The sequence below is a fragment of the Chanodichthys erythropterus genome, chromosome 17 (assembly GCF_024489055.1).
Source record: "Chanodichthys erythropterus isolate Z2021 chromosome 17, ASM2448905v1, whole genome shotgun sequence".
NCBI lineage: Eukaryota > Metazoa > Chordata > Actinopteri > Cypriniformes > Xenocyprididae > Chanodichthys > Chanodichthys erythropterus.
This window is the reverse complement of record NC_090237.1, coordinates 4,431,458-4,503,546: the sequence shown is the minus strand read 5'-3', so window position 1 is coordinate 4,503,546 and position 72,089 is coordinate 4,431,458. Positions and strand designations below refer to the sequence as shown.

The following is a 72,089-nucleotide window of genomic DNA, read 5'->3' as shown; positions in this document are numbered from 1 at the left end:
TACAAATAAAGTATATAAGGTGTAACTGTAGCAATTTGTGTGTACAGAAATGTAATAATTGAATGTAAAATGACACTGTTCACTGTATAAAGTTAATATAGATTAATCTTTAGGGCTGCACAATGATTAATCGCGTTTAAAAGTCTGTGTTTACGTAATATATGTGTGTGTTCTGTGTATAATAATTATGTATATATAAATACATGCATATACATGTATAAATTTAAGAAATACATGTATAAATATACATGATACACATCCGAATTCTCACCTCGTTCACTTAAGATATAACCGAATTTACCGTGTTTACGAGAATACTTGCCGAGATGGGTTTTGACATAATGCGTGTATGTGTCTATCCAAGTGCATTGAGGACACGAAAGAGAAATCAATGTGGAGTTGTGTGTGTTGTGTGTGAACGCAACCAAACTGGACAACTAGTTGTCTGTCAGGTCATACAGTGTGTGAAAGATGCTCTAAACACGTGTCTAAATGATATTTGACTTTGATATTAAGTTTGGTCACTGTCGCTATATAATAAATACAGGCTCGACTCTCTTTGCACGTTCACACAGACAGTCTTCGAGACGCTGCTGTAAGTTGCTGTGTGAACGCAACATTTCGATGCTCAGACCTGTAAGTAAATGCAATTGTCAATCCCAAAAGCTGTCAGTGTGAACATAGCAAGTGAAAAGTCCATTTCACACTTTCAACAGCCCTTCGTTCTCTTTACACGTATCCACACACATCTTAACGCACAATTCCCATCTGACTCTACAGAGGCCACACTGACAGAATTCAAATGACACTTCTGAAACAGACACCATGCTCCTCCATGCTGTCATGTGTGTGTGTGAGCAGCGCTGCACTGATGCAGAATAAAGCAGCACGGCAAAATAAATCATATTTCACCAGCGTTGAGAGTTTGCAGTCTGAATTGAATGTGATGAAATAAAAACGTCAGTACTGAGACATAATACAACAAACAAACATTGCATGCCTTTTCAGGATACATTTAAAAAAAGAACAGCATGACCAGTGAAGACTCACAAGTTGAATCAGTCAAAAAAATTACTTGTTAAATCAAATTAACAAAATAATGACTCTTATGACCCAATTCTTGTAATAAATCAGTCAAAAAGTCTTGTAAGTTCAATCAAGTTGGAATTAGTCACTGAATCCAATTCAGAAACAAAAGACTCTGATGATCTGAGTCTTGTAATGATTTGGTCAAAAAGACTCACAAGTTGAATCAGTCTAATGAATTGCTACTGTAGCCGAATTCAATTCTCAAACAAATTAATCTTCTGATCCGATTACTGAACTGATCAAAAAGAATCACAAGCTGAATGAGTCTGATAAATTATTCGCTAATTCAGCTTCACAAAAAAAAAAATTATGTTCCAATTCTTGTAATTAATCGGTCAAAAAGATTCACAAGTTGAATCATTCTAATGAACTGGTCATTGAATTCACTTCACAAACAAAAGACTATTATGATCTGATTCCTGTAGTGAATTGGTCAAAAAGACTCACTAATAGAGTCTAATGAACTACTTGTCAAATCAAATTAACAAAATAATGACTCTTATGACCCTATTCTTGTAATGAATCAGTCAAAAAGACTCACAAGTTGAATCAGTCTAATGAATTGCTCACTAAAATTAAAAAAAGAATGACTCTTATAATGAATCAGTCAGAAAGACTCAAGTTGAATCAGTCAAATGAATTACTACTATATGAATCAAATTCTCAAACAAATTACTCTTATGATCCAATTCCTGTAATGGTTTGGTCAAAAAGACTCACAAGTTGAATCATTTGAATGAATTAGTCACTGAATCCAGAAAGACTCTGATGATCTGATTCTTGCAATTAATTGATCAACAAGTTGAATTAGTCAAATGAATTAATAATGTAGCTGAATCCAAATCTCAAACAAATTACTCTTATGATTTGATTCCTGTAATGAACTGGTCAAAAAGAACCACAAGTTGAATCATTCGAATACATTACAAATTCACAAAAGAATGACACTAATGACCCAATTATTATAAAGAATTGGTCAAAAAAGACTCACAAACTGATTCAGTCATTGAATCCATTTCACAAAGAAAGACTATTATGATTTGATTCTTGTGATGAATCGGTCAAAGTGACTCTCAAACTTTTAGACCGAATGAGTCTGAATCCAGTTACTGATTTATGTTTATATGATAATGTAAATTTAACAACGCACATAGTGCACTCACCCTCGGTGTGAATGGCAGATACGTAGGTCCAGTTGTATCTCTTCACTATGTCCACCATGGCTCTGGCCTGCTGGGCGTCCGAAGGCACGACCCTCATGAAGTATTTGTACAGTGATTTGTCGCTGAGGTCCATACTGGTGGCGGAGTATGCGATCTGAGGAATATTAAACAGCTGCAGCAAGTTCTGCACTTGAATGGCCACAGAACTGGAACCCGGCCCGATCAGCCCCACGATGGGCTTCTTCCCCTTCATGGGCGTGGCGCTCGGATCAGCACACCTGGTCCCGCCCCCAGCCTCTTCGCTTTCGTCGGCGGCGACGAGCGAGTCCCGTATGAACTCGATGCTTTGCTCCAGAGCGACGGCGGAATGCCAGCAGGAGTCTCGGATCTCACAGCCCAGCGTGACGTTGGGGAGGATTTTGGGGTCGGCGTTGATTCGGTCCAGCGTGTGCATCATGGCCTCGACGCGCTGGATGCCGTACTGTTCCCGAACGGCCCCGCATTTGCGCTCGTGCACTTTGTCGGCCGGTGGCTGGTGGTGCACGGAGAAAAGTGCGCCGATGATGATGTCACCGGGTATGTGGGCAACGACGCGTCGCTCGTTGGTCTGGGCCGCCATCGCCAGGGACGTCAGTCGCCATAAAAACACGGCGAGGGGGTACAGGGTGATCATTTTGGAGTAAATCAGAGGGCGTGTGTCTGTTCCTGTTCTGTTACTCACGTCAGCTCACATCAGTGCCAAAGACTCGAGCACAGTGATGCTGATAAGATGAAGAAGTTCAGTCCAGTTGTTCCTTCTCTGAACTTTCCGTATTTGACTACACCAAAAGGAGATTGTGGAATCCTGTGGCTTTGAACTGCGCTGTCATTTGTCCGAGAGCTTCTACGACGACCCTGAGCAGGATGCTGGGTCGTTGCCGTGGCAACCTCGAGCTGGGGACGGCATGAGATGAGGGGCCTCATAACCTTGAACGAGAGGAGATGGACACAGCGATGTTATTACATGCACACACTAAACATGGGAAACGTTGAGCCTAAAACTAACCACACACACGCCGGTCTTACACTTTCACGTTGAGCACGTGAAAACACTGTCCTATTGCATTCTGATGCTACACTTAAAGGATTAGTTCACTTTAAAATGAAAATTAGCCCAAGCTTTACTCACCCTTAAGCCATCCTAGGTGTATATGACTTTCTTCTTTTTGATGAACACAATCAGAGTTATATTAATAAATATCCTGACACATCCATGCTTTATAACGGCAGTGAACGGGATCAACGAGTATAAGCTGAAGAAAGTGCATCCATCCATCATAAACGTACTCCACACGGCTCCAGGGGGTTAAAGCGAAGTGATGCATTTGTGTAAAAAAATAACCATATTGAACAAGTTATAAAGTAAAATATCTAGCTTCCGCCGAAGTTTTTTTTACACAAATGCATCATCGCTTTGCTTCAGAAAGCCTTTATTAACCCCCCGGAGCCGTGTGGAGTACATTCATGAAGGATGGATGTGGATGAGGCACCTTCTTCAGCTCATACTCATTGATCCCGCTCACTGCCATTATAAAGCTCGGATGTGTCAGGATATTTCTTAATATAACTCCGATTGTGTTCATCAGAAAGAAGAAAGTCACCTAGGATGGCTTGAGAGAGAGTAAAGCTTGGGCTAATTTTCATTTTAAAGTGAACTAATCCTTTAAACTGTAAAAAAATGAATTTTCTAATATGTAAATAAAAAGATTATTTGAGTTATGTTTTACATGACAATACCATTTAAGTCTTTATGCTGTTTCTTTTTCATTAACTTTGAAATTTAATAACAATTTGAGAGTAAAAATCTTTTCCACACCAATTTTTTTTTCTTGTGTAGGATTTACTTTGAATTTGATTGATTTTCATTCAGAAATTATTAATAACTTTCACAAATAATTACAAAGAAATTGAATGCAATTCTGAAGTAGAAAGAATGAAATTTACTAACAATTTGTGAGTGAAATTTTTTATTTTTTGAAACAATTTTCACTCTTTCACACATAATTACAAAGAAATGGCCAGCAAATTTGAAGTAGAAAGACTGAAATTGTATTTTCCTGTGAAACATACTCCAATATTCCTTAGTTACAACTTCAAAAAAATATATTTTTACAGTGTATATGGTTGCAAGTTTACATCTCTGATGTAGATGTTTCATTGCATGCTTTGTATAAATGTTACGCATGTGTGCGCGGTCTGAAAGTGTAACAGAAAAGACAACATTGTTACAAGGCTGTCAAGAATAACCGAGAAAGCTTTTTAGGCCCTTAACTCAAACGAAAACCACTTTTATTGGCTGTCGGACTCATTCATCCAAAAGCAGACCACAACAATGAGGTGACAGTTTTTCAGAAGAAAAGAAGAGAGCATTTACAAGAAGAATAGACTTTTCACAAGCATCTCATTTTAGTCTCACAGCAATGGAATTGGACAAAATAAATACAATTTTCCTCACTTTAGCTGCATCCGAGGGCTGGTTTCACATGTCAAACCGCAAATTGGACCCTTGTTAAAATGTGCTATATGGGGTCCATTAGAGAGACAGCACTCTGTCACAATGAAAATGCTGTCTCACTTTCCAATGAAACATTATGGCAAGAGCTGAATGGAGGGGAAATGCACCACAGCAAATAGAAGAAACAATAGGAGGGGAAACAAACTGCAATCCCACAAAAACCTCGCCAATATCAGGCATTCGCATTGAAATCATGCTGGCATTTAATGCACACTTCCTTCAAACCAATGCAAATGTCAGGCTGATAGGGCACAGAGCTCCACTCAAAGCCGCGGAGATCGAACGGGACGGATGCGAGTGAACGACCTTGCCGTTGATAAACCGAGAGAACGGGAGCTTTGCGCTGTCCGTGGTGCTGAAACGCATCACACTGCAGTGGCCAAAGAACTCCATGTGCTCAGTCTAACGCACCTCATAAACAACCTCCTGTATCCCCTCAGTCTTTAGACAGATTTAACATTGCAAATATAACTGCATACACATGCAATGCAAATGAATTTGCATACAATGGATTCCCAATAAGTCATACTGTTACCCATGCAACCGCTCGGTCGATAATCTGCAGAGAGAAACAGAGCGCGTTCCTAATTCCAGAACATCACCGCTTCCACAGAGCCAAACTCACGCGGAGAGTGCGTGTCCGCGCACAGGTTGTCTGTGGTGATGTTTGGTGACGGTCCTTACCTGCCCCGCGCCTCGATTCACTAAGGTCACGGATGGCGCGTGCCTCCCACAGGTGAATGGTCGCAGATTTTGGGGTCGGTAGCCCGGTAAACGGCGGGGCACTGGAGAGCCACAGCTGTAGTGTCGTCTCGTCTTCTTGTCACGCACTAACACTGCCGTGATCAGGCACACACATCCCAGTCCGCGACTCAACCCCTCCCACCAGTGAACCCCGAGACTGGCTGCATCCAACCGGCCGTGGAACCTGCGTTCCTCCTCTAAACGAGATCAACTGCTGATGAATTGCAGTGATTATTTTATCATTGCGTGTTTAAAAGTGAGATTTTAAGGGGTAGGTGACTTACCCAACATGGATTTAGATGCTTTTTTTGCTGTTGTGAATGAATGTGTGAAGCTCGAGCGCAGGTGGTGAACGGGGTGTCTGCATGTGACTGATAATATTTTTAATTTCCAATCATCATTGTTGTGTTTCGGAGCCTCGGAGTGAGATCGCATATGCTTTTAAAATGTGAGGGGCCCTACACCAAACCCTTGCGGTACTCCACCTCATACAGACACAGACCACCACCTTGTGGCACTTTAAGTATTGGGGATTTAAATTGAAATCACCTCTTTTCAAAGGTCTAATGGATGATGTTTGATTAATTCAGTGGATTTAAAGAATTAAAATTAATTAACAGCAATGTGAATGTATAAGGAGGTAACATGATGGAAATGAGCTGAATTGTTATTGCAAAATTAAAGTTCACTCGTTATTTACTTCATGATCCTTCTGTGGAACATAAAAGATGTTTTGAAGATGCATGGGGTATTTTAATTAAAATATCTTCTTTTGCATCAGATGGAAAGTAAGGGAAGCTCGGAACGAGTAGTGAATAAATAACAGATTTAAGAACTAGCCATTTAAAATGTGCAGATCATCAGATTTTCAGAACACAATTCAAGAAAAAGGGGGGGAAACTGGGATTCCAATAATGCAGGCTAATATGTGAAATAAAAAATACTGTATCATGATAACATTCACTATAAATCCATACAGTTTTCAATCATATAACAATTATGATTAAACGTACTTTCCCTGCCAAATTATTAATAAAAAATATATGTTTCTGTCGATATAACACATTCATTTTAATATTAATTATATATGTGTTATGTTTGAAAGTAAATTCTACTCTATACATGTGAGAATATATGAAAAGGAATAAATATATTTATATAGAAAACATTTGAATTAAGTAACCCATCTTACCAGCAAAGTTTATTTTCTGGGGTCTACTTCAAACCAGAATGATGTTGCGAAAGCATCCACTCGATCAGGAAGAGAACGTCACTTCGATTAATACGCTTTTTACCATGGCAACCGCAGAATCTCAGCTGCACCGCGCAGAACCGCGGCTCCATTTCCCCGCTCGTTTTCACGAGACCGTTTAAAATACAAAACGACGCGGCTCGTCGATTGATATCTCGTGTGTAACACCTCTCCGTGCATCATCGTGTGTACATGCACGAGTGGATAAAGCGGTGGCTGGTTTACAGGATGGGGCTTTTTAGCTAAAGTGGCTTTCGGCTTCGCGCGGGATTAAATGTGCCCGCCAAATGCGCGCGGGATTAACGGCCATTAAAAAGGCGAAACCACTCCAACGGCTTCCTGTGTGGTTTACCACAAAACCGATAGCCTTTCTCGTAAATCTCTCTATATAGGCTATCTCTCTAAATTTCACATACAGGCTCAAACACGTAATTTACACCCTCTCGTTTTCGCCATACCTTGACCATGATAGTCCCATGCTAGCAATACTTTGACCAACTATAGTTTGTCCAACCAGGTAATCTTCTTAATCTCACAATTTCGCTTATTATTTGCCTTAAATGTCTATGGTGATGTTTAGTGAGCCCACACCCCACCACAAGATGGATTACAGTGGAAAATCTGTTCCCATATTCATATTCATATGCAAACATCTAAAAAGAATAAACAATATGCTGAACATTAAGCCCACGTTAAACCCAACCAGCTTTCAAATCTTCCCCAACAAAAGCAAACAGTGAAGTTATATGCTGAGAGGGCTGATATAATGCAGATATATGTTTTGTACTCACATGAACTGATTTAAATATGTTTTTAGTACCTTTATGGATCTTGAGAGAGGAAATGTCATTGCTCCCTATGCAGGCCTCACGGAGCCATCGGATTTCAACAAAAACATCTTAATTTGTGTTCCGAAGATGAACGAAGGACTTACAGGTGTGGAACAACATTTATTTCTCACCTTACAGGGTGAGAAATAAATGACAGAATTTTCATTTTTGGGTGAACTAACCCTTTAAACCTGGCCAATATATCAGTATTATCAATACTAAGATCATGCAAAACCAAACCGTTGTCAAATCGGAAACCATGTGATCCACCTATGAGCCCTGTTCACTTGACCGCTGATTGCTCATCCAAACGCTCAAAGATGCAGCAACTAGCGCTGGAATGCAGCTAACAGCATTATGCTTGTTAATTATAGAATTAGCATGATTGAGACCGCGGAGTGTAGGCTTGTAATAAATTACGCTCAGATGCTGGAAAGCTTCGTAAATGCTTCTTAGAAAGTACAAGTGTAATTGTTCAATGGCTTCTGGGGTCAGGTTACTATGGCAACCCCTCCCAACCGCTTTTAAAGGCGTAATGACAAGTAATCAGAGGCTCAAGTGTGTAATTGAGTCCTCATGTACATGCAAGAATACACACACACACATTAAGTCAAGCAAATTGCAAAACAGTCAAACATTCAGTTCAAACAAGGCCCGAACACACACAAACACATGCAAACACACTTCAAATTTAAACACAGAAGTCATTCATAAGGACATGTCAGCTTCCTGAATTACTCTTTTAACTCTTGCACACAAACATACACTCAGAAGCTGGACGCGTGCGTGGGAAGAGCCGCTCAAACTGGTGTGAGAGTGACTCACAGTCTGCTGCGCAGCTTCATGGAGTCACATTAAAGGCTGTTCTCCTCGCTTTCACACACTGGGTGTGAATTTTAGAAGGTTTTAGGGAGGGTCTGAAACGCCTTATTAAGGCTTGCGACCGCCTTAAAAAGATGTGTATTATTTAAAAGCAAGCAGTCTTTTTACTTTTCAACAGCAAAGTTTCAGTAATGACAAAACTCAAACTTAGTCAGAGTGCACGTTTAATTTGGAACTAAATATAGTCGAGTTCTGAAGTAACCATGGCAACAGTCGCTGCTAGAAGAGGATGTAATCATATATTCAGGATTAGGAGGGGCCAAAAGTAACAATTTGGGAATCAACCAATGAAAACACGTGTCAATCAGCTACTAATTTAAATACTGGCAGGGACATTATGGCTGCATTCGAAATCCCTTCTATATAGTAGGCAAAAAGCAGTTGACAAAGGAGACAAAAGTAGGGATGTGTCCAAAGCCGAATATTATGTACATTTAATGGAAGCAAGCTAGTAAGAGCTGTGCAAGCAAACCTCACTCCCCTGGCCTCAAGAGGCGTACTAGCGACTGATGCTAGAGTCTTTAGTGTCCTTGTTAGCGCACCTGCCTCCCATGCTGGAGACGTGGATTCGAATCCTGCTCAGAGTGGGTTGAGAAGGACCGGTTACATTTGGTGCCATGACCCGGATGGGAGTGTAAAGGAAACAAGCTAGTAAGAGCTGTGAATGTAAACCTCACTCCCCTGGCTTCAAGAGGCACACTAGCAACTGACGCTAGAGGCTGCGGTCCTTAGCGTCCTTGTTAGCTTGCCTGCTTCTAATGCCCATATTGATTACATTCGGAAAGGAAATGGCGCCCCTAAAGGGACTTGGTGATGGAAAACATGGGAGGAAAAAATATATTTCAATGCTTTTGTGTTCTCTTGCAGTTATATAGTTGGGTAATTATATTGTATATTATTTGAGGGCATCAGGGAGCCGCTATCAATATGCATGGTATTGAAATAGCTTTTGAATGCTTGCTCGCATTTTACTTTCGCTTTCTAATTCGCGATCAGGTATACTCTGTGTATAGGGAGTGGTGGTACTGACCACACATTTTACAGGATAAGACATTTGTCAATGACTCTTAGGATCTGTTGCACACCAAATCCCCCAACAACATCTTATCTTCACATGATAAGTGAAATCTGATGTACTGTAATGTAACTGACTACCGCAGCAAGCCTAACCATGTCCCTTTAGGGGTTCCGTAGAATGCATTATTCATTTTCTGTGCCTTTCCAAATTTGGAATTAGGCTTTGGGCACATCTCTACAAAGAAGTGTCTAAATTCACAGTACTAATAAAAGAGTAGGCAAAAAGTACCGGGATGACTTACATCCTCCGGCGAGATTCTGTGTGCACACATTGTTAGTAGTCACAAAACTCAAAATAAGTACCTACTCAAGAGAGTATGCGATTTCAGATGATACACTGACACGTATTGTTATTACTTATCACTTTATTATATATTTACATATCACAAATATCATCAGTATTGTTATTATCGAAAACTAACACTATTAAAATAAAGCTGAAGTTAAATATAAATATTAAATGAAAACTTATTTTATTGCAGTTAGTGGCCTAGGCAACATTTGTAATTTTTGTTTAAGCTTAAAAAATGACTGAAATAAAGTGTTTTCAGATGACGTCACAGTCCCTCTTACTTTGTAATCTCTCCCCTCCAACTCCATTATGTTATTGAAACGGCAAATTTTCACAATCCAATCAGTTTCTGATGGATTAAATCAATTCCCTACATTCGTTATTGTTGACTATCTGGTTTCACTTGTAAATATGTCAGATTGTAGAAGTGTGAAAGACAGAAGCCTCAGTGTGCTTGTGAAGTGAAGGACAGCGGTGATGTTGTGAGTGGGCGGCGTGTGCCGAGAGGGATTATCTTTCTACAAATATGACAAAACCCATAAAAATGACAGTAAATCAATTATTCGATGGTGTCTCAAAATGACATTGACATAATCTCTGTTGCCATAGAAACACTGATGATATGTAAAGATTCCTGTCTGAAATGCTTCTACAAATAAGTGATGGCTGTAGGGACAAGAGAGACATGCTGTTCTGTCCAAACACTTGCTCGATGGCAGATTATTGTTAGTTTTTTTATATTATTTTTCAGGGCAGTAGCTGCATGGATTTTACTCATTATCCAAATGCATAAATGTATTACATAAATTAATTTAAGGAGCATTAAACCTTGTTTCTGGAGACTGACTAATCAAACATTTTGAACCAGCTAATCAAGGTCTATGCAAAAATTAACTTAAAAAATAAAAAAATACATTATTGTTCAAAAGTTTGGGGTTAGTACGATTTTTTTTTAATGCTTCCGAAAGAAGTCTCTTCTGTTCACTGAAGCTGCATTTATTTGATCAAAAATACAGTAAAAACAGTGAAATATTATTACAATTTAAAAGAATTGTTTGAAAATATTGTAAAATGTAATTCATTCCTGTGATCAAAGCTGAATTTTCAGCATCATTACTCCAGTCTTCAGTGTCACATGATCCTTCAGAAATCATTCTAATATGATGATTTCCTGCTTCATATTTTAGTGGATTCTTTAATGAATAGAAACTTCAGAAGAACAGCATTTATTTGAAATATAAAACTTTTGTAACATTATAAATTTTAAACCAACTTTTGATCAATTGAATGCATCTTTGCTGAATAAAAGTATTAATTTCTTATAAAAAGAGGAAAAAAGAAAACATACTTTTGAATGGTAGTGTACAGTACAAAGTGTGACAACTAGCCCCGGTCTAGCCCCTTTAGTTAAAGTCTTTCATAACCTGTAGTTTCCACTGTGTTATATTTAACACATCTGCTTAATATTTTGCCAGGTTTCATCCATAAAAACTGAATCACCCTACAAGCCTATGGCAGGAACTCTCGGCAATGGTAAGCTGTCCGGTCTCGGAGAGATGAGCCTACAGAAGAACAGAGAAGAGGAATTACTGAAGAGAACAGAGCGTCAGCAGCTCCATTCTGTAAGTGCCTTGGCTTTAATCCAGTGGTGACTGGCAAAAGTTCAAACTCACACTGCCCTCTGTAGACCACTTGTGGCATTAAAGTCAAATTCAGTGCTTATGGAGTATTTCCAGTCAGGGCAGTGGGTCAGCACATCTAGCTGACATGAATAACGATGTTATATTACATTAATCTAGTAGTCAGTCAAATACGTCTGGTTGTATTTGTCATCCTAAATTGCACCAAAAGTTTCCATAAAACTAAAATTTTCATTGAATCTGAAATCAGTATGTGTGAATATAGGCTAAATTATGCAAGAGACCAGTGGTTTCGTCCTCTAATAACATCTAAATCTCAATCAATTTAGAACAACCTTTTTGTAAATATAATTTACAGAATTAAGGCCTGTTCACAACAAGAACGATCACTATAGAGCAGTGTTACCAAGTCTGCGTTTTTTTTCCGCAGAATTGGGCTACTTTTACACTATTGCCACGGTTGTTTTTAATATATGCAGGTTGAAGCGACCCCAAAAAACATGATATTTAGCCTCTGGGATGCGAATTTTACTAGGGAACCCCATGAATAACACTCTTTTTACCCCCATGGGACCCAACGAAATGCAATTGGGCTAGTTTTGGGCTAGTTTTGAGAAGCAATTGGGCGGGTTTTGTTGTTAAAACCTGGCAACCCTGCTATAAAGATAACTATATTAGGTTCCACAACCGCGGACGATATTGTTCTGTTTATTATAATACCACGCTTAAGTTTTGTCATCTGTCGCTTTAAATGCTTGAGCTCTTTAAAGCAGGATGGATTCTGATTGGCTTTCAATGTTTTTATCGTTCATCAGCTGAAAAAAAAACAAACATTTTGCAAGTAATTCCAATGATATTGTTTCTCTGTGCCTTTCACGTGATGCATTAAAGTGGCCTGAAAAAGTTTTTGTACACTTTTGTGACACTTTCAATTTCTGAATATCCTTGTAGGCTCTTCAGGAAAAAAAAAATCAAACCGTCATCAGAACTAACCACTCAATTTCATTTCACAAGCACAGTGTTAAAATACAATGCTTTGTTAAAGTCCCCCTGTAGTCAGTAATTATTACTTAAAACTCATCTTTGATCACCAAAATTATTATTAATGTTTCTATATGTTATAATCGTTTAGATTAATAAACGTATATGTAAATGTTTTTTCCTGTGAAAAAAATGTCTTCATGCCTTAAATTAGCTTGATTGTATTTCTACACCTTTGCCTCATTTACTATACATGGATCAATGAATATGCAAATTAGCCCCGCCTCCACTCACTCACGCCAGCTCAGAGATCCACTCGGTCAACTTACTGAGGTAAACACTGCAAAATGGTATCGCTCTTTACAACGTCGGACACATAACGGTAATTAATATGATTAGACTTTTGCTTGACTATGTTATCAAACAGCTAATAATGTGTTGCTAATGTTACACAAACCATGTTCCGTTCGTGAGCTTCTAACAATCAGTATCCTTAACGCTTTGAACAACTCAGAACGTCAGTGAAGAAAGACATACAGTTCATCATAACATTGTAATATACATCATACACCTGCCATATTGCTAAATCTACACGATTTGTCATATCAACAGAAAAATATACCGGGATAACCTGGCTTCTCTCGAGACTCCCCTGCTAGTTCGCTGTTAATGATATGCTAAAGCCCGCCGGCAAACCGCAGGTTTGAGACTGTCTTTGGTTCACTGCAGTTTTAAGGAGAAAATACTCAGCAATGGTGTTGACTTATGAATTTACACATGGTTTGTCTTAAAGCATATTAAAAACACCACATAGACATATAAACAACATTAAAAAGTTCACCACAGGGGGAGTTTAAATCTAACAACGCTATTATATTTTGCTTGAAAAGCTTTCTTTAAAACGAATGCCAGTTTTGATATCTTCTCATCAAATTGCATTTGCAATTGCATTCAGACATTTCTAAGTGGCTAAACAATTTTATGGGCCACTCTTTGCATTATGGATGAAATGCAGAGACCATATGATTGTGTGTGATGAAGCCTGACTGTAGAGACAGAGAAAGAGAGCCCAGGGCTGTAGTAATCCTGTGACGTTCATTCCTCTGCTGCGTGCTGGATTATCTGGACCTCGTGCCCACTACGCTAACATGTGACAGGCTTATGATTTGAGAAAGCTAAGAGCACTATACGTGCAGCTTCCCCAAACGGCACATGATAAAACATATGACACACATATATAAGCCTAAAAACATAAGAGAGGGAACATGAAACAAGAAGAGCATCAAAAGTAGCATGCTTGTTTGGATAGTAATACAGCATGATGACACACATTTTGGACCATGTTATTCGTATACCTTGAGGTACAATGCAAATAACAGAAAGAGGGGTTTTTTTTCTTTTTTTCAGTAAAACTGCTTTGGAATCAAATGTATTTTCAGAAGTGTAATATGAAAATAGATTTAATTCAAATTACGGATGGGCGATATACCGGTAGACATGATTAACTGGTAGAAATGTGACATGTGATGTTGCTGTGCTGCGTGTGTGTTCACAAAAGCTTATCGTCTGCATGCGATTTTAAGCATTGTGGTTTAAAAACAAGTGATTTTAAAACGCAAAAAGCAGCAGAACAAAACTCATTCCGCTATATGCCAGCGCTGTCTGAGAGACGCGCACATGTGAAGTTACCTTTGCCACTTTATTGGCCTTGAACGGTTAAATACACACACTTGTATGTGTCAAAATGCCTGTTTTTCAGCCTAAAATTCTTAGAGTGACAGCAGCCTAATATATTTAAAGTGACAGCAGCCTAATATATTTAAAGTGACAGCAGCCTAATATTCTTAAAGTGACAGCAGCCTAATATTCTTAAAGTGACAGCAGCCTAATATATTTAAAGTGACAGCAGCCTAATATTCTTAAAGTGGCAGCAGCCTAAAATTCTTAGAGTGACAGCAACCTAATATTTTTAAAGTGACAGCAGCCTAATATTCTTAAAGTGACAGCAGCCTAATATTTTTAAAGTGACAGCAGCCTAATATTCTTAAAGTGGCAGCAGCCTAATATTCTTAAAGTGACAGCAGCCTAATATTCTTAAAGTGACAGCAGCCTAAAATTCTTAGAGTGACAGCAGCCTAATATTCTTAAAGTGACAGCAGCCTAATATATTTAAAGTGACAGCAGCCTAATATTCTTAAAGTGACAGCAGCCTAATATTCTTAAAGTGACAGCAGCCTAATATTCTTAAAGTGACAGCAGCCTAATATTCTTAAAGTGACAGCAGCCTAATATTTTTAAAGTGACAGCAGCCTAATATTCTTAAAGTGACAGCAGCCTAATATATTTAAAGTGACAGCAGCCTAATATTCTTAAAGTGACAGCAGCCTAATATTTTTAAAGTGACAGCAGCCTAAAATTCTTAGAGTGACAGCAGCCTAATATTTTTAAAGTGACAGCAGCCTAAAATTCTTAAAGTGACAGCAGCCTAATATTTTTAAAGTGACAGCAGCCTAAAATTCTTAAAGTGGCAGCAGCCTAATATTATTAAAGTGACAGCAGCCTAATATTCTTAAAGTGACAGCAGCCTAATATTCTTAAAGTGACAGCAGCCTAATATTCTTAAAGTGACAGCAGCCTAATATTCTTAAAGTGACAGCAGCCTAATATTTTTAAAGTGGCAGCAGCCTAAAATTCTTAAAGTGACAGCAGCCTAATATTATTAAAGTGACAGCAGCCTAATATTCTTAAAGTGACAGCAGCCTAATATTTTTAAAGTGACAGCAGCCTAATATTCTTAAAGTGACAGCAGCCTAATATTTTTAAAGTGGCAGCAGCCTAAAATTCTTAAAGTGACAGCAGCCTAATATTATTAAAGTGACAGCAGCCTAATATTCTTAAAGTGACAGCAGCCTAATATTTTTAAAGTGACAGCAGCCTAATATTCTTAAAGTGGCAGCAGCCTAATATTCTTAAAGTGACAGCAGCTTAATATTCTTAAAGTGACAGCAGCTTAATATTCTTAAAGTGACAGCAGCTTAATATTCTTAAAGTGGCAGCAGCCTAATATATTTAAAGTGACAGCAGCCTAATATTCTTAAAGTGACAGCAGCCTAGTATTTTTAAAGTGACAGCAGCCTAATATTCTTAAAGTGACAGCAGCCTAATATATTTAAAGTGGCAGCAGCCTAATATTGTTAAAGTGACAGCAGCCTAATATATTTAAAGTGACAGCAGCCTAATATTCTTAAAGTGACAGCAGCCTAATATTCTTAAAGTGACAGCAGCCTAATATTCTTAAAGTGACAGCAGCCTAATATTCTTAAAGTGACAGCAGCCTAATATTCTTAAAGTGACAGCAGCCTAATATTTTTAAAGTGACAGCAGCCTAAAATTCTTAAAGTGACAGCAGCCTAATATTTTTAAAGTGACAGCAGCCTAATATTCTTAAAGTGACAGCAGCCTAATATTTTTAAAGTGACAGCAGCCTAAAATTCTTAGAGTGACAGCAGCTTAATATTCTTAAAGTGGCAGCAGCCTAATATATTTAAAGTGACAGCAGCCTAATATTCTTAAAGTGACAGCAGCCTAATATTTTTAAAGTGACAGCAGCCTAAAATTCTTAAAGGGACAGCATTCTAATATTCCCGCTGTTTGTCATAAATGTTAATCAAACAACAAAAGAGAGAAAATCACTTACTGCTCTTGACTAAATCACTTTTTGTATCTTTAATTACAACAAATGTATATTTAATTTGCATAGTGAAGGTTTTTTATACATGTAATTATTTTATATTTGTGTAGCACTTGAAATTTTTTTTTTTTTTTTTGGCCTATTGCTTGTAATTTGTTTATTTGGTCTGATTTTTATTACCAACTGTTCACACGTCTTCAGTATGCTTGAGATTTTGTTTTTTATTTAGTTAGTATTAGTTTTTTTGTGACACTGACATTGGTGAAAAGGATTATGAAATGTCTATGGAAATTAAAGCAAAAATGACAATATTGTGATATATATCGTTATCATGAAATAAAATTACTAGTATTGTGATATAAGATTTTGGTCATATCTCCCATCCCTAATTCAAATTTGAAAGCTGCTTAAGATAAAAGTGTCTAATAAAACCAATAAACAAAAACCGTTGTACATGAATATGATTTTGCATAAAGGACTAAATATGGATGTGATCATGAGCCTACAGGACTATAGAATAGAACAAAATGAAAGTAAAAAAAAAAAAAAAAAAAAATCCTGAAAAATAAAATGTATCACAGTTTCTACCAAAAATATGAACTGTTTTTAACATTGATAATAATTATAAATGTTTCTTGAGCATCAAATCATCATATTAGAATGATTTCTGAAGGGTCATGTGACACTGAAGACTGGAGTAATGATGCTGAAAATACAGCTTTGATCACAGGAATAAATTACATTTTACTATATATTCAAATAGAGTTGTTATATAAGTTGTTATTTTAAAATGTAATAATATTTCATTGTTTCTACTGTATTTTTGATCAAATAAATGCAGCCTTCGTGAGCAGAAGAGACTTCTTTCAAATCATTAAAAAACCCCAAACTTTTGAACAGTAGTTTATATGACAATATATGAGAAGAGAAGTCAAATATGCTTTTAAACTTGCAATAATTTAATGGTTATAATGCATAAAACAAGCATAAGCAGTGATTTTCGACTCAGCGACAGGTTGTTGGCATAAACACGAAGTTAAAACCTTATTAACTGTGTTGACTTTGCTAATTTCCTCTGGTTATTGAGTTAAAATGGATGATCTTTAATGAAAGGAGTTCCTTCCCGAACTGTAAATGAAATGATCTCACGCTCGACTCGAGCACAAGCATTCCTCAGAGTCCCGAGACTGAACACGAGCGGGGGTCACCGATTTTATCCCTAGCATGTGATACAGGGGATGTAAGAGTGTGTGTGTGTGTGTAAAGGAGGGACACAAAGCAGTGTGTGCAGAGAAAGAGAGCTGGATGAAGTTTTCCGTGTCTAATGCATCTCACTCTTTCAGTAGCTCATCATGTCTTTCGCTCTGCTTGTGTTCGTCTTCATTCAGTTCTTCAGTCAGTCACTCCAGCAGTTTCCTCGGCTGTGCACCACACCGGACGTCCTGCAGAGCAAGCGCTGCTGTCCAGTATGGCCGGGCGACGGTTCGGTGTGCGGGTCCCTTTCGGGTCGAGGTTTCTGCCAGGACGTCACGGTCTCCGACCTTCCCAATGGGCCGCAGTTCCCTCATTCGGACGTGGACGACCGCGAACGCTGGCCTCTTGTGTTTTACAACCAAACCTGCCAGTGCGCCGGCAACTACATGGGGTTCGACTGCGGCGAATGCAAATTCGGTTACTTCGGAGGCAACTGCGGGGAAAGACGGGAGTCTGTTCGCAGAAACATCTTCCAGTTGTCCGTGTCCGAACAGCAGCGGTTCATTTCGTACCTAAATCTCGCAAAGACCACCATCAGCCCCGATTACATGATCGTGACGGGCACGTACGCGCAGATGAACAACGGCTCGACGCCCATGTTCGCAAACATCAGCGTGTACGACCTGTTTGTGTGGATGCACTATTACGTGTCCCGCGACGCACTGCTCGGTGGTCCTGGAAACGTGTGGGCTGACATTGATTTTGCGCACGAGTCGGCCGCCTTCCTGCCGTGGCACCGAGTTTACCTGCTGTTCTGGGAGCACGAGATCCGGAAGCTTACCGGTGACTTTAACTTCACCATCCCATACTGGGACTGGCGTGATGCGCAGGACTGTCAGGTGTGCACGGACGAGCTAATGGGGGCCCGCAGTCCTCTAAACCCCAACCTGATCAGCCCATCCTCGGTGTTCTCCTCCTGGAAGGTAAACATGAAAACAAATTCAAGAATACAGTATTTATCGCTCTAGTCATGCTGGTTCTATTCGTTTGGAATTTATTCCAGTTACACAAATGCTTGTTTCCTCTTGCAGACACACAAAACCAAACTAACATCACAAAATCATCATATTTTTGCAGTATCTCTTGGGCAAACAAGTGAACGCAATGAAACTATTACATTCAGACAAGAAGAAATTGTGTAAATGAGGGTAGATAATAGTCTGTAATATCATTTTAAATTTATTTAAGTCATTTTTGAGGACTGTGAAAAGTGAACTGAACACCAAAAAAAAAATGTAAATAAATAAATACCATATTTAAAAAAATGTAAAAAAAAATAAAAATAATAAGATGAATGATCTGTAATATAATAGTATTTAAATTTATTTAAGATCACTAAACGTAAATAAACAAATACAATATTAAAAAAATTATATAACAAAATTATATATAATTTAAATTATGTAAATAATAAATGATGAATTAAAAAACGCAATAAATCTGAAAGAAATATTTAGGTTTCAAGACATTTTTGCATAAAAAATTCATAATTACCCAAATACAGTTTAGTAATGCATTCAGGTTAATATTTTCATTTTACATGCTTCCTTTAGAATAAATTAATAATAAAATTAAAAAAATTCAACTTATCCCTCCAGTTCTTTTCAGTTAGAATTGTATTATAGGAAATATGATGGATTGTGCTGGGAAAAAAGCTACAGAATTTATAATTCCATTCAAATTGTGGCATGCTGATTAATTCAAATAAAAACATTTATTTAAATAAAACTAGTGCTGTCAAACAATTGTTTGTGTTTATATAATATATATGTGTGTACTGTGTATAATTTTGTATATTTAAATACACACACTCATGTATATATTTAAGAAATATGGATATATATTTATATAATTATATATATGTGTGTATTTATATATATACACAATAATTATACACAGTTTGCACGTATATTATTTAAACAAACTTTTTTTTTTGGATGCGATTAATCATGATCAATCATTTGACAGCACTAAATAAAATGTAAAAAAAAATGAAAATCTTTTTTTTTCATTATTGGAGTACATTTGCAATATGTGATTTTCTCAATTTATAAAGAATAATATCATAAATAAAAGAAATATTATTTATTTATTTCATCTACATTCTAATTAAACTTTTTTTCTTTTAATAATCTCCACATTTTTCAGTGCAGGTCTATAAGCACTAAACCCATGGAGAGTGTGTCGCTGTGATTCAATGAAAAGTGTTTATTTTAGCCATGTGACTGGGATTTGGTCACATAACTTGTCAAATGTCAGTGTAGTTAACCCATCTAGAGGGGTTATGACGTCACACATTCCTTTGAGAGCGCAGCGTCTGAGATGCCGCCCCGTGTGACGATGCGTTTATAAAGGCGTGATTGTGTGACGCCGCCTCGAGCGCGGCGCGGGTCGATGAGCGCGCTAACACCTGACTTGCAGTGAAGTTTGGGTGCAGCGGGGTCACGAGTGTGTCTGGCCCCTAAAACCGCCATTAACTTCAGCACTGACCCGCTCACAAGAGCCTCCTCAGGGAATGAGCCAAAGCAGCTTCACTCAGTTACAGTACACTGTACTGAAGAAACACTTCCATATACAGCCTTAAAGGGGTCTGTCAGGCAACATGAAACCATATTATGCTTTTAGTTTTAATTCATTTATCATTTTAATTACAGTAAAAAGCTCATAAAACATACTAAATTTGTAGACAAATTGAAATAACCTGTTAAACATGAAAGTATTATGCAATCATTTGAGACATTTCTCCTTATATAGAACCTTTTTGGCATTCTTTAAAATTGAGTCAAGAACCCTAGAGTTCTAATAGAACCCTAATAGAACCACACTGAACGTTTTTTTCCTAAGAGTGTACAGGCATACTTTGGGTCTGTGTTATTTTAGTATCATTGAGATACTATACTAGTTTTTATTAATATAGTGTGAATTTGTTTTTATTTTTATATTTTTCATTTTCATTTGTGTTAAAGTTTTAATAATTATGTTGTGTTTTTGTCAATTTTATTATTTTTATTTTTTTTGTGTGGTTGTTTTAGTTAAGTTAAAAGTGCAGTATGTAAGATTTTTGCAGTAAAATATCCAAAAACCACTAGGCCAGTGTTATATATTTTGTTCACTTGAGTACTTACAATATCCCAAATGTTTGCAACTATTTGTAAATCGTGAGAAAATTGTAATTTTAATCAAGGCTTCGGGACGTGTGAGGAGTCGCCTGTCAATGGCGTCATACCCGCGTTACCTTCGGTTTCCGGTTTATTTTGTAGTAACCATGGAAACACCAAAGACGCTTTAATATATTACATGTTTTGATTAACTGTTTTGATATATTTATAGACAGAAAACTAATTATTGTATATAGCTCAACAAGTTTAGTCTTATTGTTTAAATCTCATTTTCTTGATTTTTTGCGAGTCTCATGCTTTACCATGCCTCAGAGAAAAACACTATTTTGTGAAGTAGCTAACATAGCATAATCAGATGCAGCTTTATTTTTAGTAACAATAATACAGCATTTTCTCCATCATAAAATACATTTTAAAATGAATCGCATGCCATTTATCAACATAAGCCATCCAGCATTTAATCTGATATTGTAAAATGGATCTATCTTACTGCAGTGTGTAACAGTGTCTCACAGCTGCCGCCGAGCGAACGCTCAGAGTAACGTTATAACATCATTTTCAACACTCTCAAATGTATCTAATATGATAAACAGAGCTGCGTTACCTCATACTCATGACCGGAAAAGCAGAAGCGGAAGCGGCGCCGGCGACTGTGTCATAATAAAAGTCCCGCTGCTCGTGAGACGTGTGTTGATCAATCGCTCCAGCTCCTCGTTCAGCTCCACAACACTCGCTCCTGCTCTGCTTCATACTACAGTAATGTTAATAATCGCATCCATGAACATGATTTCTTCCTGAGTCCAATTCCTATTCTTTTCCACCGTTCACTGAGATGGAGACCACATGTCCCAAGATTCTGCGCTCAAACTTGGCGTCATCAAGCTACGCCTTTGTTTTGAATAGGCCTCTAGCGACCTCTAGCGGACAAAATTATTACACTTTAAACTCTCTGAAAATGAGAAATGTTTCCATGGAATCTAATTGAAATAAAATAACTAAGTTTTATTTCATTTTATTTCAAGTAACAAAAAATGTTTTTTTTATGGTTTTAGTTCATAATAATAACATTGCTTTTGGTTCCATAACCCCATGGTACTGTATATATATTGTTACGATATATATAACAAAAAGACTCTTAACCTTGAAAAAACACCACTGCTGTTTTATTCAAAAAGAGTAAAAATTGAGTTCTCAGTTATTATTTTCTTTTCCTCCATCTTTCTCTCTCCCTCCCTCCCTCATCTTCAGCTGTGAGCGTAGGCGTTCTTACATCTCTTAAGACCAGCAGGGAGGTGAAATGGCATCCAATTAACATACGAGTAACGAGCAGCATTAGTCATGGAGATGGATGAGGTTTCCCTCATGTGCTTTAGAAAAACGTACAGGCTTTCAACACATTCACAACTCCATGTTTTTAGAGTGAAATCATTGCATTATTGTAATGACAAAAGTGTGTGGTATGATTTCAATTATCATAATGAAACAAATCTTAATTGTCCTAAAAATAGCTTTTTTAAAAGTTTTATTTACTAAGCAATCATTTCATTGTTTATTTATTTTAATTATTTATTATTTTCAAAATTAAATACATTTAAAAAAGGCTTTCAAAAAAGGCTGCATTTATTTGATCAGAACTACAGTAAAAACAGTAATATTGTGAACTATTAGTACAAATTATCTGTTTTTTAATTAACTGTTTTAAAGTTTAATATATTCCTGTGATCAAAGCTGAATTTTCAGCATCATTATGCCAATCTTCAGTGTCACATGATCCTTCAGAAATCATTCTAATATGATGATTAGATGCTCAAGAAACATTTTTTGTTATAATCAATGTTGAAAACAGTTGTGATGCTTCATATTTTTGTGGAAACTGTGACTCTTTGATGAATATAAAGTTCAAAAGAACAGCATTTATTTAAAATAGAAATCTTTTGTAACATTATAAATGTCTTTACTGATACTTTTGATCAATTTAATGCATCCTTGCTGAAGTATTTTATATGACTGGGCCATATTCTACAGTAAAATCAAGAGAAAAAGAAATTATATGTATGTACACACACACACATATATATATATATATATATATAGAGAGAGAGAGAGAGAGAGAGAGAGAGAGTATTCTTTTCTCTTGATTTTACTGTAAAATATGGTTTCATGAGATTCACATATTGAACCCTTATTGTTCAGGTCAGCTGGTGTGTTTAATAAGTGTCCACATACCTGTACAGGTGATCTGTTCTCAACCCGAAGACTACAACCTCCGCGAGGTTTTGTGTGACGGGTCACCAGAGGGACCATTACTGCGTAACCCAGGTAACCATGACCGAAACCGTGTCCCGCGGCTTCCCACCTCCGCAGACGTGGAGTCGGTACTGAGCCTGACGCAGTACGAGACGGGGCCGATGGACAGACGGGCCAACATGAGCTTCAGGAATGCTCTGGAAGGTAAAGCAACAGCAGAAAAAAGATGTCACACTTCCTCAACACATCAGGCTCTAGACACTGAACTCCTCTCACCTGTGCAGGTTTTGCGAGTCCCGAGACGGGGTTGGCAGTAACAGGTCAGAGCTTGATGCACAACTCCTTACACGTCTTCATGAACGGATCCATGTCTTCAGTGCAGGGGTCCGCCAACGACCCCATTTTTCTTTTACATCACGCCTTTATTGACAGGTAAAATGCCCGCACACGCATATTGGGTTTCCGTTTTATGGGGACATTCTATAGACATAATGATTTTTATAATGTACAAACTGTATATTGTCTCCTCTAACCCTAAACCTACAAATCACAGAAAACTTTGCATTTTTACATTTTCAAAAAACATCACTTAGTATGATTTATAAGCTGTTTTCCTCATGGGGAGTTGTTTCGCACTGGTGTTCTCGTTTCAGCTGTGTGTTTCTGTGTTTCAGCATCTTTGAGCAATGGCTGAGGAGACACCAGCCTCCCCGCACACACTACCCAACCGCCAACGCCCCGATCGGGCACAACGACGGCCATTACATGGTCCCTTTCATCCCTCTGTACAGAAACGGAGATTATTTCCTGTCGACTAAAGCTCTGGGATATGAATATTCATATTTACTGGACCCAAGTGAGTTATTAGTATTAGGGCTGGGAACTGACACACATTTTACAATTCGATTTCGATTCACCAGTTTGCAATTTGATTCAATTCCGATTCAGTTTGATATGATATCGATTCATTTGGGTACTGTATACATTAGGTGCATGTCAAAACGATGTAGTATACATGCCAGACCAGTATGCGCAAAAAAATTGCGATTTCAGGCTATCAAAATGCCTGATTCGTCTGGACAAAACGCCGACATGATACCAATATTTTTATGTATACAGCTAATTGCGTCCGTGTGTAAATCAGCCTTTACAAAGAAAGGTAGATTGGTCTAATTTAAAGGTGCCCTAGAATAAAACATTTAAAGGGGTCGCAGCCTAAATCGGTGCATAGTTAATGATGCCCCAAAACAGGCAGTTAAAAAAATGAATTAAAAAAAATCTATGAGGTATTTTGAGCTGAAACTTCACAGACACATTCAGGGGACACCTTAGACTTATATTACATCTTGTAAAAACTGGTTCTAGGGCACCTTTAAATCCGAAAAGTTAGACCCTAACTAATGTCTAGTTGGTCAGAATCTTAGCATCTATTTTATGAAACTGATTTGTATACAAACATATAAATTGTACACAAGACAGTTTTTATAATTAGAAAATTATGTATCACACACAGTTTCTCATGATAATCTCATGTGCATAGTTATAGAGTAACAATGCATCCTTCATATCGCCGAAAAGTCTGTAGTTTTATCATATTTATAAAAGATAGATACGCTAAACCGAGTCTTTCCGAAAGAAGCAGAGATCCTTGAGGCGTGCCTGCCGTCAGTGCCGTGGGCGGAGCTAAAGAGTCACGAGTGCGCGCAGCTTCTGCGTAGAGATTGCATGCTAGCTGCGACATCATTATGAATAAAAAGGGAACAAAAAAGTTAGTATTGTTTACATATGCACTTGTGCGTCGGTTGCCAACAAAACACAGACATGTGATGCAGCTTTATTCAACACCCGCGATCTGCAAATCCAGCGCCGAACTGAGACTTGTTTACAAAGTATTCATCACCGAAATCCCGGGAACAAACAAACATACATGCACAACTCCGTTGCTGCCCCTGAAAAACAAATTTCATCCACTGTTTCCTTAACACTATTTCTTTGGGAAGCTGAAAAAGGTAATCTTTCCCTCACAACAAAAACACACTCCTTCAGTGACAGGAGCTGCGTCTCATTTCGGAGGCTGCGTCCTTCAGAGGTCGTGTTTGAAGGCTGAATACTTCATCAAGGATGTCATATTTAAGAAAAGTAACCGTAATAAAATTGACTGATATTCATTGTGAGGTGCAAAATACTGTATTTTCTTTCTTACTTACGTTGCAAACGGTTATTTTTCTTAAATGAGACTGCCTCGATGATGTATGCAGCCTTCAAAGGGTGCAGCCCCTGAATTGGGACACAGCCGTTGTTGAAAAATCTCTCGGCGTTGACGGGCGTGCTCTTAGTGATGTGTGTGTTCACGCTTATAAAAGGAATTCCGCTCTCTTTTGACGTCATACAGGACACACTCAAAAAACCTCTCTGAATCCTGTACAGAGACCGGAAGCAGTGGATTTGGCACAGAAATACTCCATCATATGTCCAACTTGTGTTTTGAAACTTTGGACTTTGGCCATTTTTAACATGAGAATGCAACTCTTTAACAGTGTAAATAAGTCAGAATGCATGAAATAGCATTTCACCCCCTCCCCCCCTTTTAAGTTTTTAATGACATAATTATGTCCACTCAAATTCATTTTTTAAAATACAAACAAACTGTGGCTGTCGACTTTTTTTCATGGCAGATTTTTTCACATATTTTATTGAAAAACAGGTTCAGTAAAAATATGGATAGGCTATGTAATATAGAGCATATAGCAAAATGTTCCTCTCGAGTGTTTATTTTTGTAGCTGACTATCAGGTTTATGCTCATTGAATGGCTTTCCTGAGGTAAATCTGTGAAAAGTTGTTTTACTGATGTCTTTCTGTGGTTGAAACACTGATTGAGCGATTACATGAGACATTAAAGGTGCCGTAAAACGTCTTTTTAAAAGATGTGATATAAGTCTAAGGTGTCCCCTGAATGTGTCTGTGAAGTTTCAGCTCAAAATACCCCATAGATTTTTTTTAATTAATTTTTTTAACCGCCTATTTTGGGGCATCATTAAATATGCACCGATTTATGCTGCGGCCCCTTTAAATCACGCGCTCCCCGCCCCCGAGCTCGCACTTGCCTTAATCAGCATAAACAAAGTTCACACAGCTAATTTAACCCTCAAAATGGATCTTTACAAAGTGTTCGTCATGCAACATGTTTAATCGCACAAGTATGGTATTTATTTGGATGTTTACATTTGATTCTGAATGAGTTTCATAGTGCTCCATGGCTAAAGCTAACATTACACACTGTTGGAGATTTATAAAGAATGAAGTTGTGTTTATGAATTATAGAGACTGCAAGTGTTTAAAAATGAAAATAACGACGGCTCTCTTGTCTCCGTGAATACAGTAAGAAACGATGGTAACTTTAACCACATGTAACAGTACATTAGCAACATGCTAACGAAACATTTAGAAAGACAAATTACAAATATCACTAAAATTATTGTTTTAGCACTAAAGCTATTGTTCTTGCTTGCTTACCTGCTTGCTTACAGCTCTGCTGTTCCAGACGTTACTACCTACCCTTGTGTAATGCCTTGAACATGAGCTGGCATACGCAAATATTGGGGGCATACATATTAATGATCCCTACTGTTACGTAACAGTCGGTGTTATGTTGAGATTCGCCTGCTCTTCCGAGGTCTTTTAAACAAATGAGATTTATATAAGAAGGAGGAAACAATGGAGTTTGAAACTCAGTGTATGTCATTTCCATACTGAACTTTTGTTAACTATGCCAAGGTAAATTCAATTTTTAATTCTAGGGCACCTTTAATACTTTTTAGTAAGTTGTACTTTATCTTTAAACATACCTTCTGATGTTCATTCATGTTTATTTCATGCTAAAACTAGTAGTAAAGAGGAAAAGATGATCAGTCATGTGCCGCTGGAACTGATCACTGGTCACGCCATATTAAAGAGTGTTTATTGTTTGAGTTTCGTTATAAATTTTACATATTTGAAAGCTGACTATTTCAAATCAAAAGTAACAAAGCTTATCACGGTTATTGGATGGCAGGCGCGCAACAAATAATGTTTTTTTTTTTTTCACACGTCAATTAAAAACAGCAGAAACGTCTTTATATTGTTTGAGAAACGGAGAAATTATTTTATCCCAGCTCTAATTAGCATTGATTCAGGTACTTCCTTTAGCCTTGTTTTCATTCGCTTCAATCTCTCGCAGGTCAGCGGTTTGTGCAGGAGTTTTTGACGCCTTATCTTCAGCAAGCTCAGCAGATCTGGGGCTGGCTGCTGGCGGCAGGGATCCTGGGCGCGGTTGTGGCGGGAATTAGCGCTACTATTATCGCCGTGGCGTGTCGAAGAGGGACAAAGAGGCGAAAGGCGTCGGGATACGGGGAGAGACAGCCGCTCCTGAACAGCAGTGAGGAGGAGGGTTCAGCTTCATACCAAACTACACTGTGAACCAGCGGGGACAAACAAGCTGTACCGACGGGAAAAAGACACAACTGCCAGTTAACCAGGTCATGTGACACACGAGACCAGATCTCGTCTCTCAACCTCACGTTTACTCATCTTAAAATTTATATTTTTATTCAGCAAGGATGCTTTAAATTGATCAAAACAAAAATTCCAATAAACACTGTTCTTTTGAACTTTTTCCTCAGCAAAGAATCCTGAAGAATAAAATGTATCATGGTTTCCACAAAAAATATGAAGCAGCGCAACTGTTTTCAACACTGATAATAATCAGAAATGTTTCTTGAGCATCAAATCAGCATATTAGAATGATTTCTGAAGGATCATGTGACACTGAAGACTGGAGTAATGATGCTGAAAATTCAGCTTTGATCACAGGAATAAATTACATTTTAAAATATAGAAAAGAGTTATTTTATATTGTAATAATTTCACAATATTACTGTTGTTTTTGTATTTCTGATCAAGTAATTGCTGTCCAAAACAAATCCAAACTTTTTAATGGCAATGTACAAACTACATTAGTCAAAATGTGCAGTATAAAACCATAATGCAATGCGCTTCACATGACTTTTCACTTCAAGTGCAATGAATGAACCCGAAGCAATTTCTCCCACAAATTTTAAGATCCTTAGGTTTTTTTGCTTTTAAAACAATTGGATTTAAACAGCGAAAGAATACTTGTAATTTCCGAGATGATTGCAAATGCAACAGTGAGGTCAGATGACTACTTTTTTAAATGCATATCATTGCATTCTATTTCATATGCCAATTAATAAATAGTGGTAATGATAACTAAGGTAATAACTAAGGTCTCGTCCTGATCTCTAGTCATCCAATGATATTTATGGTGCTTGTATCATCACTGTGACACTTATGTACTGTATCTTTATATGTAATACACATACATAATATCATTATCAGTGATTAAATGGATTCTTTGGCAGTGGTATTACAATAACAGTGCAGTTCATTTCACTTTCATGAGCAAAAAGTCTTAATAAAATATGAACAATAATAAAAATGCCAACAAAAACTATAAAAAATACAAAAGAAATAAATACTTAAAATAAACGAGAATGTATACTTTATGGTTTGTGTGTGTAAATGTATAAAATGCACCAAAACATACTACATGTATATAGGCAATAAAACATGAGGGTGAGTAAATGATGTCAGAATGTTCATCTTTGGGTGATCTAGTCCTTTTTAACCCATTTTATATGGGAAGAAGAGTTTTTTTAGGGTCTATCAAGGGTTCATGTAGACAAACTCCACATGCAGAATCACAAATATTCCCTGAATAAGAGCACAACTGTGCAAGTTTTCCCTCGTTACACTGTTTACCGGCTTTCATTGTCCGAGGATTCGTGTTTAGACGAGGATGAATCTACACATGTCCTCATTCCTCAGTGACAGAGTGGCGTTTTTGGCATTAATCCATTGGTCTGTTTGTGATCCCTCAGCTGAAGGACTCTTTGTTGAACTCAAAGGCAGTTCCTGAGTGTGGGTTTGAATTGCACAGGGTGTGTAACGCTTTCGAGATCCCTTTGGGTCCACAGCAGAAAACCCCCACTCTCTTACTGCAGGACAAACACACACATCATCATTTTTCATCATTGCAATCATTAAGAAGGACATTATTTCGTTCATCATACTCACAGCTGATTGGCTCTCCCTATTTCCTGGAAAAGGAGCTTCCACTTTGGCCGACCAATCCGAAGCCTGGAGCTCAGAAAACGGTATCGTTCCTCACCGATGCTCTTCAAAACACACAATGAAAGTAAAACTTGCAAGCAATGCAACTGATATATGCATAAAATAATTCAATACAGCAGAGCTTGCATCTACAAAACTCACCAAAACCGCATAATTTAAGGTAATATTAGCAAATAACTAATGAAAAATGAGATTAAAGTGCACACCTGTAATTCCTGAGTGTTACTGAGGTAGAGCTGGACATTCAGATAGTCTGGACGATTGTCCCGCCACAGCTGCAGACACGGAGAAATACTTGTTAATGAAAGGATATCAACCCTGTGACGCCTGAATGAAATAATAATCAGCGATTTGGTGCAGATGCTGATATTTATATGACCAAAAAGATGAAATTCAGATGCTTGTAAAGTAAATCAATGAGATCTTCATAACATAAAATGCATATAAATATCAGTCACTCTATATCTGCCAATAATGTCTTGGTAAGATGATATTTCTATGCTTAGATTAATGTTTAAAGCTCTGTAGTTTTATATCATATAATCCAATACAATGAAGATTGAGAGATAAATAAACCTTCCATAAAAGCCTGATGATCATATCTGAGACTAATGATTTTTCAAAAAAATGATGCATGGATAATCAAGTTGCTTCAGTCCAGTAAGTGTTCATCTTGAAATATTACTGACAATATACAAATTATTCTTATGTTTACATATAACATTATAACGTTTACATTGACATTTGTATAATTATACTAAAAGACCTTTTACTTGCCAAAAAAAGTCTAAACTCAGACAACAGAAGTCATGTACAGTAGCAGATTGTGTGCAACGGCTATATGTTAATCATTATAGAGGTATTTTGTGTATTAAATATGATACATTAGGCTTTATAGGGTTAAAGAGCATTATTTAATATCAGTGTAACTATGTAGGACTGCTGAAGTTACAGAATATCAGCCCATATTAACATATTCATAACATCAGCCAGTAGGTGGCAGAATAGCCTTCAGTAAGTTGTGTATATTTTGCATATTATTTTGCATATTATTTTGTGTGTGTGTGTGTGTGTGTGTGTGTGTGTGTGTGTGTGTGTGTGTGTGTGTGTGTGTGTGTGTGTGTGTGTGTGTTACCCTCTCATGAAGGCCACACAGTAGATCAGCAAACCAATAGAAGGACTGAAGGTCCCTGCAGACCCAAACGAAATACAGCCTCCTAAGCTTATACTGACACCAGTCATCACTGCAACACACACAAACACATTGTCACACACTTTGCTGTGGATTTACACAATATTAACATTGTACATGCATGTGTTAAAAAGTGTAAACACATGGGAGATGTTTACATGGCTATATTCGGAATGGAATCCTACCATACTAACTAATTTTTATGTATAAATTGCATATAGTCTTACTCTTTTCTGTATGCATAGATACTAGGATCAATCCCACAATGCAATGCATTCCACTTTTCATTGATCATGTATGCACTTGCCAGATGACATACATAGCATTCAAAGTTCACATGTTATCAGTTCACACATTCCCTGGGATTTGAAGCCATGACCTCGACATTGCTTCTGCCATTTGAGCTACAGGAATGCAGTATGCAGTGTGTACTGTGCAGTTTAGCTAGAACACAGCCCAAGTGTTTAAGAATGAACTAAGGTTACATCTAACGTGACTGACCACTCACAAGAGAGCCTGTAGGACACACGCGAACGGCGTGACTCCGATCCCTCCTGCCACGCACAAGCTGACCTCGTAATTAAACACCTCCTCAGACGGACTGCCAAACGGACCATCCACATGGACTCTGAGGAGGGACAAGAAAGAAAGAACCACCAATGAGATGAGAGATGTTGTGTGGCGGCAGAATAATACACTTCCATACTATTGTTATACTATACTGCAGTATGCTATAAGCTACAATTCCATTCCAAACAGAACTTATGGAATCCTAGCATTCTAACTTCTGCATACTTCACTCTGTACCCAGCTAAAGTTCCCATTAAGTTATTAAAACATTATTTCTGAATGTTCAAAACATCCAGTTTTTAAAATGTTTTCCATTCTCTCATTTTGCAAACAAATAGCCACATTTAAAAAATGTTAGAGGAATGTCCAACTAAAACGTTTCAAAAAAGACCAAAAAAAGTTTTGTGTGCTAACATTTTGAGAACATTATGAAAGACTACATAACTTTAACAAATGTTCTGTTTACTGCAACATTTGTTCAGAACTTTGAGAAACAATGTTTTGTGAATTCCATGGAGAGAATCAGCATACTATAGTGAAAACACAGTATAAAAACTGAAAAATTAGAACAAGTATTATACTATTCAAAGCAAACCTTCAATCATCCCACCAGAAAATGCTGCTCACTGCAACAACCACTGAAGCTTTTCCACTGATAAAACCAGATTAGGAAGGAAGCAAACCCACACTTACACACAACAGAAAAAAAAAAAACTAAACACACACACACACAAATAAACACGCATACACAAATACACACAGGATGAGGATGTGCAGTAATTTCCCACTGTACACACACACACACACACACACACACACAACGGCTGCACTACTGCAAAAAAAAAAAAAAAACGTGAGGAAATGATGTAATTCATTCTGATTGGACGGCGAGGCTTGGTAAAGCCTGTCACCTGACACCCCGCCCACACAAAGCTGGAAAACTGCATTTTTCCCAGGAAATTACACGGTCAGAGGGTTGTGACACTGGATCATGACCTTCATTAACGCCACCAACATTTTTCCCACAACGTAGTTGACTTACGTGGGATATCGCCTCTGCTGCATCATGGGAAGGATCTCTGAGATGTTCGACTGTTGAAGCAGAAGCTGAGAAAATCTCGCTAAAAAATAACAAACACAAAAAAATGTAAACAATATATGTACAAAGAAAAAAATGTTGAGTAGATTTTTAGAAAATGTGAGCGGGGTCTTGCTAGTATGTTGCTATGTGGTTGCTAGGGGATTCTACGTGTTTTAGCACGTTGCTATGAAGTTGCCAACGGGTCTGGGTGGTTGTTAGTGTGTTGCTATGCGGTTGTTAGTATGTTGATATGTGGTTTCTATGGTGTTGGTGTTGTAAGTGTTTTTAGCACGTTGCTATGAAGTCGCCAGGGGGTTCTGGGTGGTTGTTAGTGTGTTGCTATGGTGTTGGTGGTAAGTGTTTTAGCACACTGTTATGAAGTTGCCAAGGGGTTCTGGGTAGTTGTTAGTGTGTTGCGATGTGGTTGTTTGTTGCTATGGTGTTGGTGTTGTAAGTGTTTTAACACGTTGCTATGAAGTTGCCAGGGGGTTCTGGGTAGTTGTTAGTGTGTTGCTATGTGGTTGTTTGTTGCTTGGTGTTGGTGTTGTAAGTGTTTTTAGCACGTTGCTATGAAGTTGCAAGGGGGTTCTGGGTGGTTGTTAGTGTGTTGCTATGCGGTTGTTAGTATGTTGCTATGTGGTTTCTATGGTGTTGATGTTCTAATTGTTTTTAGCACGTTGCTATGAAGTCGCCAAGGGGTTCTGGGTGGTTGTTTGTTGTTATGGTGTTGTTGTAAGTGTTTTAGCACACTGTTATGAAGTTGCCAAGGGGTTCTGGGTGGTTGTTAGTGTGTTCCTATATGGTTGCTACGGTGATGGTGTTCTAAGTGTTTTTAGCCTGTTGCTATGAAGTTGCCAAAGGGTTCTGGGTGGTTGTTAGTATCTTGCTATGTGGTTGCTAAGGCATTATAAAGATTATAGTGGTTGTTAAAACGTTGTTGAGTGATTGCTAAAGTGTTCTCAGTTGTTTTGAAGCCATTTCTGTGCAGGCATTTTAGATGGTATTTAGCGCAATGTCATGTGGTTTATAGCATGTTGCTATGTAGTTGCTAGGTCATTGCTAAGCATATAGTTACTGGCTCAAATCTTTTTCTGGTCTCTAGACATGGCAGAGTTAGTTTTATCGCCTGCTAGGCATGTGTGTTTGCACTGGGTATGTGGTATTTCTTTTGTTACAGTGTGTTTTCCCTCCAGGAATCTAGTATCTCTGAAGTATGACATAATGGAAAGAGTCTGGTACAAGACTGAGCCAACAAAAATGTGAGTGCAAGAGTGTGTTTTAATCCCAAAATCACACATTTTGACAGAAACCTTTGAACTAGACTATACAGATCACATGGTCTTTTATTTATTAGCCGTGTGTGTGTGTACTCACAGGTCCAGTCTCCCAGCACTCTGAGATGAATGCCAAATGTTTGATTCTTCCCTGTTGGACACTGAGGATCACAGTCAGACACACACAGAGAGCAGGGATTGTGTGAGGATCAGGTACAGTCATGCATTAAAGGGGACAGACCCCTGGGGGTAGGAAAACTCCAAGCAAAATGTGTGAGCGGGTAAAAAAAAGTTTTAGTAAAAAGGACATGGCAGAGAGTGCAAACTTTGTAATTGTGTATGGGTGGAGAGGTTTATTGCTACATTTTGCATGTTTCAAGAATGGACAAATATGCTTTTTAATGGAAACATTTCCCTTCATCATGGAATGTTTTGTTTCAAAGAGAGAGAGTAAGCTGATACTATAACAATCTTAAAGAGCATTACATCATTGAAGATGCATTCAGCCCTGTTAGGGAAGAATGTTTATGTTCATATGTGCCTTCAGGTCCTGCTGGGAAGTTCCTGCATATGCATTTGGGAATCCTAACTACAATGTAACGTGCATTAAAATGACATTGGACAGAATAATTAATATGCCAACATGCAATTAAAATGTGATTATGAGCAATAACCATTAACCATGTTTCTTTCACTGACACACCCAAATCTGTACCTAAATAAATTCCTTCATTTCCCAATTATGACATTCCATTCATGTGCATTAATTTCACGAATATGATCATGACTTAAGTGCACTCAAATGCACTTACTGTGGTGAGAGTGAAGGGATGGTTTTCAAATGACGACACACTCGGACAGTTCAGCAGGATGTACTAGAGGATACATCACAATACATTAAACCCGAATAACATGAACACAATAAATACAGAAAAAGTGCAATTATTTGATTAAAAAATATATTAATACAATTTAAAATAGCCTTTTTTATTTGCATATATGTTAAAATGTAATGTAAAGAAATCATACTGACCCCAAACCTTTGAACAGCATAGTAAAGACTGAACTCTTTTTATTTAAAAAAAAAAAAGAGCAATTTCTCCTTTAAAAGTTCTAAATTCTTTGTAAACAAATTGTAATGTAACTGTGAGGAGGCGGGGCTCACCTGTCCAGGGCGGGGCTTAAAGCCGCTCTTCAGCATGCGCAGTTCTATGACATCGCAGGGATGGCTAACGACAGAAACGATGGTAACAGGAGCAGCGCTGCTTCTTATGAATCGATACAAGCGCTCGGCACAGTACAGGCAGAGAGGAGCAGAGACCCACAGCCACGTCTAAAACACACACACTCTCTCTCAACAATTGATAATCATTCACATACAGATGAACACAAACACAAAATATAATCAACATGCCCAGACGCAATTATTTACTCTTGATCAGACAGACGGACCTGAGGGAAATGAGGTTGGAAGCGGGCCTCTTCTTGACAAACTGTCTGTGGTCCACCTGAAAACTCCACCCCCTTCTCTCCTGCTGCTCTGTGATTGGTCCATGAGTCTGAACTGAGATTCTTATGCATGCAGCCAGGTGGGTGGGCCTCCACATTTGACTGATACTTTAAAGTGCCTCTATTGGATAGAGAGGCGTCAAGCATAAAGCATACAGGGACAAAACATCCCGATTTGGATAATTCTATTCACTAAAAGTACTTTAGTTCAAAAATGCAATATTCCTCATTTAAATAATAAGGCATATGCAAAATAAAGGGGCGGGGCCTGGTTGAGTTAGTTAGTAGCGTGTTGAAACTTGCGGTTATAGTAAGGGGCGAGACATTTCCCATACACACTCAAAGCAGTTGACCAATCACAACACAGTGGTCTAGCTGACCAATCAGAGCACATTGTGCTTTTCAGAAGGAGGGGCTTCATAGAGACAGGAACTAAACAGAGTGTTACTGACAGACTGGGAAGAGAGGAGCTGCAACAATGGAGAATATGAGGAAAATAATGTGTTTTTTGAACATTTAAGCATAAAAACATATTTTAGTACAGCCCAAAAACAAAACCAAGACTTTGTAAAAGGGCATAATAGGTCCACTTAAATGATTTGCTAATGCACAAGTTCTAATCTTGCATAAATCTTTTCTCAGTCTTGTTTATATGTGTGTAAAGGAAATGCATTAATAAACTCACCCCGCTACATGGACCATCAGAATAATGTAGAAGACGATGAAGAGGTTGTGAGTGTACCAGAATATATCGTAGCTCGAGACTCTAAGAAAAACAAACAATTGCACTCACGTAAGAAGGAGAGCGAGATAAAAGAGTGTGCAGGTCTCTTAGACTGAACGAGGCGCTCTTGAAGTGCCCTAAAGTGAACTAATGCAACTCAATTATAGCAGGACAATAGAGAGGATAAACCCATCGACCCCAGATCAATCAGACGGGAAGAACCCCTCCAGGTAATGGTCTCGGTAATTACAGTCGAGTGTGTGTGTGTGAAGTTGGTCTGGGGAGAGGAGACTAGGGTCAGAGTTAGGTCAGATAACAGTTAAAGGCTTTGAGGATCTCACCTAATAGAGTAAGACGACGCTGTAAACATCAGAAACAACACCAGCACTAACAGGACACCAGTGACTCCAGGAACTGAGAGGAGAGCCGACAATCAATAAAACAAAAATACGATTTTTGTTTAATTGACAAAGCTAAAATAAAATAAGTATTAGAAGAACAATTTAAAACTTAAAAAAAAAAAAAAACATGAAAGAAAATTAGAAATCTTGCCTGACAGAAATGATTAACATTAATTATATAAGAAGTAAAACTGAAACTGAAATAAATTAAAGTATGTGAAAATATAAAAAAGTGACATTCAAAATGTTAAATAAATACAAAGCAATATAAAATGATTGAAATAATATAAAATAGAATATATTAATAATATAATTATTATTTATATACAATTGATTAAATAGTAATAATATTTAAAAAAAATAATAAAATTGCAAAAGCACATTACAAAATTACTAAAAATTAAAACAAAATTATTTGAATAAAATAAAATAATATAAAATAATAATTATTAATATAAAAAATAATTAAATGCTAATAATATTTAAAATATTAATAAAACTGGCAAAAGCACATGGGAAAATTACTAAAAATTAAACAATTATTTGAATAATATAAAATATATTATAATATCAATATAATTATTATTAATATAAAAATGAATTAAATAGTAATAATATTTTTAAAAACTAATAAAATTGGCAAATTAAAATAAAAACTAAAAAATATAAAAAAGTGAAGTTCAAAACTTTGAATAAATAAATACAAACTGAAATTAATATAAAAATTAATTAAATTATATTAAAAACTAATACAATTGATAAAAGCACAAATACAAAAAAAAATAATGAAAATGAAAATTAAATTATATATATATAAAGCTAATTCAAAACTTAATAAAAACTATAATTGCATTTAAATAATATTAAAGTAACACATGGGAGTGTTTATTAAGTTTAGACATTATGTTGTCTGAAATAACCTGAAATATTAATTTAATTCAGTCAGAGAGAAATTTAAACACCTCAGCTGACAATTTCACACCCAAAATAAAAAGAGGCAAAGTTAACAAAGTTAGAAGAATATGTCCACATACTTATAATCTTCCGACAATAAACATCATTATTTCAGTTTCATTAATGTGGAAGTAAAGAAGGGAGATGTGCGGCACCTGTGCTTATGATGAGAACTCTGGGATCCTGAAGAGATAAAAACACGAATGAACATCAAATCAAACTGCAAAAATAACTATATAACTGTCATAAACATCAGATTTAAAAGTGCACTTCGTGAGCATCAAATCATCATATTAGAATGATTTCTGAAGGATCATGTGACACTGAACACTGGAGTAATGATGCTGAAAATTCAGCTTTGATCACAGGAATCAATTACACTTTACTATATATTCAGTTATTTTAAATTGTAATAATATTTACTGTTTTTGCTGCATCACATAAAATCAACCTTGGTGAGGCATTATTTAATGAAAGTGTATTTAGTAACGTTACCTGTCCTCGATACTGAGCGACATTGAGCGCGGGGAAATCCTCTGAATATCTGACAGAGAAACTGACCATGTTCACGAGGTGAGCGCACACATGGACCACTGCACACACAAACACACACATCATCAACTCACACAAACACACTAGCAATGACAGCATGACCATTTGTCTATTCAACGGCTGTCTTTGTGTGTGTGTTTGTTGCATGCGGGTGTGTTGTAGTTGTCATGGTAGCGGGATGCCTCAGAGCTCTGTAATTAGAACAAGACCACAATGCAATGAGACAGGAAATGGGGGGGGGGGGGGGTCTCAGACACAAGATAAAACCAGCTGGGAATCCCTTGGGATATTCCTGTGTTCTCACACACACACAGACACCTGTCGGCCACTGCAACACTAGACAGAGTTATTCAAACTCTCAGACAGCAACATATATATATACATACATACATATATGCATACACACACACACACACACACACACACACACAGGAATGTGTTTTCAGACAGACTAGTGACTCAACCTAAATAATCTGTTTCCCTCCCCCATGAATCTGCTGTGTCTGCATTGCTCTGGAGTCAGTTTGGTCTGTTCATTCAGATCTTGTTCATATCGTACTAAAAATGGTACAATCTTTGGAAAAATGACAAGCTGCATCTGATTGTTTGGCTTTTGAACAACAAATCTAAAGGTTTCCAGGCTGCTACAATGACACGTCTGAGGAGGAAGTCACGGGATTTGATAAAGTTTGAAGGGTCATTGTGTCAAATCTTGTTCTTGAGACACTTTATAGCAAGTACACTAGATATTTCAGAGCATAAAGGTTAGCAAAAAGGCCCACTGTATATTGTCAGTAGAGTATGTGAGTTCCCGCGGCGTTGGTTCCGGAAGTATTCTTTCCATTCATTTCTTCCATAGGGGTTTCAAAAACATTATATTAATTAATTAATTAATTAAATTCATTCATTCATTCATTCATTCATTCATTTATGATTTAATGCCATATCAGCAGCAATGGCTATATTCATGGCAATCAGCAGTCTCACTTCAATACATTGTTTACAATAATTTAACAATTTTGTCTTAAAAACAATCACTATACAAAATCAGGCATATATACCAATAACAACAACATTTCAAAAACATTATAAGGCATGAATCAAGCCAATCAGCTACGAGGAGGAGAATCATAACAAACAAACTTTGATTTGAAGCAAAAAAGTTTTTGAAAATTGGACAAAAACTGGTTTTATAGAGGGAAAGAATTGCGAACAGCATAATCAAGCTAAAAACAATAGAGGAATATAAAACTGTGCATTTAAAAATATTGATTAAAAATATATAAACAATATAAGTTTATTGCAAAATATGCATATATATTAAGTATTTTGAATTTTCAAATACGTCATTTGCAATGCTTCATGGGAGTGGGTCGGGCTAAAGAGATCTTTTTGCATGTTTTGCTTGTTTCGACTCAGATTGGTGGAATTTTGTGTACAGCATCATGGGTAATGTAGTTCTTCACCAGGAATTCTGCTGTTAAATGTGATTATTTTAAATTTAATGCAGGCTTCAACAGACGCAAATACTAATAATTAACAACTTCGTACTCACGGTAAGATTGTCTTTAAAGGTTTATAAGTTACTGTTAAAAATCTTTTTCCTGATGGAGTTTTTACTTCTGGATCCAGACTCTATAGTGTATTAATGTATGAAGCACAGCTCACACAGAAGCCACTTTCAAAAAAAGCAACTTTCTGCTGGTCAACATGGCAAATTGACCAACTTTAACCCCTTACGAAATCTGCGTGAGGAAATGGATTCCTACTGAAACATGTAACAATGTAAACGTAACTGCAACTGAACTGTTCTGTTTTTTCTATTTCAGATTCAAAGTATGTAAAAAAACAAATGTATGTGAAAATATATTCTCTTAAAGGGTTAGTTAACCCAAAAATTTAAATAATGTCATTTATTACTCACCCTCATGCCGTTTCACACCCGTAAGACCTTAGTTCATCTTCAGAACACAAATTAAGATATTTTTGTTGAAATCCGATGGCTTAGTGAGGCCTTCATAGCCAGCAATGACATTTTCTCTCTCAAGATCCATTAATGTACTAAAAACATATTTAAATCAGTTCATGTGAATACAGCGGTTCAATATTAATATTATAAAGTGACGAGAATATTTTGGTGCGCCAAAAAAAACAAAATAACGACTTAATTAGTGATGGCAGATTTCAAAACACTGCTTCAGGAAGCTTCGGATCATAATGAATCAGTGTATCAAATCATGATTCGGATCGCTTGTCAAACAGCCAAACTGCTGAAATCACGTGACTTTGGCGCTCTGAATCGCTGATTCGATACACTGATTCATTATGCTCCGAAGCTTCATGAAGCAGTGTTTTGAAATCGTCCATCACTAAATAAGTCGTTATTTTGTTTTTTTGGCGCACCAAAAATATTCTTGTCGCTTTATAATATTAATATTGAACCACTGTACTCACATGAACTGATTTAAATATGTTTTAGTATGTTTTATGTCATTGCTGGCTATGAGCCATCGGATTTCATCAAAAATATCTTAATTTGTGTTCCGAAGATTAATGAAGGTCTTAAAGGTGTGGAACGACACGAGGGTGAATAATAAATGACAGAATTTTCATTTTTGGCAGAACTAACCCTTTAACCCAGTTTATCGTTCATTGACTACTATTATTATGCCATTCATGGGTTTATGTCCGTCAATCTATTTCCAGCTCAACCAATAGCGTGAGTTTGGGGCGTGGCTACTCTAGCAGGCGGAGCCAGAGGGTGTTTAGTTTTACAAGCCAAAAAGTTGCACCCGGTGCAGATGATGCTCACATTCATGTTCACTATAGAGTGTTTGATTACTCATGACACACAGCAACACAGCTAAAATACTGAAAGCAGCCTACTTATACTTGTTAAGACCTGCCTTCACAAGCACCCGTACATGTAATTCTGCTAGGTACCACTAGTGTCGCAGAAACCTCATCCTTCACCTCATCAGCCTCCTAAATGACATGTACAACAAGCAAAATTTGTCAGTCAGACAGTTTCTTGTCTATGTGGGTGGATTAAGCGATTAAGCTGTAGTGTGGACTGGACTATATGCTGAAACAGCACAAACTATGGTTGATATCTCACCTGAGAAGATGCATATAGTGACTCCACACGCCACATGGAATGTCTTACTCTTATCTAGCAGCCGACGAACACGTCTACTGGTTACCTAAAAAAACAGTCAGGAGTCAAAACAACCCTCATTCAGCTCAGCAGCAAAATGTCTTTTATTCTTAACTTAACTCTCTATGAAATGCATATATATAGATAGATAGATAGATAGATAGATAGATATAGATATATATATATATATATAGACATAGATATAATTTTTAGTTCATGCTGCCTTTAAGAGAGCAAGAGAAAGAGAGAGAGCAACTTTTCTCGAAGTGCACATGATGTCTGTCTCACCCGCTGGGATCCTCGCAGGAAGGTAAGCATTAATCTGCACATGGGCAGCAGCACCAGACTGCAGTTGAAGTTCAGAACGGAGGCCGACGCTCGGCTGATGCACAGACCCAGCTGAAGAAACACACACACAGGGGTCAGAGCCGTGTTCAGGCTTTTTAACGAGCGCAGATATGATGAGAAAGACACTTTCCCTAAAACACAACGGCAGCCATGCATTTTAAAACACATTTATAGTGTGTGAGGAGAATAGTTATTGTTTTGAAAAATAAATAAATGGCATTTGTGTTATAATTGCACAAAAACATTAAAAAATTATGTTATCCTTAAAAAAAAATTATAAATTCAAAATAATTGTTAATAATGTTAACAAAAAAAAATTATAAGATAATATTATAATCTAAAAAATTGTTAGAATATTATGGTTAGGAAATGGTTATTATATTATCTTAAATGTTATTTATGCAAAATAATTATGCATTTTCACAATACTATAATTTTAAGAAATTGCTATAATATTATCTTAAAAATATTATTATTTCAAAATAATTTTCACTAAATTATTAATAAAAATTGTAAGAATATTATGGTTATAATATTATTTTAAGTATTATTAATCCAAAATAATTAATCATTTTCACACAAAAAATATTAATGAGATATTTTAATAAATGGTTATAATAATATTATTAATGCAAAATAATTAATAGTTTTCACAAAAAACATTAATGAGATAATATTACAATTTTATAATATTGTGGATAGAATATTATGGTTATGAAATTATAATATCTTAAATATTATTACTTAAAACTAAAATAATTATGCAAAGAATATTAATAAGATAATATAGTTGTAAAACATTGTTATTATATTATGGCTAGAAATTGTTATAATGTTATCTTCAAAAATATTATTAATTAGGGGCCAAGCACCGAAGGTGCTTAGGCACCTATTGTTATTGTTGGCGTTCCGTACGCTTATTAGGGGCCAAGCACCGAAGGTGCTTAGGCACCTATTGTTATTGTTGGCGTTCCGTACGCTTATTATTATTCTTCCGCTTCTTCTTCCGCTCTTGAAGTCTATGGCAGCCCATAGAACCGCTTGCGGGAAAGTTGTGAAATTTGGCACATTCACAACCATACCATTCATAAATTTGGTATGGTTCATCAGGACAATGCCCTGAAGGAGCCTGAGAAGTTTCGGACCAGCACCACCTTGTGGTCAAACGTTATAACAAAATTGACAAAAATGCTAATAACTTTTGATAATATCTACCGATTGTAATGAAACTGGTCTCAATAGATTCCTTGGGTCATGCTGAGAACATAGATATCAAATTTGCCATATTCAGCTGAACTTCCTGTCCGCCATATTGTTTTTCTTTAAAAACCTACTTTTTCAAACTCCTCCTAGACCTTTGCTCCGATTTTCACCAAAATTGAACCGTATCATCTTCAGACCATGCCGACAAAAAGTTATGGATTTCAAGTTGATAAGTCAAACCGTTTTCGTATACCGGAGCAAAGAATTTGAGAGATGATGCAAAAATTACTCTTGAAGCTGTATCTCTACAATGCTTTGACATATTCAGACCAAACTTGGTACGTGTCATCACAAGCATGACCTGAGGCATCATACAGTGTTTCGGCGCAGCGCCACCTACTGGAGTGGAGATATGAAAAATGGCTATTTTTGCTTATAACTTCTGATGGGTTTGACCAAAATTCATTAATTTGGTATGGGTCATCAGGACAATGCCCTGAAGCAGCCTGAGAAGTTTCGGACCAGCGCCACCTCGTGCTCAAAAGTTATAACAAACTTGACAAAAATGCTTTTTTTAAAAAAAAAACTTTTTTTTCTAATTGCTCACTGCTGCTGTTGGTCTGATGCTCACGGCCATGTTGGCTGGCTTCTTGTGCCGTTTTTGTGCTTGGCCCCGTAATTGCTGCTTGCAGCTATATTTATTATTCTTCTTCTTCTTCTTCCGCTCTTGAAGTCTATGGCAGCCCATAGAACCGCTTGCGGGAAAGTTGTGAAATTTGGCACACAGTCAGAGGACAGTCTGACCTTTGTCCATAGCAAATTTGGAGTCTCTAACTCAATCCCTCTAGCGCCACCAGCTGTCCAAATTTGCACTTATATTTATGTTAATAACTTTTGAACCATAAGGGCTAGAAACACAATTCTTTTTTCCTCTTATTCCTTGCCTCAAGACGAATCGAACGCACCATATGACGTCATTTTCCGTCATGAAAATTTTTCCGCCATTTTGAATTTTCTGAAAAACGTACTTTTTCGAACTCCTCCTAGGCCGTTACTCCAATTTTCACGAAAATTGAACCAGATCATCTTCAGACCATGCCGACAAAATGTTATGGAATTCAAGTTGATTTCTCAAACCGTTTTCGAAAAACACGCAAACGAATTGTACGTAGTGCTTGCGAAAATAGACATAAGGCTGTATCTCCGCAACGCTTTATCGTATTCAGACCAAACTTGGTAACTGTCATCACAAGCATGACCTGAGGCAACATGCAGCGTTTCGGCGCAGCGCCACCTAGTGGTGCGGAGATATGAAAAATGGCTATTTTTACTTATAACTTCTGATGGGTTTGGCCAAAAATCATGAATTTGGTCTCGTTGGATTCGGGGAATCATGCCGAGTCGAATGATATCCAATTTTCCCATATTGGACATTTTGGCCGTCGGCCATTTTAAATTTGGTGCTAAAATGCTGTATTTTACGAACGCATTAGCGTATCGTTATGAAACTCGGTATGGGTCATCAGCACAATGCCCTGAAGGAGCATACCAAGTTTAGGACCAGCGCCACCTTGTGGTCAAAAGTTATAACAAAATTTACAAAAATGCTAATAACTTTTGACTATATTAACCGATTGTAATGAAACTGTTTTCAGTAGATTCCTTGGGTCATGCTGAGAACATAGATATCAAACTTTCCATAGTCAGCTGAACTTCCTGTCCGCCATATTGTTTTTCTTTAAAAACCTACTTTTTCGAACTCCTCCTAGACCGTTGCTCCGATTTTCACCAAAATCAGAACCGTATCATCTTCAGACCATGCTGACAAAAAAGTTATGGATTTCAAGTCGATAAGTCAAACCGTTTTCGTATACCAGAGCAACGAATTTGAGGCATGATGCAAAAATGACTCTTGAAGCTGTATCTCTGCAATGCTTTATCATATTCAGACCAAACTTGGTATGTGTCATCACAAGCATGACCTGAGGCATCATACAATGTTTCAGCACAGCGCCACCTACTGGAGTGGAGATATGAAAAATGGCTGTTTTTGCTTATAACTTCTGATGGGTTTGACCAAAATTCATAAATTTGGTATGGTTCATCAGGACAATGCCCTGAAGGAGCCTGAGAAGTTTCGGACCAGCACCACCTTGTGGTCAAAAGTTATAACAAAATTGACAAAAATGCTAATAACTTTTGATAATATCTACCGATTGTAATGAAACTGGTCTCAATAGATTCCTTGGGTCATGCTGAGAACATAGATATCAAATTTGCCATATTCAGCTGAACTTCCTGTCCGCCATATTGTTTTTCTTTAAAAACCTACTTTTTCAAACTCCTCCTAGACCTTTGCTCCGATTTTCACCAAAATTGAACCGTATCATCTTCAGACCATGCCGACAAAAAGTTATGGATTTCAAGTTGATAAGTCAAACCGTTTTCGTATACCGGAGCAAAGAATTTGAGAGATGATGCAAAAATTACTCTTGAAGCTGTATCTCTACAATGCTTTGACATATTCAGACCAAACTTGGTACGTGTCATCACAAGCATGACCTGAGGCATCATACAGTGTTTCGGCGCAGCGCCACCTACTGGAGTGGAGATATGAAAAATGGCTATTTTTGCTTATAACTTCTGATGGGTTTGACCAAAATTCATTAATTTGGTATGGGTCATCAGGACAATGCCCTGAAGCAGCCTGAGAAGTTTCGGACCAGCGCCACCTCGTGCTCAAAAGTTATAACAAACTTGACAAAAATGCTAATAACTTTTTTTTCTAATTGCTCACTGCTGCTGTTGGTCTGATGCTCACGGCCATGTTGGCTGGCTTCTTGTGCCGTTTTTGTGCTTGGCCCCGTAATTGCTGCTTGCAGCTATATTTATTATTCTTCTTCTTCTTCTTCCGCTCTTGAAGTCTATGGCAGCCCATAGAACCGCTTGCGGGAAAGTTGTGAAATTTGGCACACAGTCAGAGGACAGTCTGACCTTTGTCCATAGCAAATTTGGAGTCTCTAACTCAATCCCTCTAGCGCCACCAGCTGTCCAAATTTGCACTTATATTTATGTTAATAACTTTTGAACCATAAGGGCTAGAAACACAATTCTTCCTCTTATTCCTTGCCTCAAGACGAATCGAGACGCACCATATGACGTCATTTTCCGTCATGAAAATTTTTCCGCCATTTTGAATTTTCTGAAAAACTTACTTTTTCGAACTCCTCCTAGGCCGTTACTCCGATTTTCATGAAAATTGAATCAGATCATCTTCAGACCATGCTGACAAAAGTTATGGAATTCAAGTTGATTCCTCAAACCGTTTTCGAAAAACTAACGAACGAATTGTACGTAGTGCTTGCGAAAACAGAAGTAAGGCTGTATCTCCGCAACGCTTTATTGTATTCAGACCAAACTTGGTACATGTCATCACAAGCATGACCTGAGGTACCATGCAGTGTTTCGGCGCAGCGCCACCTACTGGTGCGGAGATATGAAAAATGGGTATTTTTGCTTATAACTTCTGATGGGTTTGTCCAAAAATCATAAATTTGGTCTCGTTGGATTCGGGGAATCATGCCGAGTCGAATTATATCCAATTTTCCCCAATTCGGCCATTTTGGCCGTCGGCCATTTTGAATTTTGTGCTAAAATGCTGTATTTTACGAACGTATTAACGTATCTTTACAAAACTTGGTATGGGTCATCAGCACAATGCCCTGAAGGAGCCTGAGAAGTTTCGGCACAGCGCCGCCTTGTGGTCAAAAGTTATAACAAAATTTACAAAAATGCTAATAACTTTTGACTGTATTCACCAATTGTAATGAAACTGGTCTCAGTAGATTCCTTGGGTCATGCTGAGAACAAAGATATCAAATTTGCCATAGTCAGCTAAACTTCCTGTCCGCCATATTGTTTTTCTTTAAAAACCTACTTTTTCGAATTCCTCCTAGACCGTTGCTCCGATTTTCACCAAAATTGAACCGTGTCATCGTCAGACCATGCCGACAAAAAGTTATGGATTTCAAGTCGATATGTCAAACCGTTTTCGTATACCAGAGCAAAGAATTTGAGGCATGATGCAAAAACGACTCTTGAAGCTGTATCTCTTCAGTGCTTTGACATATTCAGACCAAACTTGGTATGTGTCTTCACAAGCATGACCTGAGGCAGCATACTCTGTTTCGGCGCAGCGCCACCTACTGGAGTGGAGATATTAAAAATGCCATTTTTGCTTATAACTTCTGATGGGTTTGACCAAAATTCATAAATTTGGTATGGGTCATCAGGACAATGCACTGAAGGAGCCTGAGAAGTTTCGGACCAGCGCCAGCTTGTGGTCAAAAGATATAACAAAATTGACAAAAATGCTAATAACTTTTTTTCTAATTGCTCACTACTGCTGGTCTGATGCTCCCAGCCATGTTGGCTTGCTTCTTGTGCCATTTTTGTGCTTGGCCCCGTAATTGCTGCTTGCAGCTATATTTTAAAATTATAATTTTCACAAAATAAAAAACAGGTCGATAGCAACTTTCTATAAATATTTAAACCCACAATCAAGCGTAAATTTTCTACAGTGTATGTGTCAGTGGTGTTTGATCATTGTTTCCTGTACAGAAGTGAGCGTGCCGTTACACGCCTGTTCAGCTCAATACAGAAACTCAACAACCCTGCTGCATGAGGGATCACACACACACACACACACACACACACACACACACACACACACACACACACAGTGTAAAACTGCTGCAATTGTCCAATTCTGGTCAAAGGTCTCTCTGTCTTAGTTGTGTGTTCCTGTGCAGCATCTTTTCAGGACAATAAACAATAACCTGTGACAACAATTACCCTGATTCACACTGCTGAGCTGTAGACATCCTGTCCATCTCACACCAACACACCGTCACTACATACACACACACATCTCACACTGTAAAATACAAACACACACCTGTCAAACTCCACACAAACAACATAAACACACACCTGTCAGACTCATATCTCAATGGCTACACACAAACACACCTCAAACTCAACAAACACATCTTCAAGTCAAAAACAAAACACTAATCAGCTCTCAAACAAAATTTGTCTCTACAAACACCACCAAAACTTTATCATGCATGTCTACACGCACACAACTGTAACACATCCCAGACTTGAAAACACAAACACACTTCAAACTCGACTCATAAACTCGGTTCTTACCCCCAGCATCTCGTGTAGATAATAATACTGCGCTCCGCTGTAGTACAACACGAATGTTCTCCAGAACAGAAAGACATTCGCTGCAACCCAAACCATCTGACCAAAACAAACACACACAATTAAAGTACAACAGTCCGACTGACAACACCTCTCCTGTTCGGCAAACACAGACATCTCAGTGCACGCGCCTATAAGGATACAAAACAACAGTTGTAGCCTAATAAATGTCTCATCTCACCATGATCAAGTGTTTGGGTCCTTCATTGGCCCTCCAGCTCTTCAGCGCGACGCTCATGATTCTCTCTCTCGCGCGCGCGCGCTCTTTACGCACCGCAACGCAAGTCGTCTAACCGCAAATCGCCGGTAAACATCACCGGTGCAGCTGCTGTCCTCTCCGTTACATGATGGTCATCATGTTCTTCTGTCTGTCGGCTTCTCCGTGACTCCACGTTCCGTTCATGTTCTCACGCGCCTCCCACCACACACGCTCGGGACCCCGTCATGCAAACATCCTGTCGGGGGAAAAAAAATAAAAAATATTTCACCGGGGGGGGGGGGAAAGTTTTGGAATTTGAAGATCAAGATAAATTGTACTTAATTTGTCTCTGTGAAACATGAAAGTATCTTCTGTTGCTTCCGGAGGCCAGTACTAAATGAAAAACAATGATATTTAAACAAAATATCTTCATCCTGTTCAAAAGTTTTCACCCCTCAGCTCTTAACTCATCGTGTTTCCTTCTGGAGCATCAGTGAATGTTTGAACCTTTTTTAATAGTTGTGTTTGAGTCCCTCAGTTGTCCTCAGAGTGAAAAGATGAATCTCAAAATCATACAGTCACTGCTGGAAAGGGTTCAAATATGCAGAAGATGCTGGAAAACTGATGAATCTGCAGGATCTGGAGGATTTTTCTGAAGAACAGAGCTCAGTTTAACTGCTCAGGACAAACAAGAGACTCATGAACAACCATCACAAAACATAAAAACAGTCGTGGATCATCAGGTGACCACACACAGTATTGAGAACCAATGGTTCACATACTTATGAATGGGGTTATTTTAATGAATTCAGCTATTTTTTTGTATATATATGTATAACATCTAATTATATGTAAACATCTTTTATGTAAAATGTCTTACTCATGCATTTTTTATGATCTCTTGTTTTGTTAAAATTATTCACATTTTCTGCAAGGGGTTCACAAACTTTTGCATAACACTGTGTGTATATATATATATATATATATATATATATATATATATATATAGGGATAGTTATATTATATATATATATATAGTTATATATATATTAAAGGGATAGTTTCCCCAAAAATGAAAATTCTGTCATCATTTACTCACCCTCAAGTTGTTCCAAACCTGTATGAATTTATTCTTCTTGATATTTTGAAGAATGTTGGTAACCAAACATTTGTTGGTCTCCATTGACTTCCATAGTATTTTTTTCCGACAACTGTTTGGTTACCCATATTCTTCAAAACATAATATTTTGTGTTCAGCAGAAGAAATAAATTCATACAGGTCTGGAACAAATTGAGGATGAGTGAATGATGACAGAATTTTCATTTTTGGATGAACTGTTCCTTTAAGGATTAGCCTACATTACGCCAGGGTTTCCCAAACTGGGATTAATGAAAGAACTGCAGGGGGATTGTGAGTTGATGAAAAGGTAATGATTGATTCAATCATAAAGATATAAAATTAATTAAATTTTTGAAAATAAAAACAAAATATTATAAAATAATAAAATTATGAATACTTTTCTGTCATTGTGTGATTATGTAATCATGTAATCCATAAAACAGTAGCTGTAATCTGATTACTAATTACAATTAACACTTTTTTTTTTCATGTAATCAGTTACCAACCAGCACTGATAATAATTAACACAAAAGTTAATGAAAGGAACTTTTATGAAACAATTAAAAAATAACGACATTAAAATAAAGATGTACACATTTTTTATTTTTACACCTTATTTTTTATAAGGGCATTAATAATGATAATAGAATTATGAATGAAATACCTTCTAGAAGTTTATTTGAGTTCATTTACCCTTTACTCTTTGAACTATTATAAAAAATAATATTTTTGTCCCCTAGCACAGCATTGTTTTAAACAAAACACTGAAGCCTTTTATTTTTATTTGAACATGTGACTTTGTTGCTGTTTACTACTTTTTATGACTTTTTTAAACCTTTTCTCTTTAACGTTTGAGCTTACTGAAAAGCTGCTTGAAAAATGTTACAGAAAGAGAGGGAACAAAAATCATTATAGAGGTGAGATGTTATTTCTGCTTTGGCTTTCCAGCCTGATATAAGAATATTTCTGCCTACTTTTTAAGAACCCAATCTTTTGCTTCTTGGAGGGGTTACATGAGGACCCCCTGTGGCCAGTTGCATAAACTGCTTAGACTAAAGTTAGTCATCTAAAAGTTTTCTTTAAGACTGGCCATAACTTTTTAAATTTAGATACATAAAAAGGTAGATTGGTATCATTTGAATTGGAAAAAATAAGACGGATTACCCCTTGGTTATAGTTGGTAAAATTTAAGATGGTCTTAAAGGGACAGTTCACCCAAAAATGAAAATTCTGTCATCATTTAGGCTACTCACCCTCAGGTTGTTCCAAACATTTGTTCTGCTGAACAACAAAGGAAGATATTTTGAAGAATGCCGGAAACTTTTTTCTAAGTCAGTGGTGCCCCAAAGCAACCTAGTTACAAACTTTCTTCAAAATATCTTCATTTGTGCTCAACAGACCAAATAAATTCATACAGGTCTGGAACAACTTGAGGGTGAGTAAATGATGACAGAATTTTCATTTTTGGGTGAACTATCCCTTTAATTTAGTGACTAAGTTCATGCAACTGGCCCCTGGATGCATGAATTAAACATGAGTCAACAGCGCCATCTATTGCTGAGCGAGAGACAGCGCTCTATTTCATTTGTACACAGCCAGTTATAAGAAACTAATCATGCGTCTCAGTCTGACAGTAACCCCCACACAACGACCCGCTTCTCTTGAAGTAATGTCGAAATATCCCATCGCATTCCTCACACAGCTTCGGTCCGGGGGCGCCGGGGGAAAATAAATCAGCTGTCCAAACTACTAAAAAAAATAATTACGTTAGCCTGCTCCTTGCTTTGGTTAACATTTTTAGTGCTTATTTGAAACTGGGTCAATATGTGCTCGCACCACATTTCTGCGCACATTTGCAAGTCTGTGAACTATTGAACACTTAACCAGTCGATGTCCGACTCATTCCAAAGAATTGTTCTTCAGAATCGCTTCATTTTGATGATTCGTTGGAGCCAATGAAAATTCAGTGGCATGAAAAAGTATGTGAACCCCTTGCAGAATCTGCGAAAATGAGAATTATTTTAATAAAATAAGAGGGATAATAAAAAATGCATGTTATTTTTTGTTTAGTACTGTCCTGAGTAAGATATTTTACATAAAAAGATGTTTGCATTTAGTTCACAAGACAAAACAATAGCTGAATTTATTAAAATAACCCCATTCATAAGTATGTGAAGCATTGATTCTCAATACTGTGTGTGGTCACCTGATGATCCACGACTGTTTTTATGTTTTGTGATGGTTGTTCATGAGTCTCTTGTTTGTCCTGAGCAGTTAAACTGAGCTGTTCTTCAGAAAAATCCTCCAGCTCCTGCAGATTCAGGAACTATTAAAAAAGGTTCAAACATTCACTGATGCTCCAGAAGGAAACACAATGCATTAACTTTTGAACAGGATGAAGAGGTCACAATTTCGTTTAAATATCATTGTTTTTCATTTAGTAGGCCTACCAACAGAAGATATTTGCATGTTTCCGGGCAGAAAAATTAAGTACAATTTACCTTGATATTTGAATTCAAAAGTTTTCACCCCCTGTATAAGTACCCTGTGTTAGAATAATACAAGTATACAATCTGAAACAACTAATGTAATTGAATCGAAGTGATTACGTGTGAAAAAATAGTCCCTATACTGAAAACAACAAGCTGATTAGCCTAAAGTGGTGTGCTAATCACTAATCTGGCTTTAAAATGGTCAGGATAGTTTGATTGGGCCTTTTTAGCTGGTTAGATTGGGAGAACAAACTTCAGCTTGAGCTTTTTAGGCTTGTTTAAGTAGTTTATTTTCAGCGGTGAAGTTTAAACAAACATTTAACTGGTAAAATGCTGCGCGGTGACTTCGATGATGAATCAAGCGAGTTGGTGAGTCGTTTTCACTCATAGGAACCGATTCGCTGCAATGAATTTTAAACGCAAGCCAACCAACACCCGCCTACACACATCTCTCTCCTCGTAGTTCTAGTTCTGCAACTTTCAACGAGATATGTGCGGCGTTTAGTCAAATGGGAAGGGAGGATAAAATAATCAGCTGGTTCTGCCGGTTAACGGTTATTACAGCTTTCTTCTTGGTTGGCTTTATTATTGGTGAGTTTCTTTACCTTTATAAGTAGCTATTTTGATTATATGCAATGCATGTCGCGAGACAGGTTGCTTTAGACTGTCTACTTTGCATAATTTTGCCAGAAGATAGTACGAACATGTTTACACAAATTTGCCTAGTATTAGTTTTTTTTTTTTTTTTAGAATTTGCAACTCATATTTATTTACTCTTCTTTGCTTATGGTGAAACTCAAATGCAGGTGTTTGATACCTGTTGGTCTCACCTGTCCTGATGTCCTGCGCTGCATTCCACAGATCTTGAATGCCTTTAGGACAGGTGTGATTATATCGAGTTCAAAAATCCTTTTATTTTGGATATATGTTTAGTCTTGGACATTTTTCAGGGGTTGTCAACCTGGAAACATCATAGAATTTAATTTTTTTTTTTAAAAAGAAGATCTGGAAAAGTCATGGAAATATAAACCAGTGATGCATATTTATTTCTGAATGCATTTTGTGTGTGTGTGTGTGTGTAATTATGTTCAGCTTTAAATATTGCATTAGCTAGAAATTGCTCTTTGTGAGTTAGATTCTTTCTTAAAAATGCTGAAAAAGTCATAGAAATCCATTTGTTAAATGATATGTAAACCCTGAATGTTTTGATCACTTTATGTTTATTGCTGCTTTCAATGATACGTTAATGCATTTGTGACATTTGTGCAATTGCATATTTGATCTTGAGCTGATTCATTTAGTTCAGAATTCATCTTTGCACATTAAACCGATGAATCAGTAATATTTGTCAGACATGGTTTGGTGTAACAGATGTCTATTTCTCATAACTGCTGTTCTTAGGCTGGTTTGCTCGACCTACTTCTGTCAATCATGGACATGCAACAAAAAGCTTCCTGCGCGACTTTCTGGATGAGATGCGAGCAGAGAATATTAAACACCATCTCAGGTGCCCTCAAATAAACTAGTCCTGATATTATATCTGTCAGTGCCACTCCAAAACATACAGCCTGCTAACCTGTCTTTCCCATATAGAAATGATTTTAAGATCTAGAGACAGTACAAATTATGTCTCTCGTAATTCAAGTTTGTCACCTGAACAGGAAGTTCACAAGGCTGCCACACCTGGCAGGAACGCAGCAGAATCTGGATCTGGCGGAGCGGATTGGAGCGGAGTGGATGGAGTTTGGGCTGGACTCGGTAGAGCTGGTTCCGTACGACGTGTTGCTGTCATACCCAAATAAAACAAGTCCCAACTACATCTCAATAGTGGACCACCAGGGCAATGAGGTACATGCTGACAAACAGACCCCAAACACACTCACACAGGGCTTCTTTTGAGAGAATCTGAAATTATTAGTGAAAGACTGATGTGTTTCAGGATTATTCAGTGAGTATTGCATAAAATGTGAATGAAGTGTTACATTTTGAGCAGTTTATGTACATCTCATTTGCCAATTTAATATGACATGCTTCCATCTAAGATATTGCAATGGACATTGCAAAATTATATTATTGCAAAATAAATATCACAAAACCCATATCAGTCAACCATGCTCAAAATTTTCTTGTTCTGTGAATTGCACTTGGTTTGCAAGCCCACATGCACTTCTTTTAAAGGTGCAGCGTGTACATTTGAGCTGCATCTAGGGGTGAGGTTGTGAATTTTTCAGTCCACCGCTCCCTTTGGAAGCGCATAGAGAAGCTACGGTGGCCGGCACAGGACAAAGATGCCGTTGTCTGAGACAGCAGAAGAGAGTAGCCAGTCGAGCAATGAGGTTTCTTCTTACTTCTAACAAAGAACGGTCTCTGCTTCTAATAAACCAGACGACTACTACTACTATAATTGCGATAACTGCTGAAGCTTTTATCACGGTATACGGTATTATCACAATATTGAAATAAGTTGCAAAAAAGTGTTATAGTATACATAGTGTAATAGTTTTAAGAACTATTTTTCTTATAACAAAAAAGAACAATTAAATACAATACACAAAAAAACTATAAAGTAAAATGTTTCAAACAGATTAAAGTGCAAAAGAATTATAAATGGTGACACTTTACAATAAGTTCTCATTATTTAACGTTAGTTATTGCATTAACTTAGATTAAAGGGTTAGTTCACCCAAAAATGAAAATGATGTCATTAATGACTCACCCTCATGTCGTTCCAAACCCGTAAGACCTCCGTTCATCTTCAGAACACAGTTTAAGATATTTTAGATTTAGTCCGAGAGCTTTCTGTCCCTCCATTGAAAATGTATGTACGGTATACTGTCCATGTCCAGAAAGATAATAAAAACATCATCAAAGTAGTCCATGTGACATCAGTGGGTTAGTTAGAAGTTTTTGAAGCATCGAAAATACATTTTGGTCCAAAAATAACAAAAACTACGACTTTATTCAGCATTGCCTTCTCTTCCAGAATCCTTTCCATTGAATTGATTCTATTGTATTGATTCCATTGAATTGATTCCATTGAATCCTTTCATCTGTCGGCGTTGGTAATGCACTTTTACGTCGTTGTTTTTGGCGATTAGGACATCCGCAACATGCACACTTACGCACCATTTTAAAAAATATAGCAAAACCAAAATACAAACAATGTAGAATAGCTTGAATACAGCGTGCGTCTTACATCAGCAGCGTCACTGTGGAGTCGTGAACCACACTCCGGAGCAGAAGGGGGCGGTAATGCACCAATAAGCTGGATGCCAACCGCCGTAAAACAGGAAAGAAGAAGAAGAAGTAGAAGAAGAGTCGTGAATGCGAATTGACAACAGACCCGGAAGAGAAGACAATGCTGAATAAAGTCGTAGTTTTTGTTATTTTTGGACCAAAATGTATTTTCGATGCTTCAACAAATTCTAACTGACCCACTGATGTCACATGGACTACTTTGATGATGTTTTTATTACCTTTCTGGACATGGACAGTATACCGTATATACATTTTCAATGTAGGGACAGAAAGCTCTCGGACTAAATCTAAAATATCTTAAACTGTGTTCTGAAGATGAACGGAGGTCTTACGGGTTTGGAACGACATGAGGGTGAGTCATTAATGACATCATTTTCATTTGTTACAGAAGGTATTATCTTTTGTTAATGTTAGTTAAAAAATACAACTGATCATTGTTAGTTTTAGCTCAGGTCCATTAAATAGTAGTTAAAACTTTATTTTAGTAATGTTATTAAACTAAGCAATTAACATTAACTAAGATTAATAAATGCTTTATTAGTATTTTTCATTGTCAATTTGGTAATAATGAATTAACATGTTAACTAGGGCTGACCGATATATCGCATGTGATTGTCACGCGCATTTCGTCAGTAAAGCCGGTTCACTGATTGCCGCTAAATCGCCATCACCTGCTTTCAAATGGTGCGGCATTTAATAGACAGAGCCGTAGTTCACTGATAAGCCACGCAATATTGCGTTCATATCGCAGATGAATCGAATAATCTGAAACAAATCTGAACATTTCCAATCATTATAGGGCATGTTGAAGTCCAGATTAAAATATAAAAATAATTAAGTTTGAAAATAAATAGCCTATTAAGTCTATAAGTATTAAGTATTTGGTAATGTTATGAACAACATAGCGAATAGAAAAAACTGATTGACTATTCGAAGCATTTTAATTACTGTTTAGTAGCGCAGCTGCTTTGTTTATGAGGTTTCCGGGGTAACCGCTGCATTTTTGCTGTTCGATCAGCGCCCTCTGCTGTCAGAGAGTGAACGTGCTCTTTCATTCTGCGCGTCTCCTACACTCGTTCCGCCATGTGCTTCTCGTGCACACTGGGCTTGTTTAGATCTGAGCATGTGTCCCTTTGACGCAGAATACAGCGGTGTTGTGCAGTTTATACGGTTGATGGGGAAAGTATTCTTAAAATGTATTATAAAAATGTTAATAATTTGTAATAGTTATTCTCTGTATTTTGTTCCCACGTTAACAATATCGTGCATATTCATTATCGTGATATATCGTATTACCGAATATCACCACATGTCTCTTACTACTACTTCTTTGTGCGTATTCAACAATGTGACGATGCAAGCTGCCTCTAAAAACACCAATGAAGAAGAAGAACAACAACATAGTGATGAAACGCACTCTGTAGAGCAGTTTGTCCATTTAGGGCTACTGTAGAAACATGCTGGCACAAAATGGCGACTTCCATGTAAGGGGACCCATGGTGTATGTAGATAGAAATGGCTCATTCTAAGGTAATAAAAACATAACGGCTCATTATGTAAGGTTTTTATACACCACTGAAAATATAGTTAATCTATATTATATTGCATTTCTTTCAATAGATCCTCTTAAAATGTACACACTGCACCTTTAAATAGAATAGAGCGCATTGGTGCACGTCCCCTTTTTCAGCAGCACTGGTTCTAGAAGTTGTTTTTATTCATTCATTTTTCAAAATAGTCTTTGTTAAAGAGTTAAAGGCTTTCCCTACAATCCCATGAAGCATAATCAAATTAAAAATTGGAGAAATATAAAACTACTCATTTACGAATGTTCATTTTATGTATAAAACAATATGTTTTAAGTTTAAAGGGGACCTATAATGCTGCTTTCACAAGGTGTAATATCAGTCTCTGGTGTCTCCAGAATGTGTGTGTGAAGTTTCAGCTCAAAATACCCCACAGATCATTTAATATAGCTTGTCAAATCTTATGATATGAGTGTGTATTTAAGGTCATTTATCTCATCTCAAGTGAGGCTGCGAGTAACGTCTCCAGCTTGGTTGTGATGGTGACAGGTTAAAGTCCATGATTCTGTCGGTGGATGTTTTATTGTGATTACAGTGCATAATTCAATCAATAGTACATCTGTGCCTCTTTATCTCTCAGATCTTTAGCACCTCTCTGGCTGAGCCGATCCCTGAAGGTTATGAAGATGTGACCGATATCGTCCCTCCTTATAGTGCTTTCTCTGCTAAAGGTCAACCAGAGGTGAGGCACACATAGCCAAATTTAAAATCAACATGAACTCAAAACCCTGTTTATTGTCTCAATGCATGATCCTGGTCATATTGTGCTTGATTGATCACTGCATCGTATTCAAAATAAATAAAGGGGTTTTCATAATGTTTCATCAAACATATACTGCTATTCAAAAGAATCAATACTTATAATCAGCAAGGATGCATAAAGGATGCATGAAGCAGAACAACTGTTTTCAACACTGATAATAATCATAAATGTGTCTTGAGCATCAAATCAGCCTATCAGAATGATTTCTGAAGGATCATGTGACACTGAAGACTGGAGTAATGATGCTGAAAAATTAGCTTTAATCACATGAATAAATTACACTTTACTATATATTAGAAAACAGCTATTTTAATAATATTTCACAATATTACTGTTTTTACTGTATTTTTGATCAAATAAATGAGCATAACATTAAAAGTCTTACCAACCCAAAAACGGTAGTTTATTGCAACTTTACGGAAGTAAAATGGGATTCTCCAGCATTAACCCAATGTTTGTGAACTGTAGGATGAGCTGGTGTATGTTAATTATGGACGGACGGAGGATTTCTTTAAGCTGGAGAGAGAGTTGGGAATAAACTGTACGGGAAAAATCGTCATCGCTAGATACGGCAAAATCTTCCGTGGGAACAAGGTAGAGTTTAAAAGTAGTTTGGATGTGTTCTTTTATTCTTCACGTAAGAAGGAAAATACTGTGGTCTTGGAATGACGTTGGAGGGAACTGTTCCTCTGTGTGCGTGTTTGCAGGTGAAGAATGCCATGTTAGCCGGAGCTAAAGGGATCGTGCTGTTCTCGGATCCTGCGGATTACTGTGCGGAGGGCGTTGAGCCGTATCCCAAAGGCTGGAACCTGCCAGGAGGAGGCGCTCAGAGAGGGAATGTCCTGAATCTTAATGGGGCGGGAGACCCGCTCACACCTGGCTATCCTGCGAAAGGTGCGAAAGAGGTTCTCTGTGAGACTGCAGTCTCTTAGTTGTGAAAGTATTTTCTTCTCTATTGTGACATATCCGGATGAAACGGCTTCTCAAACAAGAACAAATGTAGGGCGGGGCTTGATTTTTTCCGTGGGGAATTGATTGGATGGTTGTGGTTTGCTATTGGTGGATCTCATGTGAGTGACAGGTTGCCCCACCCTCATGCCAGTAAACATCATCAGAGATGAGATGAGATGAGCTGCAAGAGAGAGCGGATGTTATTTTAGATTACGAGACAAATTAATTTAACTGTGGCTTTAAATGTCTGGTAGAATACACCTACAGGTCCAGCCTGGAGGACGCAGTGGGGCTTCCCAGGATTCCAGTGCATCCCATTGGCTATCATGATGCCGTTCACCTGCTGCAGTGAGTCGGACACTGCTGAAAACATGTACAGCAAATAGGAATAAGACATAAATATTATTATTAATATTATTGAAAATACTCTTGTTTGTTTTACAGTACAATATTACCATTGTAATAGTAATACATTTCATTATTGTTTTGTTTAATTTTTATAATTTAAATTATAATAAAATAAAAAATATATATTTTGAATAATAAAATGTAATAATTTAATTATTATTATTATTATTATTTGATAGTCATATAGAGTGGGGAACTTTTTTGTGCTAGGCTGATCACATGCTTGTTTTATCGATTGAATTATATAATATTTAAATAATATTTAAAATACTAATTTTTATTTTACAGTACGATAGTATTATTGCAATAGTAATATATTTATCAATTTGTTTAATTTGTATGATTTAAATAATAAAAATAAAATTATTATTTTGAATAATAATAATAATATTTAATAATTTAATAATAATTATTATTAATAGTCATAGTGAGTGGGGAAAAGGAGTTTTTCCTTCTTTTTTTTCTAAACTCATCTTTTATTGATTGAATAATATGATATTTAAATAACAATGAGTATTTTAAATGTTAAATATTATTTACAGTACGATAGTATTGTTGCCTTAGTAATATGTATATATTATTGATTTGCTTAATTTTCTAGTATAAACAATAATAAAATACAAATATTATAGAAAAACAATAACATTTAATTATTATTATTATTTAGTAGTCATATTGAATGAGGAATCAGTTTTTCCTACTTTTTTGTCCTAAGCTGATCACATGCTTGTTTCATTTATTTAAAATTGCAATATTGTTTACATTTTGTTTCTTTTACTTCACCTGAAGTATGATGTCACTTATATATGATGTCACTTCCTGTAGGCATATGGGAGGGCCTCTTCCGCCGGATAACTGGAAGGGCGCACTTAATGTCTCGTACCGACTTGGACCGGGATTCATGGATGGTTTTAATCAGAAGTATGTGAATTTCCTTCCTGTAAATCCACAATAAAATCTCTCCATTTTATCAGTTAAAGGTGCTATAGAGGATGTTTTGTTTTATACATTTGTACAATATTACTTGAAACTGTCTTTACTGACGGATAAAAGACTATTTATTAGGTGCACTGAAAGGAATAATATTAATATACATCATCTGTGCACGAGGTAGGGCCTTAAAAACATCAGCCAATCACCCCGTAAACGATTGGCCCTCTGGCTTGTCAATCACTGCCATGACGTTCCTTGTGAGAGACGAGTGCGGCTGCGCGCTCCAGTAACTTTCCACACTCCACAGGCGCCGCATGCGATGTTTTTGTCAGGAGACAGGAGTAACAACTGCAGATTATGAGTTTCCTGCGGTGAGTCCCACATAATGAATCCACTAACACGACACAGCGAATGCCGGTGGTAAACACTCGTGTTCCAATACTCGTGCACGAGTTTTGGGAGGCGTTCCTTCGAAATGAGCTGTGAAGGAGGGGGGCTGTTCTTACGCATGCGCTCATTTCAAAAACTCACTAACAGTCTTTCGTTTCTCGAAAAGATCCTTTAAAGCAAAACACCACAAGCAGTGTTTTTCATGCACTGGCTTTGAGAATTTGGGATATTTTGCTTCCATGAAATCTTTTGAAGTGTTAGATTTCAATTACAATACATCTTTGAAGGCTGAGAGTCAGAAATCTCCACTTCAGCAGCTTTACACCAAACTTTACTGTTTTATTCCTGTCTATATTCTGACGGGTTTTACAGAGGAGTTTGTTTATATTTCATTCACCTGATTTATATAGTTTTACTTCTTAAAAACATGGTGAATGTTTTACTTTTTTAGTATTTTTTGATTTATGGAGTGAAAAAAAGAAGTATTTAACTCGTCCAGTTTCATTCTAAAAGTTGTAACTTCTTCCTGAGTCTCTCCATCAGTGTCGACTCCGGTTTGAACAATGTAAGGCTGAACACCGTTACTGACAATCCTCATTTTGGCTGCGTGAGATCCTCCTGCTTTGTTGTTGTTGAGCTGTTAAAGCTCCGCCCTCTTCTGGAGCTGCAGCTCATTTGCATTTAAAGGGACACACACAAAAACGGTGTGTTTTTGCTCACACCCAAATAGAGGCAAATTTGACAAGCTATAATAAATGATCTGTGGGGGATTTTGAGCTGAAACTTCACACACATTCTAGGACACCAGAGAGTTATATTACATCTTGTGAAAAGAGCATAATAGGTCCCCTTTAAAGAAGTAAACTGTGATTATGTTCACTCTAGTAGTCCGTCAGACAGTCAACTATTCTAAACCAAAGTCAAAACCTCAACCTGAACATTAACCATTAAATCTCCGACTTTTAACCCCACAACCTATGATCCTGCTCTTCTGAAGTGGGACTTAAACTTTAGACAGTCTTAATCAGCTCACATGCTCATGTTCAGTCGCTCCTGGTAATTGTTAACTCGTTTTAGTGCATGATGTCAGCAGTATGGAGGGGTTTGTGGACTAAGCGTTCTCATAAAGAGCAGAGACGACGCATTTGATTCCCACAGCACACACACATAAAGATTCACACATCACACACACTTCTGTGGCTCTGGAGGTCTGCCAGTTTACACAATGGCCTTGTGTTTGGTGAGCCCATCTCACTCACACACACACAGAGAGAGTCAGCAGGTTGTAAACAGCATAATGAAGCATGCATTTCTATGTATGCATTTGGCGGATTCTTTTATCCAAAGTGACTTACGTTGCATTTAATGTACACATTTGTACCAGTTCATGCATTAAGGCCCGTTCACACCAAGAACGATCACTAAAGATAGCTATATTAGCATCACACCAGTGGATGATATTGTTCTGTTTATTCTAAGCTCACTGAAGTTTTGTCGTTTGTTGCTTTAAATGCTTGAGTACGTTAAAGCAGGATGGTTTCTGATTGGCTGTTTTATTGTTCATCAGCTGGAAAAATGAGTTCTGAGAGTGATTCCAGTTATTATCGTTTCTCTGTGCTGCTGTGGTGTGGACTCTGCTATTCTTTTATATTCAGAACGATTGTTAGATCTATATATTTGTCGTTTTCGTTCTTGGTGTGAACATATTTTATAATGTAAAATACTGAAGCTGTCACTGTTTATTTACCATTTTTACTGAATAAAGCAGTGTTTTGTCTTTTTGATATTTTAGTAAAGTACGTATGAACATCCACACCAACAATCAGGTGACCCGTATTTACAATGTGATTGGCTGGATCCGGGGAGCCGTGGAGCCAGGTGACATTACACTACTGACGTGATCTGGTTGTTTTTGGAGTTGGGTTACTCTGTTTGAGAGTTTGCGTAGCTTTATTTTGTACTGTCTAGTTGAGTTTGGTTCTGTGTGTTCAGACAGGTACATCATTCTGGGCGGCCATCGTGACGCGTGGGTGTTCGGAGGGATTGATCCCGTGTCAGGAGCCGCTGTGGTGCACGAGAACGTGAGAGCAGCGGGAAAACTCATGAAGAAAGGTGTGTGTCATCTCATCGTCTAGTTAAATGCTCATTTCAGCAGGACACTTTTTTTGTTCTTAGCTTCTTTTTCTAATTAAAATGATCATGTGTTGTGCTGTATGTATGTTTCAGGCTGGAGGCCGAGGAGAACGCTGATCTTTGCCAGTTGGGATGCAGAAGAGTTTGGTCTGCAGGGATCCACGGAATGGGCAGAGGTACGAATAAATCAATGAAAGAAGGAACAAATGAATGATGAGGAAAAATGCATGAATTAATTAATTAAAAATGCATGAATTAATGAATGAAAAAAGCATGAATTAATGCACGAAAAAATGCATAAATTAAATAATTAAAAATGCACAAACTAATGCACAAAATAATGCAAGAATTCATGCATGAAAAAGTGCATGACTTAATTAAAAATGCATGATTTAATGCATGAAAAAATACATGAATTAATGCATGAATTAATTAAAAAACATGATTTAATGCATGAAAAAATGCTTGAATTAATGCACAAATTAAATAATTAAAAAAGCAACAAATTAATGCACGAAAAAATGCATGAAATAATGAATGAAAAATGCATGAATTAATGAATGAAAAAACGCATGAATTAATGCATGAAAAAAATACATGAATTAAATAATAAAAAATGCACAAATTAAATAATTAAAAATGCACAAATTAATGAATGAAAAAAATGCAAGAAAAAATGCATTAATTAATTAGTTAAAAATGCATGAATTAATGAACGAAAAATGCATGAATTAATGCACAAAAACATTTATGAATTATTTAAAAATCCATGAATTAATGATAAAAAAATGCATGAATTAATGCAGGAAAAAATGCATTAATTAATTAGTTAAAAATGCATAAATTAATGAACTAAAAAAATGCATGAATTAATGCACAAAAAAATTTATGAATTATTTAAAAATCCATGAATTAATGATAAAAAAAATGCATGAATTAATGCAGGAAAAAATGCATTAATTAATTAATTAGTTAAAAATGCATAAATTAATGAACTAAAAAAATGCATGAATTAATGCACAAAAAAAATTATGAATTATTTAAAAATGCATGAATTAATGCAGGAAAAAATGCATGAATTATTTAAAAATCCATGAATTAATGAACAAAAAAATGCATGAATTATTTAATTAAAAATGCATGAATTAATGCACAAAAAATGCATGATTTATTGAACAAAAATTGCATGAATTAAATGTGTGAATTAATGCATTAAAATGCATGAATTAATGCATGAAAAATGGATGAATTAATTTAAAAAATGCATGAATTAATTAAAAATGCATGAATTAATGAATTAAAAAATGCATGAATGAACAATTGAATGAATAAACCACTGAATCAATAAACAAATGAATGAATTTGTTCTTTCAACCAAGAATTTATTAAGTCAAATTCAAATTGATTGAATAAAAGAATCAGTGAATCATTGAATAAATGAATGAATGAACGAACAAATGAATGAATACTTCATTGAATAAGGTTTTATTAACGAAGTTCAGTCGGAGAACATTCAAATGATCTATCTATGATTGGAGGCCTGTATATGTAGCCGACTCACCTTCGTTCCTCGACAGTCTTTTCTGCATCCCTCCGTCTTCTGACTCTTCACTCTCGGCTAGTTCCTATTCCCAGCCAAGGATACGGGGAGTATTCTGGGTTCGGGAGTCTCCCCTCGGACAGCACGCCAAATACACATACTCTATCTAATTATCTGTATGATTGGTGAATGAATGATAGCATGCCTCTATCCTCCCTGTATCTCACAGTCCAGTGAAAGTGTCATGTTCTTGCAGGAGAATGCCAGAGTCCTGCAGGAGCGAGCCGTGGCCTACATTAATGCAGACTCTGCTATTGAGGGTTAGTCACACACACACACACACACACACACACACACACACACACACACACACACACACACACACACATATACACCATTTTAAGAGTATATCTGTTCTGTAAAAGCAGTGTGGATCTCATCTGTAAGAATTTGAGTCTCTTGTTCAGATACTCTGTGTGTGTGTGTGTGTGTGTGTGTGTGTGTGTGTGTGTGTGTGTGTGTGTGTGTGTGTGTGTGTGTGTGTGTGTGTGTGTGTGTGTGTGTAGGTATGTACACACTGAGAGTCGACTGCACCCCCTCCCTACACACTCTTGTTTATGACATCACCAAGAAGGTGAGATTCAGTTTTGAAGTTCATCTATCTATCTATCTATCTATCTGCAAGTGATGTAAATAACATGTTTCTGAAGGTTTCGAGTCCAGAGGAAGGCGAGGAGGGCATGAGTCTGTACGAGAGCTGGCACAAACGAGACAACTGGACAGAAAGAGATGCACCGTGGTAATGAAACGTGGTGCCGGATGATCATAATCATCTATAAGAACATCTGACTGATTATAGATTATTGAGATCCATGACATGTGTCTCAAATGTGTGTGTTCTCCCTGTAGGATCAATAAACTGGGCTCTGGTAGTGATTTTGAAGCGTATTTCATCAGATTAGGGATTGCATCTGGAAGGGCGAGATACACCAAAAACCGAGTGAGTGTGTTTTACAGTGTGAATGCTGTATTATTATTTGTTTAGGGTTTTTTTGCATTTATGCAAAATTAAAAAAAAAAAAAAAAAATTAAAAATATTAAATGTACACACTTTTTTTGTTTTGTACCAACACTTTCCACTCTCTTTCCCAGAAAACCGAGCGCTACAGCAGCTACCCAGTTTACCACAGCGTGTATGAGACCTATGAGATCGTGGAGCGCTTCTACGATCCGAGTTTCCGCAGGCTGGAGGCGGTGGCCCGTGTTCGAGGTGGACTGATCTTCAGTTTGGCTGATTCTCCGATCTTACCTCTTAACTGTACAGAATACGCCTCGTCTGTCAACAAATACGCCAACAGCATTCAGCAGCTAGCAATGAAGCATCCTGCTGCCATGGAGCAGTACGGCATCTCATTCGGTACACATTCTATCCATCATTTAGTTCAAATCAAGATTCTTTATTCCATGAAGAACCTTTAATGTCCTTAACACAAAAAGTTCTTTATAGTGGAAAAAGTTTCTTCAATTAGTTAAAATGTTATTCACACTCAGAAAAAATGGTTCTTTTAAAGGGGACCTATTATGCTTTTTTCCATGTTCATCTTTCTTTAGTCTGTAATGTTGCTGTTTGAGCATGAAAAAGCTCTGTTAGGAACTAAACAGAGCGTTACTGACAGACTGGGAAGAGAGGAGCTGCAACAATGGAGAATGTTTTTGAACATTCAAGCATGAAAACTTGTTCTTGTAGAGCCCAAAAACAAAACCAAGACTTTGAAAGAGGGCACAATAGGTCCACTTTAAGAACAGATCACTGAAAGTTTCTTTTGAGAAACCAAAAATGGTTCTTCTGCAAAAACACCATTTTGGAACCTTTAGCATGTGTGCCATAGATACAAGTGTAAGAACTGGGATGCATTCCACCTCTCCACATGCGATTATTTTCATTTCAAATGCAAAGCTCTTGATTTTTTTTTTTTATCATCTATGTTTCTAGATTCTCTCTTCTCTGCAGTTGAGAACTTCACGGTTGCGGCGCGAGACTTCCATCAGCGTCTTGATCAGATCGACACCTCGAAGTACGAATGACAAAACCACAGTACAGTCTTAGGCACTCAAATGCTAGGTTTGAATGTACTCATAGGTTAGGAATTGTGTTATAGTGTTGCTATTATAGAGTCTCATGACCTTTAGATGATGGCATGTGCTCCTGTGTCACATGTCAATACACATTATACCTGTTGCTTACACCTGTTTACCTCATCTTTATCTGTCTCTTAGTGCTCTGGATGTGCGAATGGTAAATGATCAGCTGATGTATTTAGAGAGAGCTTTCATTGATCCGTTGGGTTTACCTGGAAGACCATTTTACAGGTAAGCACAATCTGTTTAATACTGGGATTAGTGGAAACAACCACAGCTTTTTCTTGCTATACTTTGCTCCTACCCACAATTCACTGTCAAATGCCAAATTTAGCACTTCCATTAAGAAGGTAATAACCACTCAACAGTGTTTTTTGGATCAGTTTAAGTATTACCCATGTCTGATTAGATGTTTTTGTGCATGCACAAACAGCATGTTTGTCTTTTTCTCTCTCGTCTCTTCTAGGCATATAATTTTTGCGCCCAGCAGTCACAATAAATACGCAGGCGAGTCTTTCCCAGGCATTTATGATGCTTTGTTTGATATTGAGAATGTGGCAGACCCGCAGAAGGCCTGGGACGAGGTCAAACGCCAAATCAGCATCGCTGCCTTCACCGTCAACGCAGCTGCCAGGACGCTAAAGCCTGTCTTCGGCTAGACGGCCTTCCTTCTGCTTTTCAAAACCTGCTATGGTTGCATGACTACTGCATGACAGCAAATTAGTTAGTTAATATATCAGTATTTTATCAAACGCAGCATTTATAAGGGACCTGACATGCAGATCTGGCTCTCACAGATAAATTGTCGATATTGAGCAGATGTTTTTCATCCAAAGATATTTGCTGTGGACAATTTGCAGGGACGGCATTAATTGCCTTACTTTACTACATAATCTTATTCATTTGGGATTGACTGTAATTTTATTGTCTAGAACCAAAAGGCAACCACAACTGACACATTTTACATGTTTATAGTGTTATATGTGATAAAGTGTACTTTACAATGAATTACAGTGTAAATTGTGAAAGCAATGTTTTTTGCTTGGAAATCTTGCATAAATTGCCAAATTTCAGAGAATTCATTACCATTTGTATTTGTAAAACTATTCTTACATACACATGTAAAATCATTAAAATTGTTGCAAATACTGTACAACTTGAATACATTGTGAAATCATTAAACCTCAAATCAGATGCAATGCGATAAGATTCAAGGCGACAAAATCAATCTCAAGTCATACAATCAGAAGAGCGTGTGGACAGTCTCTGCAAGCGAATACTTAAAATATGATGATTCTAATCTGTGTGTTAATGGAGCATAACCAACAGTTTAAAAATGTAATTTTGGCTTTTAATATGGTAGGCCATGATGTAGACAGAAAGGGAGAGAGAGAGAAAGGGAAGGGATCAGAAAGGGACTCAAGCCGGGACTTGAAATCAGGTCACCCAAAGCACGGAGGTGTCATATGTTGACATACTGTCCACTAGTGCCAACTAACCAGCATAAGTTTGATAAATATTAGAACCTCCTTGTGTAAAAAACATGTGGGGAACAGAATTCGATGGCAAACAATCCAGCTGTCAGAATCCATTCCCCCATCCATATGAAGAGAGATGTCGATATGGTGATTTAAAGTATGACGTTTCTATTCTGTGTGTTAATGGAACATGGCCAGCATCAGTTTAAAGATTAAATTTTGGATTTTATTTATTTTTTGAAATATGACAGGACATGATGTAGACAGAAAGGGAAGTGGGAGAGAGAAAGGGACGGGATCAGGAAAAGTCTTCGAGCAGGGACTTGAACACAAAGCACAAAGGTGTCATATGTCAACATGCTACCCACTAGGCTACTGGCACCAACCAACCAGTGTGAGTTTAATAAATATTAGAGCCTTGGGGGGATCAGAATTCGACGGCAAACAATCCAGCTGTCGGAATCCGTTCCCCCACCCCCATTATGACGTTGATGATGATGTAGTGGCTTGAAAGATGGTGATTCTATTCTGTGTGTGTGGATGGGGAGATTAACCAGCATAAGTTTGATAAATATTAGAACCTCGTGTAAAAAACATGAGGGGAACAGAATTTGACGGCAAACAATCCAGCTGTCAGAATCCGTTCCCCCATCCATATGATGAAAGATGTTGATGAAGTGACTTAAAATATGATGATTCTAATCTGTGTGTTAATGGAGCATGGCCAGCATCAGTTTAAAGATTAAATTTTGGATTTTAAAAAAAAAAAATATGACAGGACATGATGTAGACAAAAAGGAAAGTTGGAGAGAGAGAAAGGGACGGGATAAGGAAAAGTCCTCAAGCAGGGACTTGAACTCAGGTCATCCAAAGCATAAAGGTGTTATATGTCAACATGCTGCCCACTAGGCCACCGGCACCAACTAGTGTGAGTTTGATAAATATTAGAGCCTCACTGTGTAAGAATTCCGTTCCCCCACCCATATGATTAGAGATGTTGATGTAGTGGCTTAAACAATGCTGATTCCATTCTGTGTGTGGATGGGGAGATTAACCAGCATAAGTTTGATAAATATTAGAACCTCCTTGTATAAAAAAAACACAACCATATGAAGAGAGATGTTGATATAGTGATTTAAAGTATGACGTTTCTATTCTGTGTGTTAATGGAACATGGCCAGCATCAGTTTAAAGATTAAATTTTGGATTTTATTTATTTTTTTTAAATATGACAGGACATGATGTAGACAGAAAGGGAAGTGGGAGAGAGAAAGGGACGGGATCAGGAAAAGTCTTCGAGCAGGGACTTGAACACAAAGCACAAAGGTGTCATATGTCAACATGCTACCCACTAGGCTACTGGCACCAACCAACCAGTGTGAGTTTAATAAATATTAGAGCCTTGGGGGGATCAGAATTCGACGGCAAACAATCCAGCTGTCGGAATCCGTTCCCCCACCCCCATTATGACGTTGATGATGATGTAGTGGCTTGAAAGATGGTGATTCTATTCTGTGTGTGTGGATGGGGAGATTAACCAGCATAAGTTTGATAAATATTAGAACCTTGTGTAAAAAACATGAGGGGAACAGAATTTGACGGCAAACAATCCAGCTGTCAGAATCCGTTCCCCCATCCATATGATGAAAGATGTTGATGAAGTGACTTAAAATATGATGATTCTAATCTGTGTGTTAATGGAGCATGGTCAGCAACAGTTTAGATTAAATTTTGGATTTTTAAAAAAAAAAAATATGACAGGACATGATGTAGACAAAAAGGAAAGTTGAAGAGAGAGAAAGGGACGGGATAAGGAAAAGTCCTCAAGCAGGGACTTGAACTCGGGTCATCCAAAGCATAAAGGTGTTATATGTCAACATGCTGCCCACTAGGCCACTGGCACCAACCAGTGTGAGTTTGATAAATATTAGAGACTCACTGTGTAAGAATTCCGTTCCCCCACCCATATGATTAGAGATGTCGATGTAGTGGCTTAAACAATGCTGATTCTATTCTGTGTGTGGATGGGGAGATTAACCAGCATAAGTTTGATAAATATTAGAACCTCCTTGTATAAAAAAAACACAACCATATGAAGAGAGATGTTGATATAGTGATTTAAAGTATGACGTTTCTATTCTGTGTGTTAATGGAACATGGCCAGCATCAGTTTAAAGATTTAATTTTGGATTTTATTTTATTTTTTTAAATATGACAGGATATGATGTAGACAGAAAGGGAAGTGGGAGAGAGAAAGGGATGGGATCAGGAAAAGTCTTCAAGCAGGGACTTGAACTCAGGTCAACTAAAGCACAAAGGTGTCATATGTCAACATGCTGCCCACTAGGCCACCGGCACCAACCAACCAGTGTGAGAACTGTGGTAGATTTTTCCCTACGCACCTGACTTAAGTTAAACCAGGTGTCCCAGACACCCATGCGGAGCGTCTCCTAATCGACACTCAATAACATATAAATTTATACTCTACTAAGTGTACTTCAATACCTGTTCGAGTAGGCCGACGTCTCGGCCTGTTTTGGGGCACTATCACCTGATACTAAGCTCTTTAGTGCTCCTCACCTCCACTAAACACTATCACTATAGTATAGAAGTAAGATCTCTAGTGCTTAGTTGGCTGCAGCCTAAAAAACCAAACAGACTCCAGACTATGCCTCAGAATATGCTTTAATCACGGCCGGGAGAGTTCTCATCAATTCCAGAGAATCTCTCTCCGAACAAAGGAATATAAAAGGTTTTATAGGATTTCAGCTACACTTCACAGTCAGTATGGCATGATCTATTACTCATTATCATCGGTCTTAATACGATTGGTTAGATTTAAGAAAAACATCTCAGTTCCTCTGTCCCGCATAAATTTAGATTTAGAACAACTGAATCACAAGATCATCAAAAAAATGTCTCAGGGTTAATCTTTTCAGATTACTCAATAGGTTAAAACAATTCCTCAAAGACTATTTTTTATCCTCAAAAGGATGCTGTCTAGCCAGCACAGCAGATTTTTTTTCTGAATCACAACACTCAGTCCTAGTGACTATTTCTCTATTTCAATGTTAGATTATTATTAGGCCTGTAAAGAAAAGAAATGTTAGTTCATTATTAATTAGTTCAAAAATTCCATCACAGAACCATGGGGTGAACACAATTCGACGGCAAACAATCCAGCTGCCGGAATCCGTTCCCCCACCCCCATTATGATGTTGATGTAGTGGCTTAAAAGATGCTGATTCTATTCTGTGTGTGGATGGAGCTTAACCAGCATAAGTTTGATAAATATTAGAACCTCGTGTAAAAAATATGGGGGGAACAGAATTTGACGGCAAACAATCCAGCTGTCAGAATCCGTTCACCCACCCATATGATCAGAGATGTCGATATAGTGACTAAAAATATGATGATTCTAATCTGTGTGTTAATGAAGCTTAGAGAGCACCAGTGTAAAGTTTTAATTTAGGCATTTTTGCCTCTTAATATGATAGGACATGATGTAAAGAGAAAGGGAAGTGGGAGAGAGAATAAGGGATGGGATCAGGAAAAGTACTCAACTCGGAAATTTGAACAAAGGTGATATACAGTATGTTGACATGCTGCCCACTAGGCCACCGGCACCAAATAACCAGTGTGAATTTGATAAATATTAGGAACTCACTGTGTAAGAACCATGGGAAAAAAATATGATTAACGTGTTGTGGCTGGTTGGGTCATGGTATAAACTGACACAATCAGTGTAAAATGAATGTAAAAATTGTTCATAAAACATTCATGTGACAATGGGATGATTTTATGAACAAGTTCCAGAGAAATTCTTCCTGATAAAGCACTAGATGTTTTACAAAAATACATTTCAAGAGAATCCATGCCATTTGAGCATTTGATTTAGCAAGTAAAATCACCTGAAGTTAGACTGAATGATCAGACAGAAGGACAAGTTTGAGAGTACAGTACAATAATTTAATGTTTACAGTAACAGGATAGTCTCATAAACAGTAGATCCATCAGATGTAGGTAAACACACTTATATTTCATTCTAGTTTTCAGTGATTTACTGCAGTTTATTTCTAGAATGCCAAACCCAAGTAAGTCTGAAGATGTTTTGTTCTCCCGTCGACACACAAGAATGTTCCCAATCCATGACAGGAGCAAACTTAATCCAAGCTGGGTTGACTTAACAAATTAAGCTCGGCTAAGACAGTTGTTCAGGAAGGCGAAAGTGCATGAAAATAAAGACTGTGATTCATCAGAAAACAACGTGGAATGATAGAATAACAAAAAGGCAACAACAAGTATATTTGCTTGTATAAAAGTTGACAGAACCAAAATACAGACGTGTCTATTCATTTTGATGTTAAGAATGTTTTATTTATTTTGTTTTATATTTTGAAGCACATTAATTGTACCTGGCTTAAACCTCTACAGTAGGAAAGCTATCAAAATTTTATAATTCAGTGAAACCATTTTAGAAAGACTTTAGACACCATATTGAATCTGACAGCAATGAAAACAAGGCTGTGAGAGACATTGTTCACCAATGAAATGAGCATTTCCAAAAATTAAGTGGACAAAAAATATACAAGAAAAAAAAATTGTGCTGCATTGATGTCAAGTTAGAATTACCATAAATACCATTTCCTGAATAATAAAACCAACTTGTAAAATTTGTAATTACTAGTTGACTGTTGTGATTTCATATAAAAATAAAAGAAGTTACAGCAGTATGTATGCTGTATGCATTTGTTTGATATTTACTATATTTAATATTATTTTATAATATTAATATAATAAGATTGTTTAAATGTACTTCTGTCCCTCACAGCTTCATTTTCATTCACGTCAAATTAAATATTGTCTAATTAAAATGTAATACAAGAACAGTCTGCTGTTTGCTCATCCTCCAATAAAATAAATAAATAATCTTACTCAGATTTCCCAGATTACAAAGTTGAGAAATCAAGAGTGTCCTGTGACACAGACCTGCAGATTTAGTTGACCACTGCTGTCTGAGAGAGCCTGAGCGTGTCGGAGGGAGTTAATCACGGTTGTTAGGCAATCATTTTCTCTTCATCTTGATTCTCTTTCTTCTCATTGGTCGGTTGAGGCATTGGAGGGGGCAGGTCTAGCCGCGCCCAGGTAATAGGCTCTGCCTTCTTCATGACTACCTCCACTTTGGAGGCCATCATGTTAACAACGCTCTTACTGATGTCAATCACCTATCAAGCCACACAATCATATATAAACAAAATGACCAAAATACACTGCAAAATCAACAGGTGGCGCTATTGTGCTTTTTTCATATTTGTGCTCTAATGTCAGAAATTCACATGATAAATCATTGACTTCAAAGAGTAGATCTTATTTCTCCTTCACACTTTAGTAATCAAATCAAATATGGCATAAATAAATAGAAGTATGAGAATTACATAGTTAAACAAATGTTATATAT

The 72,089-nt window shown here is 37.1% G+C and overlaps 5 protein-coding genes across 8 annotated transcripts in view; 2 read left to right on the top strand and 3 right to left on the bottom strand.

Moving 5' to 3' along the window:
- Nucleotides 1–2,925, bottom strand: part of grm5b (glutamate receptor, metabotropic 5b) — a 63,943-nt gene extending 61,018 nt beyond the window's left edge. The window contains exon 1 of one of the 3 annotated variants that reach the window (XM_067364549.1): nt 2,253–2,925. In XM_067364549.1, the coding sequence (XP_067220650.1) occupies nt 2,253–2,925 (673 nt within the window). The remainder of the gene's footprint in view (nt 1–2,252) is intronic. The other 2 variants (XM_067364550.1, XM_067364551.1) reach the window with 2 other exon arrangements.
- A 14,622-nt stretch (nt 2,926–17,547) lies between these two features.
- tyr (tyrosinase) lies at nt 17,548–27,271 on the top strand. The gene is made up of 5 exons (XM_067364576.1): nt 17,548–18,372; nt 22,803–23,019; nt 23,100–23,247; nt 23,490–23,671; nt 27,033–27,271. Exons 1-5 carry the CDS (start codon nt 17,548–17,550, stop codon nt 27,269–27,271), a joined length of 1,611 nt encoding a protein of 536 aa, XP_067220677.1.
- A 631-nt stretch (nt 27,272–27,902) lies between these two features.
- LOC137004327 (NADPH oxidase 4) lies at nt 27,903–47,600 on the bottom strand. Of its 2 annotated transcripts, XM_067364567.1 has the most exons (18): nt 47,423–47,600; nt 47,185–47,280; nt 40,708–40,818; nt 40,381–40,465; nt 37,206–37,303; nt 36,866–36,893; nt 35,697–35,769; nt 35,317–35,397; nt 34,575–34,752; nt 34,288–34,455; nt 33,935–33,997; nt 33,223–33,283; nt 31,810–31,888; nt 30,706–30,825; nt 30,141–30,249; nt 29,212–29,280; nt 28,949–29,049; nt 27,903–28,869 (listed from the first exon to the last, which is right to left on the bottom strand). In XM_067364567.1, the coding sequence occupies exons 1-18, from the start codon at nt 47,477–47,479 to the stop codon at nt 28,749–28,751; spliced, it is 1,698 nt and encodes a 565-aa protein (XP_067220668.1). In that variant the 5' UTR covers nt 47,480–47,600; the 3' UTR covers nt 27,903–28,748. The 2 variants fall into 2 exon arrangements, with proteins under 2 accessions (XP_067220668.1, XP_067220669.1); XM_067364568.1 differs by lacking the exon at nt 47,185–47,280.
- A 3,886-nt stretch (nt 47,601–51,486) lies between these two features.
- Nucleotides 51,487–66,309, top strand: naalad2 (N-acetylated alpha-linked acidic dipeptidase 2). Its single transcript, XM_067364561.1, has 19 exons — nt 51,487–51,643; nt 52,454–52,559; nt 52,714–52,900; nt 56,477–56,578; nt 57,128–57,253; nt 57,367–57,553; nt 57,865–57,958; nt 58,844–58,939; nt 61,134–61,219; nt 61,334–61,453; nt 61,568–61,650; nt 63,271–63,334; nt 63,581–63,648; nt 63,725–63,813; nt 63,924–64,014; nt 64,167–64,431; nt 65,008–65,089; nt 65,292–65,384; nt 65,620–66,309. The coding sequence occupies exons 1-19, from the start codon at nt 51,562–51,564 to the stop codon at nt 65,810–65,812; spliced, it is 2,214 nt and encodes a 737-aa protein (XP_067220662.1). The 5' UTR covers nt 51,487–51,561; the 3' UTR covers nt 65,813–66,309.
- Nucleotides 66,310–70,594: 4,285 nt separating this feature from the next.
- chordc1a (cysteine and histidine-rich domain (CHORD) containing 1a) overlaps nt 70,595–72,089 on the bottom strand; it is a 10,138-nt gene continuing 8,643 nt past the window's right edge. Inside the window, exon 11 of the mRNA XM_067364615.1 lies at nt 70,595–71,856. Within this exon, the coding sequence (XP_067220716.1) occupies nt 71,689–71,856 (168 nt within the window). The 3' untranslated portion in view covers nt 70,595–71,688. The remainder of the gene's footprint in view (nt 71,857–72,089) is intronic.

Excerpts from the sequence above, each read along its gene's own strand:
- tyr (XM_067364576.1), top strand. The coding sequence starts at position 17,548 with ATGTCTTTCGCTCTGCTTGTGTTCGTCTTCATTCAGTTCTTCAGTCAG. Across the intron at positions 23,248-23,489 it reads CATCACGCCTTTATTGACAG|CATCTTTGAGCAATGGCTGA; the intron begins GTAAAATGCCCG and ends TCTGTGTTTCAG. Across the intron at positions 23,672-27,032 it reads TTCATATTTACTGGACCCAA|GTCAGCGGTTTGTGCAGGAG; the intron begins GTGAGTTATTAG and ends AATCTCTCGCAG.
- LOC137004327 (XM_067364567.1), bottom strand. The coding sequence starts at position 47,479 with ATGAGCGTCGCGCTGAAGAGCTGGAGGGCCAATGAAGGACCCAAACAC. Across the intron at positions 37,304-40,380 it reads CACTATATGCATCTTCTCAG|TGGTCCATGTGTGCGCTCAC; the intron begins GTGAGATATCAA and ends TTGTGTGTGCAG. Across the intron at positions 34,753-35,316 it reads CTGATGGTCCATGTAGCGGG|AGGCACTTTAAAGTATCAGT; the intron begins GTGAGTTTATTA and ends TCTATCCAATAG.
- naalad2 (XM_067364561.1), top strand. The coding sequence starts at position 51,562 with ATGGGAAGGGAGGATAAAATAATCAGCTGGTTCTGCCGGTTAACGGTT. Across the intron at positions 57,959-58,843 it reads GATGCCGTTCACCTGCTGCA|GCATATGGGAGGGCCTCTTC; the intron begins GTGAGTCGGACA and ends CACTTCCTGTAG. Across the intron at positions 61,651-63,270 it reads GATCCACGGAATGGGCAGAG|GAGAATGCCAGAGTCCTGCA; the intron begins GTACGAATAAAT and ends ATGTTCTTGCAG.